The 71,233-nt window shown below is 42.4% G+C and overlaps 3 protein-coding genes across 10 annotated transcripts; all 3 read left to right on the top strand.

Moving 5' to 3' along the window:
- The first annotated feature begins 32 nt into the window (after positions 1–32).
- cxxc1b (CXXC finger protein 1b) lies at positions 33–10,549 on the top strand. Of its 2 annotated transcripts, none has more exons than XM_024381516.2 (14): positions 33–139; positions 5,856–5,968; positions 6,086–6,186; positions 6,279–6,421; positions 6,539–6,694; positions 6,814–6,960; positions 7,149–7,256; positions 7,467–7,645; positions 7,721–7,928; positions 8,097–8,207; positions 8,596–8,645; positions 8,754–8,850; positions 8,974–9,126; positions 9,439–10,549. In XM_024381516.2, the coding sequence occupies exons 1-14, from the start codon at positions 86–88 to the stop codon at positions 9,583–9,585; spliced, it is 1,767 nt and encodes a 588-aa protein (XP_024237284.1). In that variant the 5' UTR covers positions 33–85; the 3' UTR covers positions 9,586–10,549. The 2 variants fall into 2 exon arrangements, with proteins under 2 accessions (XP_024237284.1, XP_024237295.1); XM_024381527.2 differs by lacking the exon at positions 33–139 and adding an exon at positions 4,714–4,869.
- Positions 10,550–19,450: 8,901 nt separating this feature from the next.
- LOC112220003 lies at positions 19,451–35,375 on the top strand. Of its 5 annotated transcripts, none has more exons than XM_024381557.2 (18): positions 19,451–19,535; positions 20,638–21,333; positions 23,580–23,708; positions 24,001–24,136; positions 24,259–24,518; positions 26,400–26,482; positions 26,665–26,696; positions 26,882–27,022; positions 27,541–27,639; positions 30,064–30,117; positions 30,358–30,378; positions 30,519–30,617; positions 30,866–31,030; positions 31,219–31,425; positions 32,841–32,918; positions 33,047–33,133; positions 33,327–33,503; positions 33,745–35,375. In XM_024381557.2, the coding sequence occupies exons 2-18, from the start codon at positions 20,912–20,914 to the stop codon at positions 34,219–34,221; spliced, it is 2,667 nt and encodes an 888-aa protein (XP_024237325.1). In that variant the 5' UTR covers positions 19,451–19,535; positions 20,638–20,911; the 3' UTR covers positions 34,222–35,375. The 5 variants fall into 5 exon arrangements, with proteins under 5 accessions (XP_024237325.1, XP_024237333.1, XP_042150831.1 ...); XM_024381565.2 differs by having other exon boundaries at positions 23,565–23,708; positions 31,240–31,425; XM_042294897.1 differs by having other exon boundaries at positions 19,452–19,535; positions 23,565–23,708; positions 27,544–27,639.
- Positions 35,376–48,000: 12,625 nt separating this feature from the next.
- On the top strand, positions 48,001–71,027 carry LOC112220045 (coiled-coil domain-containing protein 120-like). Of its 3 annotated transcripts, none has more exons than XM_024381612.2 (11): positions 48,001–48,091; positions 52,352–52,516; positions 52,601–52,706; positions 53,738–53,856; positions 57,027–57,131; positions 57,227–57,347; positions 59,974–60,033; positions 61,696–61,846; positions 69,206–69,307; positions 69,691–70,707; positions 70,827–71,027. In XM_024381612.2, exons 3-11 carry the CDS (start codon positions 52,658–52,660, stop codon positions 70,921–70,923), a joined length of 1,821 nt encoding a protein of 606 aa, XP_024237380.1. In that variant the 5' UTR covers positions 48,001–48,091; positions 52,352–52,516; positions 52,601–52,657; the 3' UTR covers positions 70,924–71,027. The 3 variants fall into 3 exon arrangements, with proteins under 3 accessions (XP_024237380.1, XP_042150830.1, XP_024237397.1); XM_042294896.1 differs by lacking the exon at positions 48,001–48,091 and adding an exon at positions 48,172–48,863 and having other exon boundaries at positions 52,604–52,706; XM_024381629.2 differs by lacking the exon at positions 48,001–48,091 and adding an exon at positions 48,172–48,863.
- Positions 71,028–71,233: the final 206 nt, after the last annotated feature.

Here is a 71,233-nt window from a genome sequence, read left to right as displayed (position 1 = left end):
CTGTAATACACCAATAGGTGTAGTCTGCCATAAAACTTTAAAGAGGCAGGTGTGTTTTGCTGCCACTGCTCTTCCTCAACAAAAAATGTCCTCTGCGTCAACACAACTTTTGGAGATATTTCAACAAAACGATTTTATGGTAAGTTGATCTAAATTTTGACAAAGTTGTAGATATATTCCAATGAAGTTAACGTATATCTACAATTATTTTTTACATATACAGGAAGGAAAGCCTTAAGATAAATAATCCACTTGTTGTTCATTTGTTGTTAAAATGTTGATAATATTTTGTTAACGTTAATATGTTGGATGAGTGTGTTGGGGGCAACTCTTCCCTCCTTACTTGGGGGTAACTGGCCCCTGCGGGCTAGTTACCCCTTTATGATTATGGATGTGTTTCTACCTGTCATTTAGGCAATGACTAGCCCAGTTAGAGCTAGTTTATAATAACTTGCTAGCTTAGTAACCTCATTGGCAGTAAATGCTAGCCAGCTAGCTAGTTAGAATAAGCTGCTAGGAGTGCTAGCTAGCAACCTTATTACCAGATCGTCTTATTGTAAAATACATTAAAAAGAAAAACATAACTTAATTGGAGTTGTAAATGTTTCCACTAGTGACTGATAGATTGACAGATACAATTACTTTATAGCCTTTTAGCTATTTTACACAGCATTTTATGCCATATAGTTAGATAGCTAACTATGTTTTTAAGAGAGAGCTTGACAATTGGCATCTCTCCTCCCCCTGTTTTGTCACAGGATTAGGTGTGAGCGGTGCAGGAGGGTGGGCTCATGAGTTGTGCTACAATTTGACTGGGGATAGCTTTATTTGGGCGCAGTGGTCTAAGGCACTGCATCTCAGTGCTAGAGGCATCACAACAGACACTGGTTCGATACCGGGCTGTATCACAACCGGCCGTGATCAGGAGTCCCCATAGGGCGGAGCACAATCGGCCCAGCATTGTCCGGGTTAGGGGAGGGTTTGGCCCGGGGTAGGCCATCATTGTAAAATAATAATTTGTTATTAGCTAACTTGCTTAGTTAAATAAAGAAATATAAAAATATACAATTTGTGACCTACAGTGCATTTGGAAATTATTCAGACCCCTTATTCTTTGTTATGTTACAGCCTTATTCTAAAATTGATTAAATCAATTGTTTCCTCATCAATCTACACACAATACCCCATAATGACAAAACGCAAACAGGTTTTTATACGTTTTCTGGAAATCTATTCAAAATAAAAACAGAAATACCTTATTTACATAAGTATTTAGACTCTTTGTTATGAGCCTCAAAATTGAGCTCAGGTGCATCCTGTTTCCATTGATCATCCTTGAGATGTTTCTACAACTTGATTGGAGTTCACCTGTGGTACATTCAATTGATTGGACCTGATTTGGAAAGGCACACACCTGTCTATATAAGTTCCCACAGTTCACAGTGCATGTCAGAGCAAAAACCAAGTCATGAAGTCGAAGGAATTGTCGAGGCACACATCTGGGGAAGGGTACCAAACATTTGTACAGCATTGAAAGTCCCAAAGAACACAGTGGCCTCCGTCATTATTACATGGAAGAAGTTAGTAACTCTTTCTAGAGCTGGCCGCCCAGCTAAACTGAGTAATCGGGGGAGAAGGAACTTGGTCAGGGAGGTGACCAAGAACCCGATGGTCACTCTGACAGAGCTCTGGAGTTCCTCTGTGAAAATCTATGCACACACTGTACATATTTTTCTATTGTGTTATTGACTGTACGTTTGTTTGTGTAACTCTGTTGTTTTTGTCGCACTGCTTTGCTTTATCTTGGCCAGGTCGCAGTTGTAAATGAGAACTTGTTCTCAACTGGCCTACATGGCTAAATAAAAATTAAAAAGAAAAAGATGGTTGTCCTTTGAAAGGTTCTCCCATCTCTGCAGCACTCCACCAATCAGGCGTTTATGGTAGAGAGGCCAGATGTAAGCCACAGCTCGCTTGGAGATTGCCAAAAGGCACCTAAATAATCTCAGACCATGAGAAACCAGATTCTCTGGCCTGAAGAAACCAAGATTGAACTCTTTGGCCTGAATCCCAAGCGTCACGTCTGGAGAACCTGTCACGGTCCCTATGGTGAAGCATGGTGGTGGCATGTCAGGATCGAGGGAAAGATGAACGGAGCAAAGTACAGACAGATCCTCAAAGAAAACCTGCTCCAGAACGCTCAGGACCTCAGACTGACACGAAGGTTCACCTTCCAACAGGACAATGACCCTAAGCACACAGCCAAGATTATACAGGAGTGGCTTTGGGACAAGTCTCTGAATGTCCTTGAGTGGCCCAGCCAGAACCCGGACTTGAACCCGATCGAACATCTCTGGAGAGACCTGAGAAAAGCTGTGCAGCAAGGCTCCCCATCCAACCTGACAGAGCTTTAAAGGATCTGCAGAAAAGAATGTGAGAAACTTCCAAAATACAGGTGTGCCAAGCTTGTAGCATCATACCCAAGGAGACTCGAGGCTGTAATTGCTGCCAAAGGTACTTCAACAAAGTACTGAGTAATGTCTGAATAATTATGTAAATGTGATATTTAAGTTTATTTTATTTTATAGATTTGCTAAAATATCCAAAAAATGTTTTTTTGCTTCGTCATTATGGGGTATTGTGTGTAGATTGATGAGGAAAAAGTATATTTGATCCATTTTAGAATAAGGCTGTAACATAGCAAAATGTGGAAAATGTCAAGAGGTCTGAATACTTTCCCAATGCACTGTATGCACAAATTACAATAGTGCAATAGCAGAGCATAAGAGAGTTTCCACATCAATTTTACACTGTTATTGTTATGAAATGTTATATTACAATGTTATTTATTGTTATTAGTGATATTCAACTCAAATTGTATATTCCAATTAATCTTTTGTTTCTGAATTAAAAACAACTGTTGATAACCTTTTGCTCCTGAATGTCATTTTAAAGATTGCTTGGATTTAAAATCTTGCATTATTCACATAATTAGTGCAATTGTACATAATGGACTGTATGTAAAAGGAACAACAAAGAAAGAACAAAGAAAATTCATATTAAGTTAAAAAGAGTGACTTTACATCAACTCTCCTCTAGAATTAGCCAATAACAAAAAAAACTCTGTATTCTTACAACTCTATCATAGGTTTGTACAACTGTAACCCCTGGCCTTTATTTTATGTACTTTAACTTTTGAAAGTAAATTCTTAGGATTGTTTTTCTTTTTGTACTTTTAATGTTATTTTATGTTTATTTACGTGTAGTAATATCCTATGTTTTCACATGAGAAGTGATTGCTTTTGGTAAAAATGCATTATGGATTCCTGGGGCTGGTGCTAGAAAAATTCCGAAGTGTGCACGGCGGTTGGGAAAGGAGGTGACTGCTGGTGACTATTGGAGCTGAGGAGCCGGAAATGGCTGCAAGTAGTGCGGATGAAATGGTGGATATTGAGAAAAAGTTTGTGAAGCAACAGCTGTGCTGGACTGCAAACAATATGGGTGTCAATTCTGATTATATGGAGCGGGGAGATGATGGTCAAGGACTGGAATGTTAGGTAGTGGAAAGACATAGGAAGAAGAGAGATCATGATACAGAAAGCAATGGGACGTCTAGTAAAGAAATCTTAAAGAGGGCCATGGTAGAAAGCAATCGTAATGATGTGTTGGAGTGGAAAGTGGTGATAGTGTTTGATGAAACCACAGGGCTTACTTACACCCTATCTGAATAACTAATGCCCTAGAGAAAGAGGTAGGTGAAGTAAAAATTAGCTTGGTTCATTGGAAATGGTTAATTGTTAATATTTTGTGGTAGCCAGGCTCAGCAAGAGAATATTCTGAAAATGGAAAACGCTTAATGGGAAGAAGATTAAAAGCCATATCCCTGGTGCTTATGCTAGGTTGAGGGGAGTCATCACTGGGGTCCAAATATCTATGCCTATAGATGATATTAAAGAAAATGTGAAGGGAGGAAGAGTGATGGAGGCCAAAAGGTTGATCAGCAGGAAAGAAGGTCAAAGTTAAAGCCTCAATGCTGCTGAGGTTTGAGAAGGTTATGCCTGGGGAATTACAGATAGGAATCCTTAGTCTCAATGTTTGAGAATTTGTCCCATATGCACTGCAGTGTTTAAAATGCCCAAGAAAGGGACGTGTAGCTGTTCAATTTAAAGGAAGGAAAAGTCGTGCCAAGTGTGCAGGAGCACATGATTACTGTGAATGAGGGAGCAATGTGAAGTTTAAGTGTTGTAATTGTGGGAGGGAACATCCACCAAACTGCATTTTTTTGTGGATGCCAGGTGCAGAGAGAGGCAAGGGAGGCTCAGATATATAAAATTAGTCATGATGTATCGTATACAGAGGCTGTAAAACAGATTGGTGGAACTACAGTGTGGAATGATGGTGCTGCTATGGCTGCTCCAGTAGTAAGTGGACCTAATGTCGGGGCTGGTGTTTCTGCTGGCCCTGGCATGGTTTCGAGGCCTCTTCGGGAATATTGCGCTCGTGAATGTGCGGTGTCAAAGGACGCTTTGATAATTAATAAAGTTGACTTCATAGCTTTTATTGGTAAGGTTACCAATACGACTCGGGGGATTTATTTATTTTGTTATTTTCATGGTCGTACAGAATTGGGCAGATCATTAGTAATCGTACATTCCAGCACAGTAGGTGGCGGCATGCAATTAAACGATTGCTTGCGGATCGCCATGATAGCATAGAATAAAACTTTAAAGAAGAAGAATGTTTGGTCCAACATCCGAGTTCAGCCGATTATTTGATTTCCGGCGTCGTCAACCCAGATTGCGACCCTGAGCAGTTATTTAGCTAGGTACTATCGTTGAAGTTTGATCAAGGATTGCAAATACATCACAAATGGTACTGTTAGTTAGCTAAATTAATGCAAATACATGCGTTTTGGTTTATGTGAATTTCATGGTTAGTTGCCTAACATAGCAATTGTCTAGATTAGTGTCTTCGCCTTGCTAAACCGGCTAATGCTAACCAACACTTTTAGCAAGCTAACGGTAGCTAGCCAGTCGCAATGGAAATGCAACAGCTTGCCGACTCTTTTCAGACTTTTAGCTTGTTACCGTTTGTTAGTTAAGCATTTGCTATCTGTTTTATGTCTCAGGTTATAGCTAGCGAAGTTGCCATCTGGAATAGCGAGATATAGTTAGCGAAGTTGCCATCTGGAATGCGGAATCATTTTTTTAACCAACAATAGATTGTATCGTTTGGGCAGACTAGTATGTCCGACTCGACGTAGAATAGACAGTAGTGTAATAACTTTAGTTATTAATGTTTGCCATCCGATTAGTTGTTTTCGACATAATGATGATTAGCCGATCAGATCGAACCTCCAGCGGCATAACGTTACAAAAGTACTGTAACTAGCTTGTACTCTGGAGATCGAGCCGACAGTTCATTGAAGTCATGGTACATTTATTTTCAACCAACCTTTATTTGGCTAAAATTGCACTGGCGTGTCCAGTTCCATGGGTAACTCCAAAAGCTAGAGAATATTAAATCCACTATTTTGTATCGGGTTAGAAATGGCTTGTTGCATCTGTGTTTGGGTTGTATGCGAGATATCCGACAGCTAAAATGCTGAGGGAACTCCGTGCAAAAACTGGATTTAATATTTTAATGAATATTCTCTGGTTCTGAGTTCCATCTGCAAATGGAAACATATGTCTAAGACAGTGCCTAACAAATCGAGAATGAAAAAAGTATCGACAAGTAAAGGATGGTTGAAAATAAAACTGCCATGCTTTCAATGGATCCTCGGATCGACCTCCAATACAAGCAATATTCGTTATGGCGCTGGAGGTTGTCTGATTGGCTAGATGATTATCTTCCAGGACAGTGAAGTGTCAGACTTTGAGCCTGCACCAGGGCTTGAGAGCAGTATGGAGGGCGAGAATGCACCAGTGTACTGCATTTGTCGAAAACCTGACATCAATTGCTTCATGATGTGAGTTTAATCAGATGATCATAACAGCAACACCTTCAACACAAATAATCATAACATGACCTTGAAATGTTACATAACCTTAATTTCATGGGACTCATATCTGTGTTTTTCTTGTAGTGGTTGTGACAACTGTAATGAGTGGTTTCATGGTAATTGCATCAATCTCACAGAGAAGATGGCCAAAGCTATCAGGCAGTGGTACTGCCTGCGATGCCGAGGTGAGGTTTTTGTTTCCCATTCACTATCATCCACATGGGTATCAGTCACATGTGCTTACTAACCTTACATGATGTCTGTTGCTTTTGATTAGACAAAAACCCATCATTGGAGATAAAATACCGTCCAAAGAAGAGCCGTGAAAAGGAGGCAGAGGGCCAGAGAGAGCCAGAGAGAAAATTTGAAAGACAAAACAGCACTCCAGATTATAAATCTGAAAGGCGCCGTGGATCAAAGGTTCATTATTTTACATCTAAATGTTATGTCCCCATTTTCCTTCAATGTACATCTAAAATTGTGTGTCTTTGGAACTATTCTGTTGGCAAACATATCTTTGTCTCTTGTTTGTCTCAGGTTAAGCGCTCTGCTCGTATGTGTGGAGAGTGCGAGCCCTGCTTGAGGACTGAGGACTGCGCCACATGTGACTTCTGCAAGGACATGAAGAAATTTGGGGGTCCCAACAAAATAAGACAGAAGTGTCGATTTAGGCAGTGTGATGTCCGAGCCAGGGTGAGTTCCTAATGAGACTAAGCCATCACTTTTTTTTTGCTTACATCTTTTGAACTGGTGTAGTTAAAAAACGGGTGTAGTCTTGCAAACTGTGACACAATGCTGCTTATTCTCTGCAGAAAATGTTGCGTGTGAAGGATGAAGAGTTTAATTTGCGTGAAAGGCGGGATAATTCCTACCACCGGAGAAGACGATACTCAGACGACTACGATAGTGAGGCAGAACTCTATGAAAAGTACAAGGCAGCGGGATATGACGACAACATGGTATTGCAGTAGATGAGAAATATGGATGAAGATTCTATCAAGAACTATTTGAAACACATTCAAAATACAAAGATCCTTATTATTGTCCTACTGTTGATCTTACACTCCCATATCCACTTGTTCTTCAGCTTGAATAGCACTTTTTCAAGTATTTTGAATGTTTATCTTATTGTTTCTGTTCAACCCAGCCATGGCTCAGTGATGAGGATGACGGGCCTCCATTCAGCCCTGTCCTGCGAAAGAAAGCTGTGAAGGTCAAGCATGTGAAGAGACGGGAAAATAAATTTGACAAGAAAGTAAGCAAACTTTACTTTTACATCTTGCAGGCACACAATGATTACTGTTAATTTTTATCCATGCAGTTGCAGTCCACATCTACCAAATATTTGAAGCTTTTAACTTTTTTTTTATTGCATCATGGGAATATTACTGTTGTGACAAAATACATCAAAGAACAGTGATTTTACATGTGTGCATTGCGATTTGTCTTTGTTGACGCACATCAGAAAGAGTCACGGCGGCACAAACAGAAACAGAAGCACAAGGACAAAGTCAGGCACAGTGATAGGGGCGATGCCAGGGATGGAGGAGGGCAGCGACAGTGCCTCGGGCCCAGCTGTGTGGAAGCTGCACGAGCCAACTCAAAATACTGCTCAGAAGAATGTGGCATGAAGCTGGCTACCAAGTAAGCACACACACAAACACACACACATGCAACTGTAAGAAAATCAATCAAATGTCAAATAAATTCTGTCTCTAGCCGGCTCTATGAGATACTCCCTCAACGTATCCAGCAGTGGCAGCAGAGCCCCTGCATCGCTGAGGAGCAGGGCAAGAAGCAACTGGAGCGGATCCGAAGGGATCAGCAGAATGCACGCATGCGTCTCACTGACATGGAGAAACGCTTCCACGAGCTGGAGGGAATCATTGCTAAAGCCAAGCAGCAGGTAGTCCAGCAGGATGAGGAGGTGAGTCACTTCAGTATTTTTTTATTGGCCACTGCGGTATTTATCCAGTGGGGTCAGAGTTCCTCGGCTAGAGAAATGTTTTGCCTTTCAAGCCTGCGCTCAAATCTTTCAGCGGCCTCCTGGGTGAAACATTGCTTTGACGTGTCTTTCTTTTGGTTCTTGTTTCAGACGAATGAAGGGGACAATGAAGAAACAGACCTGATGATTTTCTGTGTGTCCTGCAGTCACCCTATCAACCCGAAGGTGGCACTGCGACATATGGAGAGATGCTATGCTAAGGTGAGCCTGTCAATGTTGAGCCAACATTCTTTTTATCCAGCCTATCAGTCAACCCCAAAAATGCTTTCGCGTATCTTTCAACACCTTCCCTCTAACTCAGTTAGCTTAGCGCCACAGGGTTTCAGACTGCAGCCATTTTCTTGCACGCTGTAAGCTGGAGATTTCCTATTTAGCTTCTCTGATCTTGGTTGTGAGTTTGTGGTATACATCCAGAGTGCAGTAGCTGATAAGTGTCTGCAACATCCTTTATGGGAGAGGATGAAATGTACAGAATTAAACTTAATATAGAGTACTAGCAATACGAATATAAGTTGCAGATATTTACTCCTTCCTAAAGGACACAGTATAAACTGATAATTCTTGTTTTCTCTCTCTTTTGCATTGACAGTATGAGAGCCAGACATCTTTTGGTTCAATGTACCCAACAAAGATCGAAGGGTAAGAGTCTAGCACTTTGAATGGGTTTGCTGGAAGTGATCAATTGTTGCTTGCTTCTCTGTTTCCATATTGTTTCACCACGGTAGTCTGTATACTTTTTGTTCTCAGAGCAACAAGACTCTTCTGCGATGTGTACAACCCCCAGAGCAAAACCTACTGCAAAAGGCTTCAGGTTTTGTGCCCAGAACATTCCAGGGACCCAAAGGTCAGTGATGATTGGCGAGTCAAATGCCCAAAACCTTTGCCATAAAGCACACTAATTGTCCTGCTGTTTGACTTATGATGTATAATCTTGGCTTCGCTTGCCCTTCTCTTGTGTTGTGGTTAGGTCCCAGGGGATGAGGTGTGCGGCTGTCCTCTGGTTCGTAATGTGTTTGAGGCAACAGGCGAATACTGCAGGGTTTCTAAACGCAAATGTAATAAGCACTACAACTGGGAGAAGCTCAGGAGAGCTGAGGTGGACCTGGAGCGTGTCAGAGTGGTTAGTAGTGGAATGCACCACATCCATCTATTATTTTGGGCCACTTCACCAGGGTTGAGGTGAACTCCATTGGCATTCCTGTAGATTCGAATCAGAAAGAAACCAGAATTCCAGTTCATCATGATTTTAGCTAACATGAAAATCAATTGACTAAGACCCTGGTTATAACAAACATTATTGACCTTCATAAATGGTAGTTCATATGATCTATGAAAGGGAATTTTAAAGGACCGAGTACACAGTTTATTTCAAAGACTTTTGCTATTTTAATCATTACTCCTTGCTTTTCTCCCAAAATGTCTTTGTAAACAGTGGTACAAGCTGGATGAGCTCTTTGAGCAGGAGCGCAACGTCAGGACTGCTATGACCAACAGGGCAGGTCTACTTGCTCTCATGCTGCACCAAACCATTCAGCACGACCCCCTGACAACGGATCTCCGTTGCAACAAGGACAGATAGCCGGCTGCATCTTCATGTTATTTCTGAGTGGCATTTTCGTACATCTTTGTTAGAGATTTATAGTATCTTTTTGTAGAGACTTTGGATTTTAAGACCTTTGCTGATGTTGAAAAACTGAATATTTGAATGGTAAATTAATATTTTCCTTGTGTCCAGCACTATTGAGGTCTTGTCACTTCTGGTATCTTGCTAATTATAGTCCAAAAATAAAGACTGTGATCAAGCTCTCCTGCAATCTGGAAAAACCTTGGTCAAGCCATCTGCGCTGTAGAATCTGCGTGTGTGCATGCACTCACATTATGGTATAGCTGACCCCATTTAGTTGACTGGTCAATTGTTTGTTTGGTAGATTGAATTAGTCGAGCAGTAGCAAAAAAAATATTTCAGACCGGTGTCTTGTACACGTCTGAGTGGACTGCTCCATTGTGGAGGGCACAGTCCATGAAATGTGCTGCTGAAATTCTATTCGGTTATATTACATAAGAACAATGGTGCAACGCTAATAGCAATTATAATATTAAACAAATGCGCTTTTTCTAGTGTTGGATAGTGGCGCTGTTCACGGTTCAGAAAAATGTCAGTGTGCTCTTGAATTGGCACCTTTTCCTAGACCATGTTGCTATGTGCATAATAGCAGAGTCAACCAGCATGGTGTTGAGAAAAATACAGTGGAGGGAGCAGCAGAATGACATGAGAACAGCCCTTGGCTTATTGTCTCAGAAAATTGAGGGGAACGGGAACCCCAACTTAATTAGGTCTGCTCAACAGTCTATCTGTTGAATATGCCTGGCTTCATATATCTACAAAAATAAAACAGATCCTGCTTCTGTTGCCTGTTTGAGTGTTTAATAGCCTACTGATTCAGTGAGCACCAAGCCTCACAATTACATGTCAAGTAAACAATTTTACAAATTCAGCTGTTTTTAATCTTTGCTTTGCTGTAATAAAGGCTTTACACTTTTCAGCCGCTGGTATTATTTGTGTTAACACTTCCAAATTGTCAAATAATATAACGCTGTTCTGTAAGGTGTGTTTTTTAAATCAAATTTTACTGCTTGCATGAGTTGCTTGATGTGGAATAGAGTTCCATGTAGTCAGGGGTCTATGCAGTACTTTAAGCCTCTCATAGTCTGTTCTGGACTTGGACTGTGAAGAGATCTCTGGTGGCATGTCTTGTGGGGTATGCATGGGTGTCTGAGCTGTGTGCCAGTAGTTCAAACAGACAGCACAGTGTATTTAACAAATACAAGTAGTGATTAAGTCAATCTCTCCTCCACTTTGAGCCAGCAGAGATTGACATGCATATTATTGTTAGCTCTCTGTGTACATCCAAAGGCCAGCCTTGCTGCCCTGTTCTGAGCCAATTGCAATTTTCCTAAGTCCCTCATTGTGGCACCTGACTACACGACTGAACAGTAGTCCAGGTGTGGCAAAACTAGGACCCATAAAACCTGCTTTGTTGATAGTGCTGTTTAGGCAGAGCATCGCTTTATTATGGACAGACCTCTCCCCACCTTAGCTACTGTTGTAACAATATGTTTTGACTATGACAGTTTACAATCTAGGGTTACTCCAAGCAGTTTAGTCACCTCAACTTGCTCAATTTCCACATTCATTTCAAGATTTAGTTGAGGTTTCAGGTTAACTGAATGATTTGTACCAAATACAATGATTTGAGTTTTTGAAATATTTAGGACTAACTAATTTCTTGCCACTCACTCTGAAACTAACTGCAGCTCTTTAAGAGTTGTAGTCATTTCAGTCGCTGTAGTAGCTGAGGTGTATAATGTTGAATCATCCACATACATTGATTGACACACTGGCTTTACTCAAACCCTCTTGTGTTCTGTTAGACAGGTAACTCTTTTTCCACAATAGCAGAGGGTAACACATACGTTTTTCCAGCAGCAGACTATGATCAATAATGTCAAAAGCTGCACTGAAGTCTAACAAAATCTATGATCATCTATGATCATAAGTAATGTCATCATTAGTAGGCTTAGTATAGCAGCATTATATAACTACCATTAAGCTGTAGGCCTAACATGTTGGCCACACCTCTTGTGTTGCAAAATAAATGTACACTCACATTATTTAATCATTGGACCCATACTGCTCGTGTGCGTCAACGAGCGTATGCATAGCCAGGTGTTAAAATATAACTTTGTTCGATTGGTGACACTTGACGCGGTGCATGTCCTGCCTCTCCCATCTATCTCCTCATTGGTTTTTAGGAGCATATACCCACATGGGTGATTGAAAGATGAACTGAGGTCCACACTCCAGTTCAGATGGTAGTGGTAATGCACCTTCAACTTGGTTGCCAACCGCCATATAAAGTCTGAAGAAGAGGAGGCCTTGAAGGAGGAGATATTACTAGAAATGAACTCGGTTTACCTTTTTAACTGTGGATTAATTGTTGGAGTGGAGGACCTTGTGCATTTCAGGTAAAATAACTCAATGTTTATATCCCAAGACAAATGATCTAGTAACAGCAAGCTAGCTAAGTTGCCATAAATGTTTGCTTTTCAACCTGTCCCCAAATTAATATAGTTGGTTCAGAGTTTGTTTTTATATTTCAACCTGCATGTCCTGACCCGTCTGGTGTGGGAGGACAAAATCAACATGCGTGCAATGGCACGTACACACGTGAGCGGTCTGGTTAGCATGTCGGAGTGCATCCTGCTTAATACCGTAAATTACTTAGGCCTATATTTCAATACTTATATGGGCTACTGTATCAATCATTCATTCTTTCATATCATCACACAGCATATGAGTCATTCATGATTTGAAATGCAAACAAGCATTTTAGTTTTAAAATAAAATAAAGCAAGTGTTGAATAATTATCTTAAACAATAAATAAACCATTCCATTTCGGATATTGCATTCACAGATGAATGCTACTATTTTTAGTCTTTGCTGTAATAAAGGCTTAACAAAAAACAACAACATTACAACAGACTCTCCTATACGCTTATTTATTGAGTGTTGTTTACATTGTTCCAAACAGTCAGAAAAAATATATTGTAATCTATACAGCACCTGTTTGGCACACATAATATGCACGCAGAGCTTGCTCCTTACCTTCTTGATCTCCAGTATTTTCCACTAGTCAAATGTATTCCTCCTGAGCAACCAGTAAACATTCCCTCATTTCGAGTTTATTTGTCATGTCCTCTACATCCATTTTTGCTGTCACGTGTTACGGTGTTCAGAGTTTGTTATAACCAATTTATTGAAGTGATTATAATATGTTAAAGGTCAGGCCCTATTGTGCACTATTTGGAAGGGATAAGTTTTACTGGGGGAGGTCGGGTAATGTAATTATATGCTGCAGCAGGGAAGAGAGAGCGAGAACAGGTGCTAGTCACATAGTCGTTGTCTTTTCTTTTTTTTTAACTAGTGCAGCAAGTTTGATCCCAGCACAATCAAATCAATTGAAAGTCGGACTCCATCTCGTCATTTGTGTGTCTTAATTATTTAATCAAACAGCGTGCTTAAAGCATCAGACAAGCTCAGTGAATATAGTTGAATTAAATAAACCACATAGTATGTGTCAATATATGGAAAAATACTGCGTATGTTTTAAAATTTCGACCAATCAATTGATCAAACAGATGACTCTTGGTCGACTAAGATTTTTTTAGTCGGGAACATCAGTACATTATGGTATCACGCAGAATATGCTTGACAGGGAGAGATGCTCCGATCTCTAAACCTCTTCTAAACAGATTGTCACCAGTGAATTGTGTGATATGTTAATACGCAGTAAATTCACTCAAAAAGTTAAGCAAATTGTATTGACTTTTTTTGTTTCGGTTTGGTAGCAACACGCATCATACACAGAAGCACATGTCTCCCATACAATAGTTAGGTTAGACCCTAATCAGTGATTGATATTCCACATAACTATGATTGCATTTGGATCTCATGAAAGGTCAGAAATAGTCTCGCAGCAAAGACACATCTAAGCACTTTATAAATGCACAGATCTGATTAAAATAAAGCCATGATTGGAGTTTTTAAAATTATCATAACCCATTATCAATTATGATAATTTAAAAGATTTGAATGGTCGTGATTTTAATTGAATAGCTACTTCAAATAGATTGCCAATACAAGTAATTACTGGGTTAGTTCCATTTCATATTTCTTGAGATATATACAGTGCCTTAGGAAAGTATTCAGACCCCTTGACTTTTTCCACCTTTTGTTAGGTTAAGGCCTTATTCTAAAATTGATTCAATTGTTTTTTTCCCTCATCAATCTACACACAATATTCCATAATGACAAAGGAAAAACATGATTTTAAAGACTGAAATATCACATTTACATAACTATTCAGACCCTTCACTCAGTAATTTGTTGAAGCAACTTTGGCAGCAATTACAACCTGAAGTCTTCTTGGGTATTTGGGGAGTTTCTACCACTCTTCTCTGCAGATCCTATCAAGCTCTGTCAGGTTAGATGGGGAGCTATTTTCAGATCTCCCCAGAGATGTTAAATCGGGTTCAAGTCCGAACTCTGGCTAGGCCACTCAAGGACATTCAGAGACATGTCCCGAAGCCACTCCTGCGTTGTCTTGGCTGTGTGCTTAGGGTCGTTGTCCTGTTGGAAGGTGAACCTTCGGCCCAGTCTGAGCTCCTGAACGCTCTGGAGTTTTCATGAAGGATCTGTCTGTACTTTGCTCCGTTCATCTCTGCCTCGATCCTGACTAGTCTCCCAGTCCCGGCCGCTGAAAAACATCCCCACAGCATGATGCTGCCCCCACCATGCTTCACCGTAGGGATGGTGCCAGGTTTCCTTCAGGCGTGACACTTGGTATTCAGGCCAAAGAGTTCAATCTTGGTTTCATCACACCAGAGAATCTTGTTTCTCATGGTCTGAGAGTCCCTTTAGGTGCCTTTTCAAAAACTCCAAGCAGGCTGTCATGTGCCTTTTACTGAGGAGTGGCTTCCGTCTGGCCACTCTACCATAAAGGCCTGATTGGTGGAGTGCTGTAGAGATAGTTGTCCTTCTAGAGCTCTATTAGAGTGACCATCAAGTTCTTGGTCACCTCCCTGACCAAGGCCCTTCTCTCCCGATTGTTCAGTTTAGCCGGGTGGCAAAGTCTAGTAATAGTCTTGGTGGTTCCAAAACTTTTTCCATTTAAGAATGATGGAGACCACTGTGTTCATAGGGACCTTCAATGCTGCAAAACTGTTTTGGTACCCTTCCCCAGATATGTGCCTCGAAACAATCCTGTCTCGGAGCTCTATGGACAATTCCTTCGACCTCATGGCTTGGTTTTTGCTCTGACATACACAGTGAACTGTGGGACCTTATATAGACAGGTGTGTGCCTTTCCAAATCATGTACAAACAATTGGATTTACCACAGGTGGGCTCCAATCAAGTTGTAGAAACATCTCAAGGATGACCAATGGAAACAGGATGCACCTGAGCTCAATTTCAAGTCTCATAGCAAAGGTCTGAATGCTTATATAAATAAGGTATCTGCTTTTATTTTTAATACACTTGTAAAAACTGTTTAAAAACTGTTTTGGTTTTGAATTCAAATCAAATCGAATCAAATCAAATTTTATTTGTCACATACACATGGTTAGCAGATGTTAATGCGAGTGTAGCGAAATGCTTGTGCTTCTAGTTCCGACAATGCAGTAATAACCAACAAGTAATCTAACTAACAATTCCAAAACTACTGTCTTATACACAGTGTAAGGGGATAAAGAATATGTACATAAGGATATATGAATGAGTGATGGTACAGAGCAGCATAGGCAAGATACAGTAGATGATCTAACTAACAGTTTCCAGTTTCAACTGTTCTGCCTTATTATTATTCGACCATGCTGGTCATTTATGAACATTTGAACATCTTGGCCATGTTCTGTTATAATCTCCACCCGGCACAGCCAGAAGAGGACTGGCCACCCCACATAGCCTGGTTCCTCTCTAGGTTTCTTCCTAGGTTTTGGCCTTTCTAGGGAGTTTTTCCTAGCCACCGTGCTTCTACACCTGCATTGCTTGCTGTTTGGGGTTTTAGGCTGGGTTTCTGTACAGCACTTTGAGATATCAGCTGATGTACGAAGGGCTATATAAATAAATTTGATTTGATTTGATGATATCGAGTACAGTATATACATATGAGATGAGTATGTAAACAAAGTGGCATAGTTAAAGTGGCTAGTGATACATGTATTACATAAGGATGCAGTCGATGATATAGAGTACAGTGTATACGTATGCATATGAGATGAATAATGTAGGGTAAGTAACATTATATAAGGTAGCATTGTTTAAAGTGGCTAGTGATATATTTACATCATTTCCCATCAATTCCCATTATTAAAGTGGCTGGAGTTGAGTCAGTGTCATTGTCAGTGTGTTGGCAGCAGCCACTCAATGTTAGTGGTGGCTGTTTAACAGTCTGATGGCCTTGAGATAGAAGCTGTTTTTCAGTCTCTCGGTCCCAGCTTTGATGCACCTGTACTGACCTCGCCTTCTGGATGATAGCGGGGTGAACAGGCAGTGGCTCGGGTGGTTGATGTCCTTGATGATCTTTATGGCCTTCCTGTAACATCGGGTGGTGTAGGTGTCCTGGAGGGCAGGTAGTTTGCCCCCGGTGATGCGTTGTGTAGACATCACTACCCTCTGGAGAGCCTTACGGTTGAGGGCGGAGCAGTTGCCGTACCAGGCGGTGATACAGCCCGCCAGGATGCTCTCGATTGTGCATCTGTAGAAGTTTGTGAGTGCTTTTGGTGACAAGCCGAATTTCTTCAGCCTCCTGAGGTTGAAGAGGCGCTGCTGCGCCTTCTTCACGATGCTGTCTGTGTGAGTGGACCAATTCAGTTTGTCTGTGATGTGTATGCCGAGGAACTTAAAACTTGCTACCCTCTCCACTACTGTTCCATCGATGTGGATAGGGGGGTGTTCCCTCTGCTGTTTCCTGAAGTCCACAATCATCTCCTTAGTTTTGTTGACGTTGAGTGTGAGGTTATTTTCCTGACACCACACTCCGAGGGCCCTCACCTCCTCCCTGTAGGCCGTCTCGTCGTTGTTGGTAATCAAGCCTACCACTGTTGTGTCGTCTGCAAACTTGATGATTGAGTTGGAGGCGTGCGTGGCCACGCAGTCGTGGGTGAACAGGGAGTACAGGAGAGGGCTCAGAACGCACCCTTGTGGGGCCCCAGTGTTGAGGATCAGCGGGGAGGAGATGTTGTTGCCTACCCTCACCACCTGGGGGCGGCCCGTCAGGAAGTCCAGTACCCAGTTGCACAGGGTGTATTGTGTGTAGATTGTTGAATAATTCTTTTTTATTTAATCCACTTTAGAATAAGGCTGTAACGTAAGAAAATGTGGAAAAAGTCAAGGGGGTCTGAATACTTTCCGAAGCCACTTTATCACATATGGGACACTATGAAAATGAAACATACTGTTTCAAATATGTAACATTTTGAAAATACACATATATCACATACGTAGTAAATAAGAAATAAGGCCTGAGGGGGTGTGGTATATGGCCAATATACCATGGCTCAGGACTGTTCTTAGGCATGACGTGAAGTGAAGTGCCTGGATACAGCCCTTAGCCGTGCTATTGGCCAAATACAACAAACCCCCAAGGTGCTTTATTGCTATTATAAACTGGTTACCAACATAAATAGAAGAGTAAACAAGTATTTTTGCATCCTTATTATCTGATATACCACAGCTTTCAGCCAATCAGCATCCAGGTTCCAAACTGCCTAGTGTATAATGGCATTCATCCAATGTTGGAGACTCAATTAAAGAATAATTTCAAATATGTAGTCAGCAAACTCAATGGATTAATAGAGAACAACTACTCATCTATCTATGTTATGGACTGGAAGCATGTTGAGACCAAATCTGAGAATAAATCCATGCTAAAATAGTGTGCAAAACTCTCATCAAGGCAAAGGGTGGCTACTTTGAAGAATCTCAAATAAAAAATACATGTTGATTTGTTTAACACTTTTTTTGGTTACTACATGACTCCATATGTGTTATTTCATAGTTTTGACTTCTTCACTATAATTCTACAATGAGAAAATAGTAAAAATAAAGAAAAACCCTGGAATGAGTAGGTGTGTACAAACTGTTGACTGATACTGTAGGTGGAGTTTGAGATGTATGTGTTCTAGTGAAAGGAGAGGAAGGTCATGTTTTTCAGGATGTTCTTCCTCAGAGGGTGCAGCATCAGAATCAGTAGGCTAAATCCCTCACACACTAACCCCTTCAGAGAGGACAGAAGGTACGGCAGTCTGCCTGCCCCCACCCACCCCACACCTCCTTACCTCACACATACACATGCACACACACAAATCTCATAAGATTCTCAGTGCAGACTAAGCCTTTCTATGTGGAAATTATGACAATGTGTGTCCATGTGTGCTCATCGAAACCTGTGTGTGTGTGTTACCTGTTGGGAGTGGTCTAGCTGCTGCAGCTGCTCCATGTCTAGGGATTTCCTTCTCTAATGAACATGTGTAGGATGTGGGGGATTGTAAGGGACTGTAATTCTGCATCCAGCGTCTATGGAGAATGATGAATCTACACACAGACTCAAATACAAGTACATTTTGATTATCGCAAATTACACACGCCCCTGTCCCTCTCTAGAACAACAAAGGTGAAATATGTCATTATACTCTAATACAGGGGTACTCAAATCTTACCCTATGAGGTCTGGAGCCTGCTGGTTCTGTTCTACCTCATAATTAATTGCACTGGTGTCCCAGGTCTAAAATCAGCCCCTGATTAGAGGGGATCAATGGAAAAAGGCAGTGGAATTGGCTTGGAGGTCCAGAGTGTAGTTTGAAGGCTCTAATATATACAGAGCCATACCATGCTAGGCAGGGAATGGCAGAAGTGTTGTGCCTGCCTGCCTATATGTGTAGTGTCACTGTCAACACTGTCAGCTTCAATATCACTCAGTTGTGCAGGTGTAGTGGTGGCCATTAGCAGGCATGCTTAGCATGCCCACCTATTTCTCTAGAGATATACTCACTAATTACCATTGAGAATAATTGTATGACTGAACAAATGAACGATCAATCTTAATTCCTTTCATCTCTGGCTTTATTGGGTGGAGGGAATGACCACCTATAGCCAGCTACCTACACCATATAGACAAAAAAATACACCATATAGACAATGGTTGATCATTAATTTATACTCACCTGATGGCAGAGAGTGGTTGATGGTCAAAACTTGGCATGTCAAGCCGTTTTCCTTGTACAGTATAACTTGGACAGACACACACATACACACCTGTTTGGTATGATAGCTAACGTTACTACAGTAGGTAGCGTTAGCATTTAACGTTAGCTCGATGCTTGGTGGCTTTTAATATCAGCTCCCGATCTTGTCTGTCACTATCAGTAAAGCCACCAAGTATTGAAGGCAGCTAGCTAGTTAGCTAACTAACTACCCTTACTTGTTGGTGGTCCTATTTAGAACTAACCTGGAGAAAGCTAGCTAGCTGAAGCGATGATCAGATAACGTCAGATAGTCACACGTATTTTACATAGAAAACAGCTAGCACTGCTAGTAACATAATTGTTCTATTTATGGTATCATGTTGTAGCCCCTCGTCTCTACGACCACATTATATGTTCATTAATTAAATATTGTGGACAGGACAACATTATTTAAAAAATGAACGTTATGTAGCAAGTCTGGAATTTCAGTTCAGGCTTGGCAATGCCAGACCAATTCAGTGGTAGTTACGACAAGTTAGTTTCGTAGCTAGCTAACGACTGAAAGCAGCCAACCCTTGGGACGTATCCCCAATTCTGACGTCCATCCTAACCATTTTAAACGTCAACTACGTCCCAAGGATACCGAATAACACAGACCGTCATGCGTGCATAATGTGTTTCCGGGTATGTTGCAGGTGATTACCGGGTTTTAAACAGTCGAGAGTAAGTTTTCGATATTTTATACTGTTTTGAACATATTTTCTGCCGTTTTGTTTTGGAACTGCGTCATTTCATCACAATGATGTCTTTCATACCAAGCGGTGCAAATGGTGGGAGGATGTTAGTTCTGTTCACTGTAGTCTCGTAACCAACGTCACCATAACCAAATAGCTAGCTAACGTGACAACTGCTAATGGCTATCTGTTCTTCCGCTAGCATTGATTCTAATAGCTAACTAACCCAAATAGCTATTTTTGCTCTATTTGTCTGCGGTATCTTGGTAGTTGTTTAGGATTTGATATGTGACCTGTATTTGCATTCGTTTTGTCTTCTCTGGCTTTGCATAACGTTATGGTGGTCGTGAAGGGTTGTTAGCTTGTTTGCTAACTAACGTACGTTACGTTAGTAACTGCGAAGCAACCAAGACTTTTGACACTTCATTGTGCAGCTCAATGTCAAAGCTCTCTTGGTTGCATCGAATATAGCTAACTAGATACTATGTTAGCAACCTAGCTAGCTAGCAACCAAATTTAGTGAAGTAATTTAAAAAATGTTTAACCTTTATTTAACTACGGTAGCATAACTAACTAGGATGTATAATAATGCTACTATCACTTATTATATCGTTCCCTACCAAATAATATCTGAACGCCGTCACTTAAAATAATCCCAACAGACAGAGAGGAGCATTAACGTTACCTAACTACTATAGAAGTTAATTGATTGACGTTGGCTGATTGTAGCTAACGTTAGCTAGTAAGTTACCAAATGTGAATTACCATATTATAGCCAGCCAGCTGACTGTCAAGCCAGCTAGCTACCTAGATGATTTAACTTGACAAAATATAACGTTAGCTATAATATGATTAACTCACTGTCTCTGACAATTAGCAGACTGCCAGTCAAGCATCGTCATCGTTCATGTCAGTGGCTCGATTCGGTTGAAACGTCTTGTCCAGCCCAGCATGGTGTATTGGTGATGGCATTACTATCTGGGTGCATTGATTCAGGATATACCCACGTGAAACACTGTTAAAAGTCTGTGTAAAGCTAATGATGATGATTGATGATGATGTAATCTATTTCAATTTAATCTCATTACCAGGTCCTATACATCAATTGGAAGACATAACGGTTTTGGAAAGCCCTGCTGAAGTTAAGTTTTTGCTTGAATTACTCTCGAACCCCACTGGATGTGAGCACTCATCTGTATTGTTATGCAAAGTATTGGAAGTGTGAACCTAAGAGTGTACTTTAGAAGTAATTGTTCAAGAAAACATTTTGGAGAACCTTAAGTCCCTATGGCTTCATGAGCCCCAGAAATTAGTTAAGTACTGCTGAATAACCGAATTTCAGGGAGTGGGCCAGGGACTCTAGACATGGAGGTCGACGGAGAGGTACTCAAACCTACAAATGATGCACTTCTAGAAAGGGAGGAGAGGATTGAGGTCGGGGACAATGGGATGGAGAGGACCTCTGAGGTCCTATCACCACTGGAGGCCCTGGCTCCCTCAGACAGTCTTGACATTCAGGATCATGCCACCTCAGGTCCTGTGATGACAGACCATGGCCATACAGAGAAGATCCCAGGGGGAGTTGCTTTAGAGCCCCCTATAGACTGGTTTGAACCCCTGGAGGATGACAATTATGAAGATGACACACAGGGCTTGGACATGGGCCTTGCTATGGGGGAGCGACACATGAATAGCAGAGGGGATGCTGAAGAGGAGAGTGTTGCAGGGAGCGAAAGGAGCGGAAGCGTGGCAGGCAGTGAGAGGAACATCAAGAACAACAACAACCTGTATGTTGAGTGATATGTGACGCTTGATTTGACTAGCATTGACTGCTGTTCTAGTAATGTTATTATAGGGTAATAGTGACACACTCAGAACATTTTACAAAACACATTTACTTGAAGAACAGTGCAGATGCCAAGTTTGGTAACAGACAGCACAAACCGTCATTCTGTTACCAAACTTAATCTGTACTGTTCTTCAAGTAAATGTGACTTTAAAATGTTCAGTGGAAATTGTTAAAAGTAGTCCTTGTGCATGTGTAGTTGTAGGGTTTGTTTAGCTTTGCAATCATTTGGGTTTTTGTTTCACATACTACCGTTCAAAAGTTTGGTCACTTAGAAATGTCCTTGTTTTTGAAAGAAAAGTAAAAATGTTGTCCCTTTAGAATAACATCAAATTGATCAGAAATACAGTGTAGACATTGTTAATGTTGTAAATGACTTGTAGCTGGAAACGGCAGATTTAAAAAAAAATAATAATAATAATAATAATAATAAAAAAAATGGAATATCTACATAGGCGTACAGAGACCCATTATCAGCAACTTTCACTCCTGTGTTCCAATGACACGTTGTGTTAGCTAATCTATGTTTATAATTTTAAAAGGCTAATTGATCATTAGAAAACCCATTTGCAATTATGTTAGCACAGCTAAAAACTGTTCTGCTAATTTTAAAGAAGCAATAAAACTGGCCTTCTTTAGACTAGTTGAGTATCTAGAGGATCAGCACTTGTGGGTTCGATTACAGGCTCAAAATGTCCGGAAACAAAGAACCTTCTTCTGAAACTCGTCAGTCTATTCTTGTTCTGAGAAATTAAGGCTATTCCATGTGAGAAATTGCCAAGAAACTGAAGATCTCGTACAATGCTGTGTACTACTCCCTTCACAGAACAGCGCAAACGGGTCCTAACCAGAATTGAAAGAGGAGTGGGAGCCCCCGGTGCACAACTGAGCAAGAGAACAAGTACATTAGATTGTCTAGTTTGAGAAACAGACGCCTCACAAGTCCTCAACTGGCAGCTTCATTAAACAGTACCCGCAAACATCAGTCTCAACAGTGAAGAGGCAATTCTGCGATGCTGGCCTTTTTAATTTATTTTTATTTTACCTTTATTTAACTAGGCAAGTCAGTTAAGAACAAATTCTTATTTTCAATGACTGCCTAGGAACAGTGGGTTAACTGCCTTGTTCAGGGGTAGAACGACAGATGTGTACCTTGTCAGCTCAGGGATTTGATCTTGCAACCTTTCGGATACTGGCCCGATGATCTAACCACTAGGCTACGTTGCACAGAGTTCCTCTGTACAGTGTCTGTGTTCTTTTGCCCATCTTAATCTTTTCTTTTCTTTGGCCAGTCTGAGATATGCATTCTTCTTTGCAACTCTGTGAAAGGAGTAGTACACAATGTTGTACATGATCTTCAGTTTCTTGGCAATGTCTCGCATGGAATAGCCTTCATTTCTCAGAACAAGAATAGGCTGACGGGTTTCAGAAGAAAGTTCTTTGTTTCTGGCCATTTTGAGCCTGTAATCGAACCCACAAATGCTGATGCTCCAGATTCTCAACTAGTCTAAAGATGGCCAGTTTTATTGCTGCTTTAATCAGAACAGCAGTTTTCAGCTGTGCTAACATTATTGCAAAATGGTTTTCTTTTGATCAATTAGCCTTTTAAAATGATCAACTTGGATTAGCAAACACATCATGCCATTGGAACACAGGAGTGATGGTTGCAGATAATGGGCCTCTGTACACCTATGTAGATATTCTATTAAAAAAATCAACCGTTTCCAGCTACAATAGTCATTTACAACATTAACAATGTCTACACTGTATTTCTGATCAATTTGATGTTATTTTAAAGTAACAAAAAATGTGCTTTTAATTTCAAAAACAAGGATATTTCGAAATGACCCCAAACTTTTGAACAGTGGTGTACATTTTAAAGTGAAAAATCAGAATCTGTCACTCTGTTACCGTTGCCCTATAACATGTCAGGATTTCACAGGCCCAGACTAAATCAATACAGAAGTTGGATAATTTACTCTCCAACATAGAAGTAGCCTAAATTTTAAAGGATTTTTCTGTGTGTGTGAAATAGGCCCCAAATGTTATTACTTGTAGCAAATATGTAGCCAGTCAAACTATACAAAAAGTAGCCAGTTGATGTGCTTTCCAGTTATATTTTATTCTCCTATGATGACAATACTATGACATTTAGTTTTTATTTTATACCAGGTTTTCTGTTTATAGGCGGAAGAAAAGAGTGAAAACTGAAGAGGGCTGGGAGGACTGGCCGGCACTTGGAGAGGGGTGGAAGCGCAAGGCGGTTGTTCGTCGCTCGGGTTCTAGTGTTGGCCAGAGTGACGTTTATTACATGAGGTAAAAACATTCTGGCAAAACGCTATACATTTTTAGACCAATGACCAGTTTATATTTTAACCACTGATATTGTCTTATGACTTAAGGTTCATTGATATTTACTAAGGCTCACTTACTGTACCTATTGTGTGAATATACCACACAAAAATGTGGTAGAAACAATTAACCTAATAATACAGGCTCACTGCACATGCATTTTGTTATGTCAGTATTATATGCTTTTAGGTGACTTTAAACTATTGATGCCACTAATGGGTCACACTATCTTTCTTCCCTTCTCTGGTCCCTGAAGCCCGAGTAATGAGCGTGTGAGAAGTAGGGTTGAGCTTTCCAAAGTCCTGGCAGATACTCTGGACATGACAATGTTTGATTACAAAGCAGGGGTGTTCAGGGGTGCTGGACAACCCAAGACACTGCGCCTGAGAAAGGTTATAAAAGAAAAAGGCTCCCAGCATTTACACTTGAAATGATAACTTATCTTTACCTTCACTAATTTGAATTTATTTTCTAACAACTTCCATCTCGTCTCTTCCAACCCATGGTCTGTTAGAACATACAGAAGGATCATTCTACCTCAGTGGACTGTGGCTTTTCCTCAGAGTCCAGCTCCATGGGCACGCCAAGCAGAGACACCCACCTCCAACATATCACTCCCCCAAGACCAAACACCTCTCTCACACAGATAAGTTCAGCCTCTGTTGCTCATGATGTGGAAGGTATGAAGCACAGTGCAACTAAACTGCCCTGGAGCCCTGTGTCAGCGCTTTCAGTCTCCATCAATGGGAAGGCTGGTTCAGAGCCCTCCTTTTGGTGAGTCAAATGCTCCTATATTATCTCCTAATTTTATCGCTGAGAATTGAACATTTTCAATCTATCTACATGTGATCTAAAATGTAATGTACGTAATCCCTGAAAGTAATTATTTATCATGAGAGGACAATAAACAGTAACTAGTTATGCTGCATACTCACCTTTCTGGTAATTAAAAAATAAAAAATTGCTGAGGTAATCACTTTTGAAGGTTGAAGTACAAATAAGATTAAAATATGAAATATTTTATGACTTATTTCCTATTCAACAAAACTATGATTAAGGCTTGAAATGATTTTTATGCTTTCTAAATATGGTATAATCAAATTATAAAACCACTAACTATAATATTTCACCTTAACTGTAAATACATATTTGTATGTTTAGTGTTAGAGAAATTGTCCATATTTTCTGAAGGGCTCTCTTGATCAAAACTTCAGCCCCCACCGCTGTGAATGTCACAAAGAGCTCTAGCTTGGCTTCCCGAACTCGTTAGGAGCTCACCTTTCACCTCATACCTCATAATGTTCATCTATGACAGTGGTCACAAACCTATCCTTAGTCAAGATCACTTTCGCATTCGAAAAGCGAGCTGAGATCTACCACTCAGATCATTTAAGTCATGTTTAAAAAAAAAATATATATATATATATATATATCCTAATAAAAACAGTTGTGTAGGGATGAGGTTTGTGCAATAAACCTAATCCATTATCACAGCATACCAGGCCTGTTATATTCCTCAATATTTAAATAGACACAATGATATTAATAATTAAAACGCAGGGCTATCGATACACTTGACTACTTATACATTGCATTGCGAGTGGAAGTAGGGAGATGCACGTTTTGTAATAGACTTTTATAACTGACATTGCGGAATAAAAACTTAAACATGAACTCACTCTGGGCTGTATTCTTTGACAGTCTCTCAGTGGTCATGGTTTTAAAAGTTATTAAATCTTACGTAGGCTAGTATCAAACTTGGTGCCAGGGTTGTGGAAGCTCTGTAGGCATGGTGATTTGAGCTATCCAATTGGCCAGTGCAGTAGGCACACTCAATTTAGCCAGAGATCTCCCGGTCCACTGATTAGGCAGAGTTTGTCTTTTCAGACATTTTAATGGTTCAAAATAGGAACACTTTGCTTACCTGGTGCGCAGGGCTTCTGAATCAAGTGCACCTTCTGCCAACAGCGCAACACAATAAAGAAATAAGTGTGCAAGCTTTTATCGTTGACTTTTCTGCAGAAATGTTTGGTGATCAACTAGGAATGCCTTGAAGATCAACCAGTGACAAAGTTTTCTGTTTAAAATCGATGAATCATTTTAGATTAATGGCTATAAATCGATCTATGAATGTTCTATATCGATGAACCACTCTCCTGCTGCGTTATGATGTAACGATTGCAGGCATGTGCCTTGTCAGTGGCTGTGATGTAGGGTTCAGCCCGGAGCTGATAGACAGTCGGCAGAGCGAATTAAATGGTAGGAGGGACATCCCAGCTGCAAGTTGTTTCAGATTTTACATCCTACTTCACACAGGCTAAAATCATATACAATTGTTTCTGTGGGAACCAGGGCTATCGCTCAATGCAAGCCATTTCGATCTACGCGGGCCACATCATTATAAAAAATGTATGTCTGTTGGAACCAGTACCAGAACCAAGCAGGTCCCTTATACAGGGGACTTTACATCTAAGAGGTTTTTTAAAAAGTTTAACACGTTCCTAATACGTAATCATGGTTTAAGCTATATGTCAGCTTGAAAAAAAAATATATATAGAGCTTTTGTACGTAAAATAAGCAAAGAATACATGGGAGTGATTGTGATATTACGCCCTTTGAACCTTAGGTAACTTGCTTCAATACTCTTTATTTCAGCGTCTGTACCATTTGTGATAATTCATACACAGGCTTTGAGTATGAAAGACAGATGAAGAATCCCTGTTGCCCCAAATGCAGGGGTATGTCATCTTATTTAATGTCAATCTAATGAAAGGAAAGCCATTACACAAAATCCTTTTTAAGAGGAACAGATTTGACATATTTTAAGACATTGTAAATGTGCCTTTTTTTAAACATTTTTTTTTACTGTTTATGAAGGTTCCATTTGAGATTGTGTTAACAGTATCTCTCATTTCTTTAGGCAAGAATCCAGTTTATCAAAGATTCAGGAAGGTAAACAAGTGTTCCTCAACTAATTACTCCCTTAAGTTCTCTGTTTTTAACACACTTCATGCTCCTTATAGTTTGTGTTTTGTACTTTTTCCCTTTACTTAATTCATTTTTACATAGTTAAACGATGATTAATCAACATGGGTCTGAATGGAGGGGAATACTCTACATTTTCTTATCTTTTATAGTGGATTCCTTGTGGTAACTGTAAGGCATGCCTTACCACAGAGGATTGTGGGAGCTGTGCTAACTGCAAAAAAGCGCTGAACCCTGACTCCAGAAAACCTGTCAGCTGTCGGAAACGCAAATGTTTATGTCCGATCCGCAAGGTACAGACTCAGATCACATTTGTATTTTATTTGTCACATGTGCCGAAAACAACCGGTGTAGACTTTACCCTGAAATGCTTGCTTACGAGTCTTTCCCAACGAAGCAGAGTTTTTAAAAAATAAGAAAAATAGTAACACGTGGAGTAAAATGCACAAGAACTAAGCCATTATACAGGGAGTATCAGTACAAGATCAATGTGTGGAGATATTGTAGGTAGCTATGTGTACGGAACAAAAATAATATAAATTCAACATATAACAATTACAAAGATTTTACTGATTAACAGTTCATATAAGGAAATCAGTCAATTGAAATAAAGTAATTAGGCCCTAGTCTATGGATTTCACATGACTGGAAATACAGATACCTTTTTTAAAAATGGTAGGCGCGTGGATCAGAAATCCAGTCAGTATCTGGTGTAACTTCCATTTGCCTCATGCCACGTGATACCACCTTTGCATAGAGTTGATCAGGCTGTTCATTGTGGCCTGTGGAATGTTGTCCCACTCCTCTTCAGAAGCTGTGCGAAGTTGCTGGACAAGAGCGGGAACTGGAACACGCTGTCGTACACGTCGATCCAGAGTATCCCAAATATGCCCAAAGAGTGACATGTCTGGTGAGTATGCAGGCCATGGAAGAACTGGGACATTTTCAGCATCCAGGAATTGTGTACATATCCTTGCGACAAGGGGCCATGCATAATCATGCTGAAACATGAGGGTATAGCGGCAGATGAATGACACAACTATGGGCCTCAGGATCTCGTCACAATATTTCTGTACATTCAAATTGCCATCGATAAAATGAAATTGTGTTCGTTGTCCGTAGCTTATGCCTGCCCATGCCATAACCCCACTGCCACCATGGGACACTCTGTTCACAACGTTGACATCCGCAAACCGCTCATCCACATGACGCCATACATGTGGTCTGCGGTTGTGAGGCCGTTTAGACGTACTGCCAAATTCTCTAAAATGTTGGCGGCGGCTTATGGTAGAGAAATTAACATTCAATTCTCTGGCAACAGCTCTGGTGGACATTCCTGCAATCTGCATGCAAATTGCACGCTCCTTCAACTCCAGACATCTGTGACATTGTGCTGTGACAAAACTGCACATTTCAGTGGCCTTTTAGTGTCCCCAGCACAGGTTGCACTTGTGTAATAGTATGCTGTTTAATCAGCTTCTTGAAATGCCACACCTGTCAGGTAGATGGATTATCTTGGCGAAGGAGAAATGCTCATTAACAGGGATGTAACCACATTTGTTCACTGAATTTAAGAGAAGCTTTTTGTGCGTGTGGAACATTTCTGGGACCCACGTTTTAATTGTTGGACATCAAAGACTATAAAAATACCAGTAAATCAGCACTAAGTGATTTTAATTTTGGAAATCTGTTCCAAAGTATTCCCACCATAATAGAGATACACAATACCAGTCAAAAGTTTGAACACACCTACTCATTCAAGGGTTTTTCTTTATTTTTACTATGTTATACATTTTCAAATTATAGTGAAGACATCAAAATGATGAAATAACGCATATGGAATCATAGTAACCAAAATAGTGTTAAACAAATCTTAATATATTTTAGATTATTCAAAGAAGCCACCCTTTGCCTTGATGAAAGCTTTGCACACTCTTGGCATTCCCTCAACCAGCTTCACCTGGAATGTTTTTTCAACAGTCTTGAAGGAGTTCGCACATATGCTGAGCACTTGTTGGCTGCTTTTCCTTCACTTTGTGGTCCAACTCATCCCAAACCATCTCAATTGGGTTTTGGTCAGGTGATTGTGGAGGCCGGCTCATCTGATGCAGCACACCATTACTGTCCTTGGTCAAATAGCCCTTATATAACCTGGAGGTGTGTTTTGGGTATTTTCCTGTTGAAAAACAAATGATAGTCCCACCAAGGAGAGTTGGAGTGCTGTATCAGATGACCTGGCCTACAGAGTACCAGTTATATAAAAATCCTGTGATTGTGCATCGTCAGTGCAAGATTGTATCAATGCAGATAGTCCAGGTATCCATTTTTAATGAGCTATTTAGTGGTCTTATTGCTAGTGGTAGAATCTGTCTCGGAGTTTGTTGGTCCGAGCGACGACTCTCCGGTACCGTTTGCTGGACGGTAGCAGAGTCAACAGTCTATGGCTTGGGTGGCTGGAGTCTTTGGCAATTTTTCGTTCCTTCTTCTGACACCGCCTGATATAGAGGTCCTCGGTGCCAGGGAACTCGGCCCCTGTGATGTGCAGAGGGTGGGCCGGACATCCCAGTTGTTCTTCTCAGGGGTGCAGTTGTAAGTTTTTGAGGATCCAAGGGCTAGTGCCAAATCTTTTCAGCCTCCTGAGTGGGAAGAGGTGCTGTCGTGACCTATACATGACCGTGTGTGGATGGGGGGGTGATCTCCCCTCTTTCTCCTGTAGTCCATGATCAGCTCTTTGGTCTTACTGATGTTGAGATGCTTGTTGTCCTGCCACCACAGGAGTCTTTGACCTCCTACCTGTAGGCTGACTCATTGCTGTCTGTGATCAGGTCTAGCACTCTCGTGTCGTCAGCAAACTTGATGGTGTTGGAGTCGTGTGTGGCCACACAGTTGTGGATTAAAAGGGAGTACAGGAGGGGACTAAGCACACACCTCTGAGATGCCCCCTTGTCTAAGGTCAGTGTGGTGGAGTTTTAGTTGCCTACCCTCACCACCTGGGTACGGCCCGTCAGGAAGTCCAGGATCCAGATGCATCTCTCTGATAGGAGACTCTCTCGAACAAACCTCCTCCATCTTATTCTCGAGTGACTGGACATTTCACAATAGAATGGAGGGGAGTGCCGGTCGATTTTTCTCTTCGTCTCAGTATCGCCAAGATACCGGCCTGTCTGTCATGTCTACGCCTGCTGTGTTTTAGTAGCCCATTTAAACAAAGGAATAGTGTCCTGTATGAACAAGGGAACAGCTGAGTTTAAGTTAAAGACATAAGAAAAGACAGACAATGAATGAAGAAATAAGTGATCCTATTTTGATTGTTTTTATTTGTTTTGTATTTCAGCACAAACCCGAAGGTCCCCAAAAGTTGGATCCCCATCCCATGACGAATTTCAAGGTAATTGACTAGAATCCTATTACCAAGTGTATTCTACTGTGTCTTTCAAAGTAAATAACAAATCTGAATGCATGTAAATTAAAAATGATGAAGGCTATTGAGTATCTATTCCGCTTACTCAATTTAAGGGCAGCATTTCTCACATGTCCACATGTGAACATTGGCAGTTTATTTGTAATGTTCTCTTCACATCTCCATGAAAAGCACCCATAACTGAATATAAATATATTTTTTCGGCAGATTGACAGCGGAGAATTGCAGGTAACAATACCCAGCCATCTCTAATAATACTCCTCCAACCCTGACCTCATTGTTAATTGAATATGCAATGGAAACAATGAATGTAATTGAATAAAGACCCAAGGAGACAGCAGAACAGAGCTTACTCATTATTCCCACAGAACTCCACTCCTCAGTACAGTGACCCCGAAGATTTCTCTGTGAATGTCGATATAGATGATGACGATGAAGAGTTTGATGGTGATGATGCTGACTATGAGGTAAGCTCTGCTTCAAGAAATAAGTCCTACCCCACTTCTATCTAGGAGTTCCCTCTGCTGGCCAATTACCCCCCTCCCCCAAATATAAAAACCATGCTGTCCCTAGGGAGGTCTCCATCTGAAGTTGGTCACAGTTTGGGCTAACAAGCTCCTTTATCTGTCCACTGAATATCTAGACAGTGATGTGTATTAGTTCAAATATATATATTTTTTCTTTATCAGGATTTTTTTCTCATTCTGTCTTTCAGGCTTGGATAAGGAAACGTAAGCGACGCTCCTGTGGGAAGTGTGAAGCTTGTAATAGTAGGATGGACTGTGGGACTTGTGATTTCTGCATAGACAAACCCAAGTTTGGAGGCAGCAATAAGAAGAGACAGAAGTGCCGTCTGCGGCAGTGCCAGAAACAGGCCATGGTAAGGGTTGATTACTCACATATGATGACTTGTCAATCATATCAGCATTTGAGGGTGACACAATTTTTGGCAAACCCTTTTGAATTAGTCCTTGTAATTAAGCAATGGCCATACTCATTGTTATGCCATGAATGGACTCCTAACAATGTTTTCAATGGTGCTCTTATGTGTATGTATGTGTTTGACAGAGACACTTGTTGCCCTTTCAGTTGGGTCAGACTGATTTTGGGTCCGAAGAGGGTTGGGTGCAGCTTGGCAGGCCTAGACCTCACTTTACATACAGTCGCAAGACCACCCCAAAGAAAAGTAAAACACCGCAGCGGGAAGTGGACCTGGATTTCACTGATGATATAGACGAGCCTCTGCAGGAAGATGATGATCACTCCATGGAAACGGTGAGTTCTGCTATGTGGAGATAGCCTTTCCCTATTTTTTTCATAAAAAATGTTTTATCGTTGTCCCATGTCATCATCACATTATTGTAATTGTCTTGAGTACAGGATTCCATGCAAATACTGATATACACTACATGACCAAAAGTATGTGGACACCTGCTCGTCGAACATTTCATTCCAAAATCATGGGCATTAATATGGAGTTGGTCCCCTCCCTTTGCTGCTCTTCTGGGAAGACTTTCCACGAGAACATGTTGGAACATTGCTGCAGGGACTTAATTCCATTCAGCCACAAACGCATTAGTGAGGACGGGCACTGATGTTGGGCGATTAGGTCTGGCTCGCAATCGGCATTCCAATTCATCCTGAAGGTGTTCGATGGAGTTGAGGTCAGGGCCCTGTGCGGGCCAGTCAAGTTCTTCCACACCGATCTCGACAGTCCATTTCTGTATGGACCTCACTTTGTGCACAGGGGCATTGTCATGCTGAAACAGGAAAGGGCCTTCCCCAAACTCTTGCCACAAAGTTGAAAGCACAGAATTGTCTAAAATGTCATTGTATGCTGTGGGGTTAAGATTTCCCTTCATTGGAACTAAGGAGCCTTATTCCCCAGACCATTATTCCTCCTCCACCAAACTTTACAGTTGGCACTATGCATTGGGGCAGGTAGCATTCTCCTGGCATCCGCCAAACTCAGATTCGTCTGTCGGGCTGCCAGATAGTGAAGCGTGATTCATCACTCCAGAAAACGTGTTTCCACTGCTCCAGAGTCCAATGGCGGTGAGCTTGGCATTGTGCATGGTGATCTTAGGCTTGTGTGCGTGTGGCTGTGTGTGGCTGCTCGGCCATGGAAACCCATTTCGTTAAGCTCCCGATTTTAACAGTTCTTGTGCTGACGTTGCTTCCAGATGGAGCTTGGAACTCTGTAGAGTGTTGCAGCCGAGGACAGACTATTTTTATGCCATACGTGCTTCACGGTCCCATTCTGTGAGATTGTGTGGCCTACCACTTTGCGGATGAGCCGTTGTTGCTCCTAGACGTTTCCACTTCACAATAACAGCACTTACAGTTGACTGGAGCAGCTCTAGCAGGGCAGAAATTTTACGAACTGACTTGTTGGAAAGGTGGCATCCTATAACGGTGCCACTTTGACTGTCACTAAGCTCTTCAGTAAGCCATTCTACTGACAATGTTTGTCTATGGAGATTGCATGGCTGTGTGGTCAATTTTTTAAATTATTTTTTTTACGCCTGTCAGCAACAGGTGTGGATAAATTAGCTGAATCCACTCATTTGGAAGTGTGTCCACATACGTTTGTGTATATTTATATAGTGTACATTAAACTGAATTATACCAAAGTTTTTAAAATCATGTGCTCCCACTTTCTTCTCACTGTCTATGTCTTATTGTCGTAGGCACATTGGCGCCCTATGCTACCCAGCAGTAGCATACCCCAGGATGAGAACTTCAGAAACCAGCTACCGACAGTCCAGGTTAGTATCAAATTGGAGTTAAGCTTTTGTTTAGGTTTACTTTTGTGGCATTCACCTTTTGGTGATTTTTTTTTTTTTTTACTTCGTATTCCAATACACAATTTCAACAGATTTCTCATATTTTACAGGTGCATAAAGAGACTATGGAAATTGTCAAAAAGAATGCGCTTATGGAGCGTGTCCCACATATCCTCAACCATTTAAGTTCTCCAGCAGTGAGTCACCCTTCTCTTTACCTTATTGAAATTCTCTTAAGCATGCAATGTTTTACACTGCAGTATAATAAAATCACAATCCAGGAGAGGTAAGCTCTAGTAATTGTTTGACCTATGGCTAGTGTGCTCTTCAGTGTTTAACTTTTAACATTTTATACTGGAGTATGGTGTATTTCTCTTTCTTATTGCCCAGTATTGCACACTGTTCAAACCGGCGGATCCCCCAGTGCAATATGGTGAAACCCCAGGTGAGAATACGTCCTTGGCAACCCCGGATGGACAGAGTGGAATGAATGGAGGAAGGCTAAGTGTGGAGAAGCATGTAGAAACGCCATCTGGAGAGCCTGAAGTAGAGGAGGTCACACCTATGGTAAGTGACCACTTCCTGCTTTGGTGCATAGGTACACTTTACAGCATTGTAACCAATATTTAAGGCTAATAATTACCTTTTCGTTTGACTACAGGAAGTTCTGTGTTAGTTATTATGCTTGGATTTAAAATGTTAAGCTATTCTATTAGAAATACATGTGCAAGTAAATCTCCAACTGGACTAAGAGTGGAGTGGAATTGATTCCAACTGCATTCTGTTACTCCTATTATGTTTTCTGTAGATCACTCAGATCTTCAGTTTGGCTGACAGTGCAGGAACAAGTGGGATCGACCAGGACCATGAGCTGCTAAAGCTACTGGAGTCCCTGCGCAGCTCTGCACTCCCCACACTCTGGTTTGCCATAATGGTGGAGGGCCCGATTCTACAGCTACTGCAGTGCTCCAAGCTCTCCCACATGGTGGACACAACTGTCCAGATTGACCTAGGCTTCTGCTATCAGATCTGTGTACAGGGCCAACAGCTGCTCCTCACCCACCCTCTTTATGAAGCTCACCCATCTGGCCTGACCTCTGTGCCCCAGGTAGTGAACCTGCTGCTAGATCTGGAGAAGTACAACGTGTGCCAGGGGGTCCCGACCAAGGAGCAGCCATTCAGCCAGGCTCCAATCATCATTGAGCGGGCATCGACCTGTGACTTTCTGGTACTTAAAGAAACAGAGCACTGTCCGAAGTGTAAGGCCTTATCGTGTAGCTATTAAGAACATTTGATGCCGCAGGGTCACTTAGCAGGAGAAAACAAATGGCCACTACACACAGCATCACACCTCTGCCCTCACAAAACATCTCAAGTCTTTGCTGGGGATGGACAACCAGGACTGGTTTACACACTTACCACTGGACTTTGCAATTAAATGTAAGAACATTTGAAACGGGATGTTTTATTGCCCTTTTCGTAAGTATATCTTACAAATAAATGTACAAATCATTATGGTTTTAAAGCTTGCTTTTTTGCAATAGCTTTTCAGGTTGATTGAGGCACTACTAGTATAGAATACAGATATTATAGCTTTCAGCCGCTCTGACACCCAATGTGAGCCGTGTGTCCCGTTTTATTTTTCTCTTGTTTAGTTCTCAATGTGGAAGGTCACAGTGCATCCACATTTCCTCATGTAGATAGATATTAAGTGGTTTATCTTGGTAACGTAAGCAACCTTCAGACAAGTTATTGATCATAAGCACATGAACATTGTTTGATTAGATCATTGATTTATAAATGAATCAATATGTGAAACCAATGTCCCACATGAAGACCTAAATGGATGGGATTATTACATTCTGTCAACCGTTGGCTGATCCAATGTTGTTGTTTTGAGAGCAGGGGTTCCAGAACCTCTTCTAGAGGGTGAGACAGTGATAATCCTTATAAGCGTCAACTTCCCATTGCCACTGTTAATCATCATCTGAAGAGAACCACAGCCAAACGGCTTGCTTGATTTGAATTACACCCTCAGTAGCATGTTAGATCTTTCACTGCTCATGGAGATTCTGTTAAGTATCTACAGTGATGTTGCTCTATTCAGACACATCTGAAAAATGCAGATGTGCTCAACTTGAAGCATTAGTACTTAGTTCTCTGCAAAACTGTTTTCTAAAACATTTATTTTACATTAAATGTATCTGCATTTGTAAAAAGTGAACACTGAAATTATTCTGTCATGACCTGTGAATTCTATTCCTATGGCTCTGGTCCTTTCTTTTTACAGTCTATGCTCTGGTCAGTGTGTTGTTCTTTCTACTTTAGACCGTTATTCCATATAGTTTCTTTATAAGGTTTGGTATCATGGAGAAATATGCGTTTGTAAAATGAGCAAATTCTGCTGATTTTTAATAAAGCCTATTTTTCCAAATGTAAGTGGTGGTTTACGATGTAAGTATGGGAAGTATTTTAGCCAAACAAATGGCTCAGATTCATTAAAATAATTTATATTGTATAAAAGGCAAGCACATTTTTTTCAACAACCAAAAAATATTCAGGATAGGAATCATTTTTTTAAAATGAGGGTACAACAGGAGGCAGTGAATGACCATACTGAAAGAACCTACCTCGGTCTTCTAGCTATTTGGTTATTTTATAAGGCTGAAGCGCGTTACTAATTTACATATTAGGTGTGACCATGGCAAACAGTAATGCAGGACGACACGAGCGCCTTGGACATGTATTCTTGCAAAACGAAGGTATTTATTTAGTTCTAAAACATGAGTTAAATTATAATAATGTGTGACTTGAAGCATGCTATTAAAAATATTCTATATCTTATCCAAGTAGGGACAACCTTTCCGGTGAAGACAGTTTCACGTTTGTTTGAGATGCGCAGCGCAAGGCATCGACGCAAGGGAGGATGGGGGTTGTATACGCGCGAGAAAAGGGCAGTTGATGAATTTCAATTGGTATATGGAGCCACATTGGATACGCAGAAGAACAATATCTGGAAATTATAGCGAATGGGCCATTGCTAGGCTACATTGTAACATTTTAGTCAAAGAACATAATCGCGAGGCTTTGATCGGGCTGTCTCCCGTGGCTTTACAACATTGAACAGCACCATGGAGACCTCCGCACACAGTCATATTCTCAGGGATGGGATTCTATAGGCTCTATGAACTCTTCGTTATAACATTATAGGGACGTGTACATCACGGAAACTATATTGTAGCCACAATCCATGAGTATATGGCACGTCTTCGTTAATTTGCGATTTCAAATCTTCATCAATGGTTCCATTTTCAGGCAAGTAACCTTCTGCAATATAATTTTGTGGAATTACTTTACAGCCAAAAGGTGCATTCAAAGTCTGTCCTGGCGCAATTAAGAAACAGCGTAGGCTATTGCTGTTTTAGCCTATTTAACCGGGTTTAATTGAATGGTGGTGATGGCCATGTCTCTCGCTGTTAGAATTACAATTTTTAATCAGTAATATATATTTTTTTATAATGATACTATTTGACAACCTCACTACTGACAGGGTAATGTATTTGTTGCCTTCCCACTGCGTTCTAATCCTGTCTCACATGAAAAACCAAAACATCTGCCTATTTGGGGTTGTGCTTACTACTGGTTGTAGCATACCATACATTTTGACATTTCATCATGACACATTGATGAATTCCCATATCGTGTTGGACACTAAATTGCCAGGAGATTTCAAGATTTTATTCTGAATACTGCAAAATTGTATGTTTGTAGGATTTTCTGACATATTTGTATAATCTCCTCAAGCTGTTGCTGCATACATGCATAGGAGGATAATATGGAACATATACATACAGTATGTATGTTCCATACAGTATGTATACATACAGTACACAGGGCCCATCAATAGGTAGAATTTTTACTGCTTGTTTTCCAAAGCAATTATTTTGTAATCTGTCCCTTTTAGTGTCTAAGACTGTCCTACAGATTTAACTTTTAAGATGGTTACTTTGTTTATCATTTCAGCTTTAACAGTGGAGTTATTAGAGATGAGCTCTGTAAGGTGTGCATGTTCCCACACACATTTAACCAGTGCTGGTATTAACACTATTATGAACACATTCTTGAACAAGGATATCTAGAGCTGCCAGGATCTGAGGGACTTGTTCAAATCTGTCCTGGACAGTGCCTCAGGGTAATTCACTGCTGTTGCTTTGGTCTGTTTGAGAAACACTGCTGTTCTCAGAAAGGGATATTCTACGTTGTTGCCAATGCAGTGTTACATTTTTGGTACTGATCACTTTAGAAGTGATCTTTTTTGCGTGGTCTTTGAGTTCATTATGCATGACAATTAGAGGATGTTACAGAACGTAAAGTAAACCATTGTCAGGAAATCAGTGGATGGCAGACAGTAAACCTTTTGAGTGCTTGTCTATAGGGGTATGGTTTGTGCACACTATTTTCTTGAAGCCCAATTTAACTAGAGCCAGTCATTAATTTGATCAACTAGCTTGATGTTCCATGAAAGTACTTATAAGCTGCCGGGCATAAGGATCTACTCAAGGATCTCCTTGGGTCACAGCCAAACTGACCCAGTCTCAGTTGGATAGGTGAAAGTGCAAAGTGGTATACCTTGTATCATACACATTGTGATGTGTCTATTTTTTTTGAACCAATATCAAGCGCTAGCGATTACGAGGACATTTTTCACTTCAAGGACCTCTTTGTATTATTATTTTTTAACTGTGCGTTGTTGAAGGGCTCGTAAGCAAGCATTTCACGGTAAATTCTATACCCGATGTATTTGGTGCATGTGACATAACATTTGATTTGGAATACATAGAGATCCCTTCATGTATTATGGATCATGGGACAACAGTATATTAATTATCTCCCTGGACATGGGAACATGTTCCATACTCTTCTACTTTGAACCTACCAGCTATCTAGTAGGGGGAGGAATTACTGGATTGCTTTCTCCTATACAGTTGTTTCAGATCGAGATAGGGGAGCGAGCCATCAAGGGCAGAGGGAAGGGTTTCAAAATGGGAACACTGGGCTTGACATAGGATTAGCCCCCATGTGCTGAACTGTCCTGGGCTGTGCTGATAAGCATGTTATGAACAGTAGTTCAGGGAGGTACAAAGAGTGAGAAGAGATCATATTGGAATGTCACCTGACCCTACAACCCTCCATAAACCCTCCACAGGGTCCAGTTGGTGGCTGGCTGGCTGTTCAGGTTTAGCTTGTTGAATGAGGCAGACAGACCGTAATACATCCTGAGGACTGTATTTCCTAACAAAATGGCTTCCCTCCTTCTGCTGACTAAAAACACAACTTTTAGTGCACCAATTAGCTCTTTTTGACTTAATGTCTTTTATGATCTTTATTCTTTAGATTAGGAAATAATTATATTGTAGTGATACAGGGAGAACAGCTAGAGTCAGAACAAGCACATGCCTACTTTCTCTTGGAGCCCCTTGACTCACCTATCTCGGGCAAAACCAACATTGGACATTTTGAGGGGTAAGCAAATGAAAATTGCTATAGAATTAACTAAATGGAAAACTTATTTTTGGCCAAAATGCATATGCTAAGATATGTATTTAAAACTCATTTTCAATTGAAGTTCCTTCCCAGTTGTGGACATTTCCTCAGTTGTCTTGTTAACTTTCTATCCCCCACCCCTTATGTTATTGTCCCTAACTGTCCTCCAGGAATAGTGCATACATTACTACACTATTATTATCAGAATTTAGTCAGGTGAAGAAAGTAACATGAATAAACACAGAGAAAATGTGGCACAGCTACAGAAGAGAACCGGTATTTGAAAGACATCTGTGTGATACAGCAATGCTTACTTATGAGAGAGATCTCTTCTTAAAAAAAAAGATGCTGGTCAAAGAATGTTACTTTTAAAAAATGGTTACTTATTATTAGTGTATATGTAGCATATCTGTTGAAGTGAGTTTGTGTCATTTGACAGTTAATGACAGAAGCAGCCAGCAGCTGTGTAAATAATGGTTGTAGCCACTACCAGGAGTGAGTGTGTCACTGGATCCTACCCTGTCTGTCTGCACTGGAGCTGAGGTCACATTTCAGCTGCTGTGGGTGTCTGCTTCTAGCATTAACATCATAATAGTATCAAGGCATCGGGTTGCTATGAATAACAAAGGATTTCCCTTTGGCAATGACATACAGAAGTAGCCTATATCACATTATTTAAAGTAGTATGCACTAAAATATATAAATGAATAGGTATTTGGACAGACAATTTGTTAACTGAGCTGTGAATGGGTTTTTGCCTGACCTGCAGTGGTGGGGCTATACAGTGTCGTGTTTTTGGCTCTGCCGGATTAAGTGATATGACATGCTATTCTATAAAATCCTTTCTCCGTAATTAATATTACCTGATTGAGCTAATCATGTAAATGTAATTAACTAGAGAGTCGGGGCACCACAAAATAATATTTATAGAGCTGTTATCTTCCGCATAAACTTTTAAAGACCGAGTAATATTTTACATCAATAGCAGTCAATATTAATCGTCACCTTAATTCAGTCTCATCTGAAAGTTGTAAATTCTTAATTATCTTCACGAACCCTGGCTAACAAGTTGAATCAGCAATAAAAAAATTGGGTTTAATTATTTATTTACTAAATACCTAACTAATCACACAGAATTACATCATAGAGGAAAACGTCCCTAGCGGGCGGAACAGATATGACAGCTGGTTACACAAAAGAAAAGGGCTGGGTTTGAGTGAAAGAGCGGAAAGACTGAGGCCCAAAGGAAGAAGCTGTGCTATCGTAAATACAGTATTTTATGCAATCTAAATTACCGCCCGTTTGGAAAAGGAAAATGCAATAAATATTTACTCTGAGCTGCGCTTCGGTAGGTTGGTGGTAGATCGAAGGCCGTGTTGCCAAACCGAGTCCTTTGTCCTTTGAAGAAAGAATGTCAATTGGATACGTTGTAGTAACATCGTTGTGTAGTAGACGGGATACTCTGTCTGTTCCTTCCTAACCTGCGTTTGCAGCTGCTGTTGCTAACTCAACGGCTAGGAGGTATCACTTCTGTCATGAATAAGATTTCAAAGTTCATACCATTCGCAACCAAAGCTCACGCTGATGTTGGCTTCGTTCTGTAGTTATTATCTGAACAATTCTGACATCGGACCGTCGTCTTCACATCCTCGGAACAGGAGGTTACATTTTCGTCAAGGGCTTATATAGTGGAGGGATAAAAGGGGTGTGTTCATAGTTTACAACCTATGTCTCTTCACGTGGGCGGGCCACTGAGTCAGGCCTAATTCACTCATGAAAACCCAATTCTCACATTTTAGAAGCTAAAATCACATTTCATCCCATCATGAATAATTTCATATTCAAACATTTAAATTGAACAACAATTCCATGTGAATCCGATAACTCTGATGTGTAGACTTTACACTGTAGTGTTTATGTCATCTTATCATTGATGAGAATGTCTCAGATGACAACCGAACTGACATCATATTCATTAAGTACCACCGCATATGTTCAATTGGTCGGATTACCAGAATATAGTTCATTTCCCCCCACCTTCTGATGTTCCCAGAATCTCTATGTTAACCAAGGGGTTTTCAAATGTAACATCAGTAGGGTAGAGAGAGGATAAAGGGGGGAGAGGTATTTTTGACTGTCATAAACCTACCCCCAGGCCAACGTCATGACAACAGCTTGTGAATATTATCATATAATAAGATACGTTTGTAAGGATACGTGGTGTTGTGAGAGTGAACATGGTAGAGAGAGAGAGGCCTGCCCTACCCTGCAGCCTTGATCTTGTGTCCATCCCCCTGGAATGAAATATTAAACTCCTGGCTGGTTTACATGCTGCACAGGGGCTGCCTGCCTGTGCTCACAGTACAGTTCATGTTTTAATCTGCATGTTTCCCTCCACAGCTCATCTTTATCACCATAACCATTTTCTAACTCCTAGCATGTGCTATCGGGGTCTTCCTTTGTTTTGTCCTATATTTTGCTAGTTTCCTGTAGCCTATAGCCAGGGTTTTCCCTACATTTACTCCCAAGTGGGCCAGCAATTTGAGGTTCTTTATTTCACAGAACTTTTTTTTTTACCTCCCCAATTTCGTGGTATCCAATTGGTAGGTATAGTTTTGTCTCATTGCTGCAACTCCCGTACGGACTCAGGAGAGGCGAAGGTTGAGAGCCGCGCGTCCTCCAAAACACAACCCAACCAAGCCGCACTGCTTCTTGGTACAATGCCCATTTAACCCGGAAGTCAGCCACACCAATGTGTCGGAGGAAATACTGTATACCTGGCGAACATGTCAGCGTGCACTGTGCCCGGTCCGCCACAGGAGTCGCTAGTGCGCGATGGGACAACAACATCCCTGCCAGCCAAAACCTCCCCAAACCCGGATGACGCTGGGCCAATTGTGCGCCGCCCCATGGGTGTCCCAGTCCCGGCAGCCGGACTCGAACCCAGATTCTTTAGTGGCACAGCTAGCACTGCGATGCAGTGCCTTAGACCACTGCGGCACTCGGGAGGCCGTGCAATTTGAGTTTCAACCAATGAGCTTCAGCCCATCGCCATTTGAGTGACAGCTAGTAAGATGCACACACAGGAGAGCACGAGAGAGCGCAACAACTTGTTACACGTCTCTGCACATTTGTGATGTGGTAAACAATTTTCGGGGACCACTTTTGGCTCGTGGATGCTACTTTCAGAACTACTGTCTAAAAAGTATACAAAAGTACCAGAGAGTACCATGTCATTGTTACGGTTTTCTAGGTGTGAAGGAGAGTCGGACCAAAATGCAGCGTGTAGATTGCGATCCATAATTTAATAAACAAACGTAAACTCGAATCTAAATACAAACACTACAAAAACAATAAATGTAACGAAAACCGAAACAGCCTATACTTGTGTAACCTAACACATAGACAGAAACAAGGACACTAAGGACAATCACCCATGACAAACTCAAAGAATATGGCTGCCTAAATATGGTTCCCAATCAGAGACAACGATAAACACCTGCCTCTGATTGAGAACCACTCCAGACAGCCATAGACTTTGCTAGATAACCCCACTAGCTACAATCCCAATACATACACACCAAAACCCCAAGACAAAACACACCACAATGCAAAAACCCCATGCCACACCCTGGCCTGACCCAATACATGAAGAAAACACAAAATACTTAGACCAGGGCGTGACAGTCATTGAGAAAACAGAATGGTGTCATTGTATTTTTTCGCAAACATCCTTTCTGAATTTAAAAGTATTTGTATTATTATGACTAGTCAAACTAGTCATCCATCTAGTTTTTCAAAATCTGTATCTGTAATCTGATTACAATATTTTAGTTTGTAACATCAAATCAAATTGTATTTGTCACATGCACCGAATACAACCTTACAGTGAAATGCTTACTTACAAGCCCTTAACCAACAATGCAGTTTTAAGAAAATACCTAAAAAACAGAACAAAAAAACAAGTAAAAGAGAAGAATAACAAATTATTAAAGAGCAGCAGTAAATAACAATAGCGGGGCTATATACAGGGGGTACCGGGACAGAGTCAATGTCAATGTGCGGGGGCACCGGTGTCGAGGTAATATGTACTTGTAGGTAGAGTTATTAAAGTGACTATGCATAGATAATAACAGAGAGTAGCAGCAGCGTGGGGGGGGGGCTGTCGTCATCAACCTGGCCAAGGCTTTAGACTCTGTCAATCACCGTATTCTTATCGGAAGACTCAACAGCCTTTGTTTCTCAAATGACTGCCTCGCTTGGTTCACCAACTACTTCTCAGATAGAGTTCAGTTATGTCAAATCGGAGGGCCTGTTTTCCGGACCTCTGGCAGTCTCTATGGGGGTACCACAGCTTCAATTCTTGGGCCAACTATTTTCTCTGTATATATCAACAATGTCGCTCTTTCTGTGATTCCCTGATCCACCTCTACGCAGACGACACCATTCTGTATACTTCTGGCCCTTCTTTGGACACTGTGTTAACAAATCTCCAAACAAGCTTCAATGCCATATCACACTCCTTCCGTGGCCTCCAAATGCTCTTAAATGCTAGTAAAACTAAATGCATGCTTTTCAACCGATCTGCATGCTTTTCAACTCTGGACGGTTCTGACTTAGAATATGTGGACAACTACAAATACCTAGGTGTCTGACTAGACTGTAAACTCTCCTTCCAGATTCACATTAAACATCTCCAATCCAAAATTAAATCTTCAATCGGCTTCCTATTTCACAACAAAGCCTCCTTCACTCATGCTGGCAAACATACCCTCGTAAAACTGACTATCCACTGATCCTCGACATCGGCGATGTCATTTACAAAATAGCCTCCAACACTACTCAGCAAATTGGATGCAGTCTATCACAGTGCCATCCGTTTTGTCAGCAAAGCCCCATATACAGTGGGGCAAAAAAGTATTTAGTCAGCCACCAATTGTGCAAGTTCTCCCACTTAAAAAGATGAGAGAGGCCTGTAATTTTCATCATAGGTACACTTCAACTATGACAGACAAAATGAGGAAAAAAATCCAGAAAATCACATTGTAGGATTTGTAATGAATTTATTTGCAAATTATGGTGGAAAATAAGTATTTGGTCACCTACAAACAAGCAAGATTTCTGGCTCTCACAGACCTGTAACTTCTTCTTTAAGAGGCTCCTCTGTCCTCCACTCGTTACCTGTATTAATGGCACCTGTTTGAACTTGTTATCAGTATTAAAGACACCTATCCACAACCTCAAACAGTCACACTCCAAACTCCACTATGGCCAAGACCAAAGAGCTGTCAAAGGACACCAGAAGCAAAATTGTAGACCTGCACCAGGCTGGGAAGACTGAATCTGCAATAGGTAAGCAGCTTGGTTTGAAGAAATCAACTGTGGGAGCAATTATTAGGAAATGGAAGACATACAAGACCACTGATAATCTCCCTCTATCTGGGGCTCCACGCAAGATCTCACCCCGTGGGGTCAAAATGATCACAAGAACGGTGAGCAAAAATCCCAGAACCACACGGGGGGACCTAGTGAATGACCTGCAGAGAGCTGGGACCAAAGTAACAAAGCCTACCATCAGTAACACACTACGCCGCCAGGGACTCAAATCCTGCAGTGCCAGACGTGTCCCCCTGCTTAAGCCAGTACATGTCCAGGCCCGTCTGAAATTTGCTAGAGAGCATTTGGATGATCCCGAAGAAGATTGGGAGAATGTCATACGGTCAGATGAAACCAAAATATAACTTTTTGGTAAAAACTCAACTCGTCGTGTTAGTAGGACAAAGTATGCTGAGTTGCATCCAAAGAACACCATACCTACTGTGAAGCATGGGGGTGGAAACATCATGCTTTGGGGCTGTTTTTCTGCAAAGTGACAAGGACGATTGATCCGTGTAAAGGAAAGAATGAATGGGGCCATGTATCGTGAGATTTTGAGTGAAAACCTCCATCCATCAGTAAGGGCATTGAAGATGAAACATGGATGTGTCTTTCAGCATGACAATGATCCCAAACACACCGCCCGGGCAATGAAGGAGTGGCTTCGTAAGAAGCATTTCAAGGTCCTGGAGTGGCCTAGCCAGTCTCCAGATCTCAACCCCATAGAACATCTTTGGAGGGAGTTGAAAGTCCGTGTTGCCCAGCAACAGCCCCAAAACATCACTGCTCTAGAGGAGATCTGCATGGAGGAATGGGCCAAAATACCAGCAACAGTGTGTGAAAACCTTGTGAAGACTTGTTTGACCTCTGTCATTGCCAACAAAGGGTATATAACAAAGTATTGAGATAAACTTTTGTTATTGACCAAATACTTATTTTCCACCATAATTTGCAAATAAATTCATTAAAAATCCTACCATGTGATTTTCTGGATGTTTCTTTCTCATTTTGTCTGTCATGATGAAAATTACAGGACTCTCTCATCTTTTTAAGTGGGAGAACTTGCACAACTGGTGGCTAACTAAATACTTTTTTGCCCCACTGTACCACGCACCACTGCGACCTGTATGCTCTCGTCGGCTGGCCCTCGCTTCATATTCGTTGCCAAACCCACTGGCTCCAGGTCATCTATAAGTCTTTGCTAGGTAAGCTCCGCCTTATCTCAACTCACTGGTCACCATTACAACACCCACCCATAGCACGCGCTCCAGCAGGTATATCTCACTGGTCATCCCCAAAGCCAACACCTACTTTGGCCGTTTTTCCTTCCAGTTCTCTGCTGCCAATGACTAGAACGAAATGCAAAAATTGCTGAAGTTGGAGACTTATATCTCCCTCACTAACTTTAAACATCAGCTATCTGAGCAGCTTACCGATCACTGCAGCTGTACACAGCCCATCTGTAAATAGCCTATCCAATCTACCTACCTCATCCCCATATTCTTTTTTTTTTATTTTGGTCTTTTGCACACCAGTATTTCTACTTGCACATCATCATCTGCACATCTATCACTCCAGTGTTAATTTGCTAAATTGTAATTACTTCGCTACTATGGCCTTTGTTGCCTTACCACCTCACACCATTTGCAAACACTGTATATATATTTTTTCTATTGTGTTATTGACTGTACATTTGTTTCTTCCATGTCTAACTCTGTGTTGTTGTTTTTGTTGCACTACTTTGCTTTATCTTGGCCAGGTCGCAGTTGTAAATGAGAACTTGTTCTCAACTGGCCTAGCTGGTTAAATAAAGGTGAAATAAAACAAATAAAAAAAGCTGAGTATTTTCTCCTGAGGGCGAATAGGTTTTGTCGTGCCCTCTTCACGGCTGTCTTGGTGTGCTTGGACCATGTTAGTTTGTTGGGATATGAATGCCAAGGAACTTGGCGTCCACATCAACCTGCTCCACTACAGCCCTGTCGATGCAAATGGGGGCGTGCTCGGTCCTCCTTTTCCTGTAGTCCACAATAATTTCCTTTGTCTTGATCACGTTGAGGGAGAGGTTGTTGTCCTTGCACCACACGGTCAGGTCTCTGACCTCCTCCCTATAGGCTGTCTCATCATTGTCGGTGATCAGTCCTACCACTTTTGTGTCATCAGCAAATTGAATGATAGTGTTGGAGTCGTGCTTGGCTGTGCAGTCATGAGTGAACAGGGAGTACAGGAGGGGGCTGAGCACGCACCCCTGAGGGGCCCCCTTTTTGAGGATCAGCGTGGCTGATGTGTTGTTACCTACCCTTACCACCTGGGGTGGCCTGTCAGGAAGTCCAGGATCCAGTCCAGGGAGGTGTTTAGTCCCAGGGTCCTTAGCTTAGTGATGATCTTTGAGGGCACTATGGTGTTGAACGCTGAACTGCAGTCAACGAATAGCATTCACACATAGATGTTCCTTTTGTCCAGGTGTGAATGGGCAGTGTGGAGTGCAATAGAGAGTGAATCATCTGTGGATCTGTTGGTGCCATATGCAAATTAGAATCGGTCTAGGGTTTCTGGGATAATGGTGTTAATGTGAGCAATGACCAGCCTTTCAAAGCATTTCATGGCTACAGACGTGAGTGCTATGGGTTGGTACTCATTTAGGCAGGTTACCTTAGTCGCTGTGCCCAAGAACACTATGGTGGTCTGCTTGAAACATGTTGGTATTACAGACTCAGACAGGGAGAGGTTGAAAAAAATCAGTGAAGTCACTTGCAAGTTGGTCAGCGCATGTTCGGAGTACACGTCCTGGTAATTCGTCTAGCCCTGCAGCTTTGTGAATGTTGACCTGTTTGAAGGTCTTACTCACATTGGCTGCGGAGAGCCTGCGGAACAGCTGATACTCTCATGCATGTTTCAGTGTTACTTGCCTCGAAGTGAGCATATAAGTTATTTAGCTCATCTGGTAGGCTCGTGTCACTGGGCAGTTCTCGGCTTTGCTTCCCTTTGTTGTCTGTAATAGTTTGGAAGCCCTTCCACATTCGATGAGGGTTGGAGCCGGTGTAGTACGATTTGATCTTAGTCCTGTATTGACGCATTGCCTGTTTGATGGTTTGTCGGAGGGCATAGCGGGATTTCTTATAAGCTTCCGGGTTAGAGTCCCGCTCCTTGAAAGCGGCAGCTCTACCCTTTAGCTCAGTGTGAATGTTGCCTGTAATCCATGGCTTCTGGTTGGGGTATGTACGTACAGTCATTGTTCGGACAATGTCCTCGATGCACTTATTGATAAAGCCAATGACTGATATGGTGTACTCCTCAATGCCATTGGAAGAATCCCGGAACATATTCCAGTCTGTGCTAGAAAAGCAGTCCTGTAGTTTAGCATCTGCTTCATCTTATCACTTTTTTTTATAGACCAAGTCACTGGTTCGTCCTGCTTTAATTTTTGCTTGTAAGCAGGAATCAGGAGGATATAATTATGGTCAGATTTGCCAAATGGAGGGCGAGGGAGAGCTTTGTACGTGTCTCTGTGTGTGGAGTAAAGGTTGTCTAGAATTTATTTTCCTGTGGTTGCATATTTAACATGCTGATAGACATGAGGTAAAACTGATTTAAGTTTCCCTGCATTAAAGTCCCCGGCCACTAGGAGCGGTGCCTCTGGATGAAAGTTTTCTTGTTTGCTTATGGCGGTATACAGCTCATTGAGCACGGTTTTAGTGCCAGCATCTGTCTGTGGTAGACAGCTGCGAAAAATACAGATGAAAACTCTCTAGGTAGATGGTGTGGTCTACAGCTTATCATGAGAAACTCTACCTCTGGTGAGCAAAACCTAGAGTCTTCCTTAGATATCGTGCACCAGCTGTTGTTCACATATATGCATAGGCCCCCGCCCCGTGTCTTACAAGAGGCTGCTGTTCTGTCCTGCCGATGGAATGTATAACCCACCAGCTGTATGTTCTTAATGTCGTCGTTCAGTCACGACTTGGTGAAACATCATATATTACAGTTTTTAATGTCCATCAGGCACTGTATGTGCTTTCAGCTCGTCCCATTTATTTTCCAGCGATTGAACATAGCAGGACGGAAGGCAAGGGCAGATTAGCCACTCGTCACCTGATCCTTGCAAGGCACCCTGATCTTTTCCCATGAAATCTCTGTTTCCTTCTCCAGCGAATCACGGGGATCTGGGCCTGGTCGGGTGTCTGTAGTAGTTTATCCCTCCCGTCCGACTCATTGAAGAACTCTTCGTCCAGCTTGAGGTGAGCAATTGCAGTTCTGATGTCCAGAAACTCTTTTCGGTCATAAGAGACAGTAGCAGCAACATTATGTACAAAACAAGTTACGAACGAGTTACGAAAAATAGCATGGTTGGTTGGAGCCGATAAGACAGCAGCCCTCCCCTCCGGCGCCATCGTTGTATCAATCATGACTGAATACATTTTGTTTTTTGGTAATCAGATTACATGTAATCAGTTACTCCCCAACCCTTCCTATAGCCTTATCATATTGTTAAAACTCCCAGGTGTCCATTTCATCTAGTTAATCCCTGTTGTGTCTATGATCTGTCTCTCATCAAATTTGGTCTTACTGAGTGTGGATTTTCCTCTAAAACTCCTTTCTTTCCCGTAGGATTCACTCAGGAATGCGATTTTAGTGCTGAGTTACTGTACCTGTGAACAAATGTGTGTTCTCAGAACACATCTGCCATCCTGATGTGTCAGTAGTTACCTCTGACTCACACCATAGGAGTTGTGTTTTACCAGACACCCCCGGTCCTCACCCCTCTCATGCCATGTTTCCCTTGATTACTTATGAATTTATCTTGATTATTTATAAACATTCTAAACTGATTGTGGAATGTTGAGATCTAGCTACTCACACTGCTTGCTGTGCTTGGTGTATTGATTGGTTTGTGTTAAGGAAAACAATCCTAGATGCCGTGCCTACCTTATGGCTCCAGGCATCAACTCGCCACTTCCCTCCAAGAGGACACCCAGCTGTCCCTGTTGGTAAACCCAGCTGTTCCTGCTGGTAAACCCAACTGTTCCTGTCTGTCTCTCCATTTTTCCTCTCAATCTCTGTCTTGCTCCTTATCCCCATGTTTTTTTAGACTGTTGAATGGCACATTGTTAAGAATTTAGGTCAAATTTTGGTAAACCACCTCCCTTTGGTCAATAACAATGTCCTCTTCAGTGCAGATTAAGTTAAATGAATAAGAATGGAGTGGATTCATGTGATGGGCTGGGTCAGACTGTCAGTGTCAATACACAGTGAATCTTTACTGTGACAGTTGTTTGTTTAAGAGGCGCCTCTGTGTCTCTCAATAGGAGGTCACACAGGGGGAACTTCACACTAGTATGAGCAAACAGGACCGCCTCAGTTCCATGACTGGAACCTATGTGAAATGTGTGAACTATATATACAAAAGTGTGTGGACACCTCTTCAAATAGTGGATTAAGCAATTTAAACCACACCCATTGCTGACAGGTGTATACTATTGAGCACACAGCCATGTAGTCTCCATAGACAAACATTGGCAGAATAATGGCCTTACTGAAGAGCTCAGTAACTTTCAACTTAGCACTGTCATAGGACGCCACCTTTCCAACAAGTCAGTTAGTCAAATGTCTGCCCTGCTAGAGCTGCCCCGGTCAACTGTAAGCGCTATTATTGTGAAGTACAAACGTTTAGGAGCAACAACGGCTGAGCTGCAAGGTGGTAGGCTGACTGCTGAAGCGCGTAGTGCGTAAAAATCGTTTGTCCTCGGATACAACACTCACTACCAAGTTCCAAACTGCATCTGGAAGCAACGTCTGCACAATAACTGTTTGTTGGGAGCTTCATGAAATGGGTTTCAATGGCCCAGAAACTGCACACAAGCCTAAGATCACCATGCGCAATGCCAAGCATTGACTGGAGTGGTGTAAAGCTTGCCGCCATTGGACTCTGGAGCAGTGGAAACACGTTCTCTGGAGTGACTCCATGTGAATGCCCATGATTTTGCAATGAGATGTAGATGAGATTGACGAGAACACTTTTGATCATGTAGTGTATCTCTGTTAACCCCCCTACAACATCTTTTCCAAAATGATTAATCAGGACCAATTTGTGAGCCATGTTCCTGGGTTTCTGACAAAAAAAATATTGTTTTTGTTTATTTGGTGAGTTACAAGAAAATCCCAAAGGCTCGCCTCACAACACAAACAAGTTTTGGAGCCACTGTGTGGAGAATGCTGTCATAATATAAAATGTTGGGTCCCTGCTGTCTTCAGTGAATGTGTACAACTGTGTATAAACACAGTATGATTTATCTTACTTTCAGGGCAAGGTCATTGCTGTTACTTTTGGTTCATTCTTTTTTTTTGTATTACAATTGAGACATTAAACACACACGTGGTTTAGGTTTCTCTCCATCTTTTCTTCTCCATACATTATTTATGCTGTTTCGCTCTCAAAATATGAACGCAACATGTAAAATGTTGGTCCCATGTTTCACAAGCTGAAATAAAAGATTGCAGAAAATGTCCATATGCACAAAAAACTTATTTCTCCCAAATGTTGTGCACAAATTAGTTCACATCCCTGTTAGTGAGCATTTCTCCTTTGCCAAGATAATCCATCCATCTGACAGGTGTGGTATATCAAGAATCTGATTAGACAGCATGATCTTTACACAGGTGCACCTTGTGCTGTGGACAATAAAAGGCCCCTCTAAAATGTGCAGTTTTGTCACACAACACAATGCCACAGAAGTCTCCAAGTTTTGAGGGAGCGTGCAATTGGCATGCTGACTGCAGGAATGTCAACCAGAGCTGTTGCCAGATAATTTAATGCTATTTTCTCTACCTTAAGCTGCCTCCCACGTCGTCTTAGAGAATTTGGCAGTACGTCCAACCGGCCTCACAACCGCAGACCACCACGCCAGCCCAGGACCTCCACATCTGGTTTCTTCACCTGCTGGATCGTCTGAGAACAGCCACCCGGACAGATGCTGAAAGTGTGGGCTTGCAAACGGTCAGAAACCGTCTCAGGGAAGCTCATCTTTGTGCTCTTTGCCCCCCAGTATCCAGCAACTTTGTAAAGCCTTTGAAGAGGAGTGGAACAACATTCCACAGGCAACAATCATCAGTGATCAACTCTATGCGAAGGAGATGTGTCGCACTGCATGAGGCAAATGGTGGTCACAACAGATACTGACTGGTTTTCTGATGGTATCTGTGAGGTATCTGACCAACAGATGCATATCTGTATTCCCAATCATAATGTCGTGTCTTTGGCTATGCCGGATTAAGTGATATGACATGCTATTCTATAAAATAATTTCTCCGTATCTGCACGAACCCTGGCTAACAAGTTTAATCAGCAATAAAAAAATTGGGTTTAATTATTTATTTACGAAATACCTAACTAATCACACAGAATTACACATACACATAATTAAATCATAACTTGATTACAAATTATGTCATAAAGGAAAACATCCCTAGCGGGCGGAACAGATATGACAGCTTGTTACACAAAAGAAAAGGGGCTGGGTTTGAGTGAAAGAGCGGGAAGACTGAGGAACAAAGGGTGAAGTTGTGCTGTCGTAAATACAGTATGTTATGCATATCAAATTACCGCCCATTTGGATTATCTGAACCATTCTGACATCGGACCGTCGTCCTCGGAACAGGAGGTTACATTGTCTTCAAGGCTTTATATAGGAAGGGAGGAGGGCGTGTTTGAAAAGTTTAATAGCCCATGTCCTTTCACAGGAACGGGCCACTGATTGAGCAGAGCCCTACGTTATGAAACCCAATTCTCACATTTTAGAAGCTAAAATCACATTTTATCCCATCACAAATAATTTCATATTCAAACATTTAAATTGAACAACAATTCCATGCGAATCCGATAACTCTGATGTGTAGACTTTACACTGTAGTGTTTATGTCATCTTATCATTGATGAGAATGTCTCAGATGACAACCGAACTGACATCATATTCATTAAGTACCACTGCATATGTTCAATTGGTCGGATTACCAGAATGTAGTTCATTTCCCCCCACATTCTGATGTTCCCAGATTCTCTATGTTAATCAAGGGTTTTGCAAATGTAACATCAGTAGGGTAGAGAGAGGAAAAAGGGGGGAAGAGGTATTCATAAACCTACCCCCAGGCCAACGTCATGATAATGTGAAATCCATAGATTAAGGCCTAATGAATTTATTTTGAGTAAAATCTTTTGATGAGTGTTAAATTTATATTTTTGTTTAGTATAGTCAGTCAGACAGGCAGATCGGCTCCTCCTCGTCCCTACGACAGCAGCACAGCCGTGCTTAAGAAAACCTTTGAAAGAACCTGTTAACGTGAAGCCATACAAATTCCAAAAAGCATACTTTTTCAATAATGCACATACAATGGACATAGACAGGCTAGGTCTGATAGTCTGTCACGTTCTGTGTTAACTGTAGGCCTATTTGTGTTTAGTCACATTACTGAAAATGTAAATGCTCTGTCTCTTTCTGTTACAGGATTTAACATTAGACACTTGAAGAGAGGCATAGTGGCTCCCCCCACTGTTGGTGGCTGGGATCACTTTACTTTTGGGGACCAGTGGAAGACGTACATTTCTTAATGGCTGAACAAAAATAGATGGCTAACCAGACACCTGGAGAACATATGCTTGAAGTTGCAAGGTATTTAAATATTTAAGCCAACCTGTTCTCTATGCAAAATTATTTGTCCCATTTCTATTAGGTAACCACAGCGCACTCTCTCAGTAGGTGAGGTTTTGATTGGCTGAGGTTTGAGAAGCAAGGCCTCACGAATCAGACCACATGGAGGTTAAAGGGCGTCTCATCACATCCATGGGTGTGCGGTCTCCAGGTGAGTTTTACACCTTCACAAAGAGATGTTGGGGTATTTAGTAATCTCGCGTGGACAGACGCATGTAAGATAGTCTGATGACAGACACCACGATACCATCCTGGGATGTGACGACTAACAAGGAACTTTGTTCCTTTGCACAGATTTCTTTGTCACTGATAATTTGGACAATTCCCGATTTTGCAGGTATTTGCATTTTTCGAATTTCAGAAGGGCATGGGACATTTGGCCCATAGACTTGCCCAAAACCTTCAGAGAATGTGGGGTGGAGCAACCGCCTTGCTTCCTCTCTTTGTTGTAGTATGTTTTCTAACTATCAGACATGCTTTTGAGTTATGTACCCAGTAGGTCCCTCAGGTCCTCTGGCAATGGCCTTTTAACTATCCCAAAGCCTAGGACCAAGAGGCATGGAGAGGCAGCCTTTTAACTATCCCAAAGCCTAGGACCAAGAGGCATGGAGATGCAGTCTTTAGTAACTATGCCACCAGCCTCTGGAAAAGCCTGCCAAAGAACCTGAGGGGGGCCGAAACTGTGGACATATTTAAAAGGGATATTAAAACACTCTTTTCTAGCTTTGCTTATCCTTAGGGTGTTTTTTTAGTATTTCAGGTTTTGTAATTGTTTTTTTTTCTATCCTCTAAACATAATTATGTTTTTATTTTCATTGTTTTGTTTCTGGGGGCTAGTTATTTAAAATAAAATGTTTTACCTTTATTTAACTAGGCAAGTCAGTTAAGAACAAATTCTTATTTTATATGATGGCCTGGGAACAGTGGGTTAACTGCCCACTGGGGGGGGGGGTGGGTGTGTTAAGTGCATTGTGTTACATTTATGTCTGAAATCAGCTATATAAATGAAGCTTGATTGTCAACACATCTGCCCCCAGAACTTAATTGAGCATATGGCACAAGTATGCAATATTTTAGTTCTGGGTTTCTGATATTAGGTACTTAGTAACACCATTGCTGTTACATAGTAATTGTATAATTGTTGTCTTAACTGAACATGTTGACATGTTTGTTGGTGTGTAGATCAGGACAGCAAGCTGCAAGCTGAGCGCATCTCCGCACTACAGGAGAGAAAGCAAATCCTGGAGGACATCCTCAGCAGCCGAATGGGAGAGCTGAGACAAGTGTGTCTGCTGGAGGCGGTCAGTTCCTCTCTCCTACCTTTTAACTATTGTAGGTCTCAGGTCAGTTCCTCTCCCCTACCTTTTTAAAATATTTTTTATTTTTATTTTGTAATTTTACCCTTTTTTCTCCCCAATATCGTGGTATCCAATTGTTTAGTAGCTACTATCTTGTCTCATCGCTACAACTTCCGTACGGGCTCAGGAGAGGCGAAGGTTGAAAGTCATGCGTCCTCCGATACCCAACCAAGCCACACTGCTTCTTAACACAGACCGCATCCAACTCGGAAACCAGCTGCACCAATGTGTTGGAGGAAACACCGTGTACCTGGTTACCTTGGTTAGAGCGCACTGTGCCCGGCCCGCCACAGGAGTCGCTGGTGCGCGATGAGACAAGGATTTCCCTACCGGCCAAACCCGGACGACGCTAGGCCAATTGTGCCTCGCCCCACGGACCTCCCGGTCGTGGCCAGTTACGACAGAGCCTGGGCGCGAACCCAGAGTCTCTGGTGGCACAGCTGGCGCTGCAGTACAGCGCCCTTAACCACTGCTCCACCCGGGAGGCCCTCTCCCCTACCTTTTAACCATTCGCGGGCTCAGGTCAGTTCCTCTCTCCTACCTTTTAACCATTCGCGGGCTCAGGTCAGTTCCTCTCCCCTACCTTTTAACCATTTTCGGGCTCAGGTCAGTTCCTCTCCCCTACCTTTTAACCATTTTCAGGCTCAGGTCAGTTCCTCTCCCCTACCTTTTAACCATTTTCAGGCTCAGGTCAGTTCCTCTCCCCTACCTTTTAACCATTTTCGGGCTCAGGTCAGTTCCTCTCCCCTACCTTTTAACCATTCGGGCTCAGGTCAGTTCCTCTCCCTACCTTTTAACCATTCGTGGGCTCAGGTCAGTTCCTCTCTCCTACCTTTTAACCATTCAGGCTCAGGTCAGTTCCTCTCCCCTACCTTTTAACCATTTTCGGGCTCAGGTCAGTTCCTCTCCCCTACCTTTTAACCATTCGCGGGCTCAGGTCAGTTCCTCTCCCCTACCTTTTAACCATTCGCGGGCTCAGGTCAGTTCCTCTCCCCTACCTTTTAACCATTCGCGGGCTCAGGTCAGTTCCTCTCCCCTACCTTTTAACCATTCGCGGGCTCAGGTCAGTTCCTCTCCCCTACCTTTTGACCATTCGCAGGCTCAGGTCAGTTCCTCTCCCCTACCTTTTAACCATTCGCAGGCTCAGGTCAGTTCCTCTCCCCTGCCTTTTAACCATTTTCGGGCTCAGGTCAGTTCCTCTCCCCTACCTTTTAACCATTTTCGGGCTCAGGTCAGTTCCTCTCCCCTACCTTTTAACCATTTTCGGGCTCAGGTCAGTTCCTCTCCCCTACCTTTTAACCATTTTCAGGCTCAGGTCAGTCCCTCTCCCCTACCTTTTAACCATTCGCGGGCTCAGGTCAGTTCCTCTCTCCTACCTTTCAACCATTCGCGGGCTCAGGTCAGTTCCTCTCTCCTACCTTTTAACTATTGTAGGGCTCAAAACACGTTAGAGGGAATGGCTCCATACACCCAAGCCATGCTATAGAGACGTGTGCTTTATCAGATTAATGGAAAGCAAGAACCAACGTTAGGTTTGTTTTCTGTTTCTGACTCAATACAGATAAGCTCTCAACCCCTGTAAAGCTCAACCACCTGAAATAATAAATCAGGCTCAATGAGTTTGGCTGCAAATTGTTGTTACAAAGCAAAGTTTAAAGAGCAACTGCCCTTAAAAAGCAACTTCTTGTTTAGAAAACAGCCTAAGTGGCATTGAAGTGAGTCAGAAACATTTATTCTACTGTCAAAATTGACAAAGTGTAAATAGGATAATTTTGGTCAGTCATTCTCGTCAAAAACAGAGTTTTGTGAGACTTGTGGTCGTAATTGCATCAATGTCCACATGCCCACAGCTGGCAGCACACAAGTAATCAGTGTTTCGGAGTGCAGCTGTTCGTGACCCAATTGTAATGCTGTGGTAAATTTGGATTGACTTTGACTTATCCCTATAGGACTAGTTAGGGACCATCTGCAAATTACACAATGTACATGGAACAATATGTTAAAATTCCAATGGTTCCAAATTTCAATTACTTAAAAATCTCAAACCAATGATAAATTGTAGAAATGGATACAAATATTGAAAGCATTTAATGAGAACTAAAAGGTGAGCAACAAAATAATTGTCTCATTTACAATGTGTAATTTATTGACAGCTCCTAACTAGCCCCGGAGGCTATCCAAAGGTAAACCAACTTTGCCACAGTTGTACACCAGCCGGCTAAGGCTAATTGCCAAAATAAATTGGCTAACTCTTCCCACCTGCGAACACACGACACACCCACATCAAAACACACACCTAGGCTCCCGAGTGGCGCAGCAGTCTAAGGCACTGCATCTCAGTGCAAGAGGTGTCACTGCAGTCCCTGGTTCGAATTCAGGCTGCATCACATCCCGCCATGATTGGGAGTCCTATATGGTGGCACACAATTGGACCAGGTTTGGCCGGGGTAGGCCCTCATTGTAAATAAGAATTTGTTCTTAGCAGACTTGCCTAGTTTAAATAAATGTTCAATAAAAAAACTAAACCAACTCACGTTCTATTTCAGTCATGGCCGCGAGCCTTTCTTAATAAACCAAATCTAAAACGAGGTAAAATCAGGAAGTGCAGTCACCCTTTAAAAAGTTTCCCCCTTGCAGAGCAGTGTCAGTCACGAATATGAAGCGAAAGCATATGAATGTTAGCCTGATTTCTCCAGAGACAGAGACCAAAATACTTTACCAGGCACCAAATCCAGCTTTTCACTCACAGCTGTTTCACACATTTCCCCTGATTTTTGGTTTAGAATTCAACACAGATGTGTCTCAGCTTCTCTCCAGACTAAGATTATTCATGCATGGAAATGCTCTCTATACTGTTTAGTGCATTGGATGTGGTGGTTTGATGCACCACCATTCAAATGATACTATTCTTGACCAATGTTCATATGATCACAGTTGCATTGGTTCTAGCTAATTTTAATATACACTGTTAGTCTCCAGCCTGTGTATGATACAAATGTTTATTACGTTTGTTCCTATTGCTGTTTGATATATTTAATAACAGACAGTATGAAATTTGACTTGGCATTGGCCGTATGAAAATAGTGGTAAAAAAAGTCTGAAAATATCTGCAGGAGCTGACCGGGATGGTCCCACATGCTTTTCCCCTGGAGACAGGAGAGAGATCTCCTGTTGTACAGCGCAGGGCTGGACTGGCACATTACAACACCAAGGGAGAGGTCAGAGAACATTCAGAGACTATGACACTGGTCACAGAGGACCTATATGTCTGATTAAAAAAACACATCACTGACTAAGTTATTGCTTTGCGCAGGATGAGTCAGGTCAGCGAAGGCAGATGAAAACACTCTTCAGTGGGGCTCTGTACAGACACTCAGAGTCAGACAGGAATGTCCCCAACAGCAGGAGGACCGTCCACCGGGGATGTCACACAGGTAAGATAGTGCTGCATACAGCAAGAGTTCCAAGATGTATTAACAGCTACACAAAGATATTGCACAATGTTACAGTACCATGATATCCACAGAGAAAAGTCTGAACAACCTCTCACCACACATAGGATAGAACTTTTATATGAGGCAGTTTCCTCTCCTTTCCGATGCTGTGATGGCGTGTGTATTTGGTCTCAAATCAAATCAAAGTTTATTTGTCACGTGCGCCGAATACAACAGGTACCTTACAGTGAAATGCTTACTTACAGGCTCTAACCTATGGTGCTGGGGAAAAGAGGTGTGTGTGTAGGTAAAGAAATAAAACAGTAAAAAGACATTTGACAAAAGAGTAGCAAGCTATATACAGACACCTGTTAGTCAGGCTTATTGGGGTAGTATGTACATGTAGGTATCGTTAAAGTGACTATGCATATATGATGAACAAAGAGTAGCAGGAGCATAAAAAGAGGGGTTGGCAGGTGGTGGGACACAATGCAGATAGCCCGGTTAGCCAAAGTGCGGGAGCACTGGTTGGTCGGCCCATTTAGGTAGTATGTACCTGAATGTAAAGTTAAAGTGACTATGCATAAGATAAACAAAGAGTAGCAGCAGCGTAAAAGAGGGGTTAGAAGGGGGGTGGCACAGAATGCAAATAGTCCAGGTAACCATTTGGTTAGCTGTTCAGGAGTCTTATGGCTTGGGGGAAAAAACTGTTGAGAAGCCTTTTTGTCCTAGACTTGGCACTCCGGTACCGCTCGCCATGCGGTAGTAGAGAGAACAGTCTATGACTGGGGTGGCTGGGGTCTTTGACAATTTTTAGGGCCTTCCTCTGACACAGCCTAGTGTAGAGGTCCTGGATGGCAGGCAGCTTTGCCCCACTGATGTACTGGGCCATACGCACTACCCTCTGAAGTGCCTTGCGGTCGGAGGCCGAGCAATTGCCGTACCAGGCAGTGATGCAACCGGTCAGGATGCTTTCGATGTTGCAGCTGTAGAAACTTTTGAGGATCTCAGGACCTATGCCAAATCTTTTTAGTTTCCTGAGGGGGAATAGGCTTTGTCGTGCCCTCTTCACGACTGTCTTGGTGTGTTTGGACCAATCTAGTTTGTTGTTGATGTGGACACCAAGGAATTTGAAGCTCTCAACCTGCTCCACTACAGCCCCGTCGATGAGAATGGGGGCGTGCTCGGTGCTCCTTTTCCTGTAGTCCACAATCATCTCCTTAGTCTTGGTTACGTTGAGGGATAGGTTGTTATTCTGGCACCACCTGGTCAGGTCTCTGAGCTCCTCCCTATAGGCCTGATCACCGACAACGACGAGACAGCCTACCACTGTTGTGTCGTCAGCAAACTTAATGATGGTGTTGGAGTTGTGCCTGGCCATGCAGTCGTGGGTGAACAGGGAGTACAGGAGAGGACTGAGCACGCCCCCCTGGGGAGCTCCAGTGTTGAGGATCAGCGTGGCAGATGTGTTGCTACCTACCCTCACCACCTGGGGGCGGCCTGTCAGGAAGTCCAGGATCCAGTTGCAGAGGGAGGTGTTTAGTCCTAGGATCCTTAGCTTGGTGATGAGCTTTGAGGGTACTATGGTGTTGAACGCTGAGCTGTAGTCAATGAACAGCATTCTCACATAGGTCTTCCTTTTGTCCAGGTGGGAAAGGGCAGTGTGGAGTGCAATAGAGATTGCATCTGTGGATCTGTTTGGGCGGTTTGCAAATTTGTTTCTGGGATAATGGTGTTGATGCGAGCCATTACCAGACTTTCAAAGCCCTTCATGGCTACGGATGTGAGTGCTATGGGTCTGTAGTCATTTAGGCAGGTTGCCTTAGTGTTCTTGGGCACAGGGACTATGGTGGTCTGCTTGAAGCATGTTGGTATTACAGACTCAATCAGGGACATGCTGAAAATGTTAGTGAAGACACCTGCCAGTTGGTCAGCACATGCCCGGAGCACACGTCCTGGTAATCTGTCTGGCCCCACAGCCTTGTGTATGTTGACCTGTTTAAAGGTCTTACTCACGTCGGCTACAGAGAGCGTGATCACACAGTCGTCCGGAACAGCTGATGCTCGCATGCATGCCTCAGTGTTGCTTGCCTCGAAGCGAGCATAGAAATGATTTAGCTCGTCTGATAGGCTCGCATCACTGGGAAGCTCGTGGCTGTGCTTCCCTTTGTAGTCTAATAGTTTGCAAGCCCTGCCACGTTCGACGAGCGTCAGAGCCGGTGTAGTATGATTCAATCTTAGCCCTGTATTGACGCTTTGCCTGTTTGATGGTTCGTCGCAAGGCATAGCGGGATTTCTTGTAAGCTTCCGGGTTAGAGTCCCGCACCTTGAAAGCGGCAGCTCTACCATTTAGCTCAGTGTGAATGTTGCCTGTAATCCATGGCTTCTGGTTGGGGCATGTACTTACGGTCACTGTGGGGACGACATCCTCAATGCACTTATTGATAAAGCCAGTGACTGATGTGGTGTATTCCTCAATGTCTCCACTTCCTGCCTGTGTTGTACTGTGTAAAACACATTTCACTGTACCTATCCAGTATGTGTGACAATAAAACATCTTTATTTATTATGTATTACTGAGGTTGTTGTTGCCTGTGATGACAGGTTGTGTTTGTTTATCTTCCAGAGGACACAGTGATGTCGGAGAGTACTAGCTCCATGTCAGATTCAACGTGCCATGACAATGGTGAGTCAGCCAGAGCTGCAAATGCAATAATAACAACTGAATCTGTTAAAGCTGGTCTGTAAAATCATTGAACAGTTATCTTTGTTTGTTCCACAAATACAGTTGAAGTCGGAGGTTTACATAGATTTAATTACTCTAAACTCGATTTTCAACCACTCCACAAATGTCTTGTTTTATAACTATAGTTTTGGCAAGTCGGTTAGGACATCTACTTTGGACATTTATTTCCAAACGCCTGAAGGTACCGCGTTTATCTGTACAAACAATAGTACGCAAGTATAAACACCATGTAGACCACGCAGCCGTCATACCACTCAGGAAGGAGATGCGTTCTGTCTCCTAGAGATGAACATACTTTGGTGCGAAATGTGCAAATCAATCCCAGACAGAACAACAGCCAAGGACCTTGTGAAGATGCTGGAGGAAACAGGTACAAAAGTATCTATTTCCACAGTAAAACAAGTCCTATATCGACATAACCTGAAAGGCCGCTTAGCAAGGAAGAAGCCACTGCTCCATCACTGCCATAAAAAATCCAGACTATGGTTTGCAGCTGCACATGGAGAAATGTCCTCTGGTCTGATGAAACAAAAATATAACTGTTTGGCCATAATGACCATTGTTATGTTTGGAGAGAAAAAGGGGGAGGCTTGCAAGTCAAAGAACACCATCCCAACCGTGAAGCACGGGGGTGGCAGCCTCATGTTGTGGGGGTGCTTTACTGCAGGAGGGACTGGTGCACTTCAAAATAGATGGCATCACGAGGGAGGAAAATTATGTGGATATATTGAAGTATCTCAAGACATCAGTCAGGAAGTTAACGCTTGGTCGCAAATGGGTCTTCCAAATGGACAATGACCCCAAGAATACTTCCAAATTTGTGGCAAAAGGGCTTAAGGACAACAAAGTCAAGATATTGGAGTGGCCATCACAAGCCCTGACCTCAGTCCCATGGAAAATATGTGGGCAGAACTGAAAAGCATGTGCGAGCAAGGAGACCTACAAACCTGACTCGGTTACACCAGCTCTGTAAGAAGGAATGGGCCAAAATTCACCCAACTTATTGTGCGAAGCTTGTGGAAGGCTACCAGAAAAAGTTTGACCAAAGTCAAACAATTTAAAGGCAATGCTACCAAATACTAATTGAGTGTATGTAAACTTGACCCACTGGGAATGTGAAGAAATAAATAAGTTACTCTACTATTATTCTGACATTTCACATTCTTAAAATAAAGTGGTGATCCTAACTGACCTAAAACAGGGAATTTTTACTCTGATTAAATGTCAGGAATTGTGAAAAACTGAGTTTAAATGTATTTGGCTGTGGTTTATGTAAACTTCCGACTTCAACTGTATATCAGTTGTGCAAAATATTCTCAAAATGTCTAGGCGGAGTTAGTATCATTACATTATTCTGTGATGCCACAGAAAAAGAGATTGTATTATTTGGTGCTCTTCACATTCAGTTTATAAATCAGTTACTGGATGACAGATTGTGAAAATGAGAGGGGCGAAGAATCACATTTCTCATCGTCAAATTCGGAGTTACACGGCTGCTGCCTGATTATGTTCATGAAAGAGAATGACCTGTTTACTGTAATTGCGTGTCAATTGTGAGTTAGTGACTAGTTAAGACCAAACCCCATATTCTCCCTCCCTCAGAGGAGTCCTCTCCCAGTGTGGCAGAAGACCACCGCTCCATGTCCCAGCCCCGTCTGGGCAGCCCAGACCACCAGGTCTGTAGGAAACTGTCCCCAGTGGAGATATACTATGAAATGAGAACACGCCGTAACTCTGTGACCAGCTCTATCAGGTAATGTCACTGTGTGTGTGTGTGTGTGTGTGTCGTGGCCAAATGTTTTGAGAATGACACATATTAATTTTCACAAAGTCTGCTGCCTCAGTTTGTATGATGGCAATTTGCATATACTCCAGAATGTTATGAAGAGTGATCAGATAACTTGCAAAGTCCCTCTTTGCCATGCAAATGAACTGAATCCCCCAAAAACATTCCCACTGCATTTCAGCCCTGCCACAAAAGGACCAGCTGACATCATGTCAGTGATTCTCTCGTTAACACAGGTGTGAGTGTTGACGAGGACAAGGCTGGAGATCACTCTGTCATGCTGATTGGGTTTGAATAACAGACTGGAAGCTTCAAAAGGAGAGTGGTGCTTGGAATCATTGTTCTTCCTCTGTCAAAAATGGTTACCTGCAAGGAAACACGTGCCGTCATCATTGCTTTGCACAAAAAGGGCTTCACAGGCAAGGATATTGCTGCCAGTAAGATTGCACCTAAATCAACCATTTATGTGAAGGCTTCAGGGCACCCAAGAAAGTCCAGCAAGCACCAGGACCGTCTCCTAAAGTTGATTCAGCTGCGGGATCGGGGCACCACCAGTACAGAGCTTGTTCAGGAATGGCAGCAGGCAGCTGTGAGTGCATCTGCATGCACAGTGAGGCGAAGACTTTTGGAGGATGGCCTGGTGTCAAGAAGGGCAGCAAATAAGCCACTTCTCTCCAGGAAAAACATCAGGGACAGACTGATATTCTGCAAAAGGTACAGGGATTAGACTGCTGAGAACTGGGGTAAAGTCATTTTCTCTGATTAATACCCTGATTGTTTGGGGTATCCGGAAAAAGCTTGACCGGAGAAGACAAGGTGAGCGCTACCATCAGTCCTGTGTCATGCCAACAGTAAAGCATCCTGAGACCATTCATGTGGGGGATTGCTTCTCAGCCAAGGGAGTGGGCTCACCCACAATTTTGTCTAAGAACACAGCCATGAATCAAGACTGGTACCAACACATCCTCCGAGAGCAACTTCTCCCAACCATCCAGGAACAGTTGTGACAAACAATGCCTTTTCCAGCATGATGGAGGACCTTGCCATAAGGCAAAAGTGATAACTAAGTGGCTCGGGGAACAAAACATTGATATTTTGGGTCCATGGCTAAGAAACTCCCCAGACCTTAATCCCATTGAAAACTTGGTCAATCCTCAAGAGGCGGGTGGACAAACAAAAACCTACTAATTCTGACAAACTCCAAGCATTGATTATGCAAGAATGGGCTGCCATCAGTCAGGATGTGGCCCAGAAGTTAATTGACAGCATGCCAGGGTGGTTTGCAGAGGTCTTGAAAAAGAAGGGTCAACACTACAAATATTCACTATTTGCATCAACTTCATGTAATTGTCAATAAAAGCCTTTGACACTTATGAAATTGTCAATCATTAAGGAGTGGACCAAGATGCAGCGTGGTATGTTTCCATCCTTTTATTTGGAAGAGAACTTAAACCACAAAACAATAAAGCGAATAAACGAAACGTGACGCTACATACAGTGCAGAAAGCAACTACACACAAACATAGTCAAGATCCCACAAATCACAATGGGGAAAATGGCTACCTAAATATGATATCCAATCAGAGACAACGATAAACAGCTGCCTCTGATTGGGAACCATAATCAGGCCAACATAGGTATACAATTCTCCTAGATAACCCACCCTTAATCACACCCCGACCTAACCAACATAGAGAATAAACAGCTCTCTATGGTCAGGGCGTGACAGAAATGCTTGTAATTATACTTCAGTATTCCATAGTAACATCTTACAAAAAATATCTAAAGACACTGAGGCAGCAGACTTTGTGAAAAATTAATATTTGTCTCATTCTCAAAACTTTTGGCCAAGACTTGTCACAGGCCGGCTCATATCCTGTGGCAAAAATGAGGGGACGCAAACAGGTATAGGCCAATTAAATTTTTTATTGTAAACAAAACTATTAACTTTAAACTAAGAAAAATGGATGAGGTGGGAAGTATCATAATGTAAGGTGTATGTAGAGTGCATGGATGCGTGAATCTGTGTGTGTGAATGACTGAGTGAAAACTATGCAAAACTACAAAAGAACAAAAACAGGTTCATACCTGGAGGAGTGGAGAGAGAGTAGTGATTAGTGACAGTTTAAATACTTAGAGCCCAGGTGACTCCAATCACTAACGACCCTCTGCCTGCAGGAGAAACCGCCCCTGCACTGCAGAGGAGGAGGAGCCGTGACACCCCCCTCCTTAAAATGAGGGTCCCACCCTCAACCCAACTTCCTCCAACATATTCAAAACAATTCAAATTCCCCCCGGCTCCTAGTAGTAGCCCCGTGTCCCCCAACTGACTGTCCGCCCCTCAAACTCGGCAGCCCTTGTACCTGGGGAGCAATTTAAGAGGAAAGAGGAGCAGACAGCCCGTAGGGGTCAGCAGAGAAAAGATACAAACTAGGTTAAAGGAGCACGGGACAGAGCAGAAAAACAAGTGAGTTGTTAAAGGGGTCAAACCAGAACCAACATAGACCTTGAAGTGCTGTAAAGCCCAAATGAGACCTAAAGCCTCCTTTTCAATCACAGAATAGTTTCTGATACTTAGTTTCTTCTCCCGGAAATGTAATGACTGGACACTCAACATTGTTATCATTCTCTGGAAAAGCACAGCCCCAGCGCCGATTTGACTGGCGTCTACCTGCAATTTGAAAGGTTTCCCAAAATTTGGTGCTGCCAACACGGGTGCCAAACACAAGAGCCTTAACTGCATCAAATGCCTCTTGACACTGGGTGGACCAGATAAATTCAGTCTTGGCCTTCAGATTGGTCAGGGGGGACACTACTACTGAAAAGTTTACAGAAAGCACCCAGCCATTCCCAGGAAGTGCATCAGTTCTTTCTTTGTGGACGGCTGTGGGAACTGCTTCACAGCCTGGACCTTGGCTTCCACGGGACAGACAAAACCCTGACCCACAACCCTGCCTAGGTATGTGACTGTAGTTTTGGCAAACTCACATTTTGCCAAATAAATAGTCAACCTGGCCCACACCAGTCTTTCGAACAGGGCTTGCACTCTCCAAACATGCTCCTCCCAGGAGTCTGAGTAGACAACGATACCATTGTCCAACATATACTGCACCTCTGTTTCCAATTGCAGTCTCTTCTCCTCAGATACACAATAAAATCTCTGTTTGATAGGCTTAGCATCTCCGATGTCTATATCATGCTCAATTAAGTGGGTTTGCGATGGAGTGTCAGAAAACAAAAACAGGGCAGTTTCTAATAAGAGCTACCAATTCATCACGTTTCTCAGAGTCTAAATGATCTACCAAAACCAAGGTTTTGTAAAGTCTGGGAGTTTTTCAACCGACCTTGTAAGACCTCATCGGAAACCCTAACGTCCTCTTCTCCCCCAAATTAAAGCCACAAGATACAGTGACTGGAGCAGCAGTCAACGCTGACCTCACCGCTGGAGTGCCTTCAACTTTGCTTAGATCATGGGAGTGATAACATTTTAACAAGTTCACATGGCATAATTTAGAGGACTTCCTATGACTACGGGTTTCAATAAGATAGGTTTGAACTAACACTTTACGCAACAGATTGAAAGGACCACAATATTTTGCCTGAAAAGGTGAACTTACAAGAGGCAGAAGAGAAAGTACACGATCACCGGGACTAAACTAAACACACGCAGCTCAGCCTGTCCGTCATATTTCGTTGATAAGATTTTAGTTTCTTTCACCAGTTCACCAGCCCTATGCAACTTCAAGCTAAAACCATTTACATAGTGAATAAGGTCCCGAGGTGGTTTCTCAGGCAAACAACCATCCTGCAACACTGCTAAAGGCCCACGCACCTTATGACCAAACACTAAGTCATTTGGGCTAAACTGTGCTTTCATGCACTACTTCACAAGCAGCTAGTAACAGCCAAGGTAACCCCTCTCAATCTGCAGACAGTTCTGTACAGTATGCACAAAGCAAGGATTTTAAAGTTTGATGAAAATGTTCCAAAGCTCCCTGGCTCTGGGCATGGAACGCAGTAGACTTGTTGTGTTTAACTTTAAGCTATTTGAGAACCTAAGCAAATAAATGGGAGGTAAAGTTAGACCCCAGATCTGAATGGATGATATTAGGAATCCCAAATGTAGAAATAAATTGAGTTAACGCTTTAACTACTGATTTTGAAGTTATGGTACGCAAGGAAAAAGCTGCCGGATATCTGGTTGCTTGACACATAAGTTAATAAGTAGCTATGACCTGACTTGGACCTTGGTAAAGGCCCAACACAATCAATAATAAGATGCTCAAAAGGTTGCCCTATGGCTGGTATTGGATACAAAGGTGCTGGCTTTACAACCTGGTTTGGCTTGCTTGTGCGCTGACACGTATCACAAGTTTTAATAAACTGAGATACATCCCGCTTTAAACGTGGCCAGAAAAAAATAACGAAGTAAGCGATCATAAGTTTTACGAACACTCATATGACCTGCCACATCACCATGTGAAGTTTGCAACACTTTATTTCGCAAAGTAGTAGGTACAACTATTTGAAAGACTGGTTCTCCTAGACCCTGATCATAGTGTGGAACCCATTTGCTGACCAACAGCCCATCAAGAAGAAAATAACACTGAGCACTATTCCTCACCACTTAATCAGGAAGAACTTTATCAAACAGATCAGCCAAGTTAGTATTGGCCTTTTGCTCAGCTATCAATGAATCTCTAGAACTAGTCAACTGTTCTGTCTGGAGTTTGACTGGCAACTCAAGACTTTCTGGCTTACTCTCAATCTCCTTACGAGAGGCAGCGCGGGTAACTGCACAAATTGGAAATACCTCAGGAGACACAGTTTTGATCCGGCGATTCCCTTGCAGGTGACACTGAAGGTTGCTTCTTACAGATGTTTAGTTTGCCATCTGCCCACACCTTACTACCTGCCAAGTCATTCCCAAAAATCATGTGGAATCCCTCTACTGGCAACTGGGGTCTAACCCAAACATCTACATCACCCTCTACCAGACCACATTTTAGGGTAACTTCATGTAAAGGACAAGAGAATGGAACTAAACCCATACCACATACAATTACACAACTGCCAGTATCAGACTCTTTAGAGAACGGCAAAACAGATTCCAGAATAAAATAATCTAAAGCTCCAGTGTCTCTTAAGATCTTGATTGAAACATGTTGGTTGCCATCTACCAGGGACACTACACCATCTGAAATAAAGGCTGAAAAATCAGTGGGGAGACTGAGAATCAAACTCAACGAGTGGCTGAAAAAGCTCACCCTGGTGGTCAGAGGCTGCAACAGGACTTGCTATCACAGCAGGTTTAACTTGACCTGACTTTTTTGATTTAAGCAGAGGACAATCTTTCTTCCAATGTCCTTCAACTAAACAGTAGCGACAGGTATTAGCATTAACCGGTGCTTTAAGTCCTCCAGACCCAAACTTCTGCTGAGGTCTTTGGAAAGAAGGAGTAAAGTTTTTTTTTCTGGTACATGTCACGGTTTGACTCAAAATGGCTTTTATGTGTTAGCATGTACTCATCTGCAAGGATTGCTGCATCACTTAGAGACTTAATTTTACGTTCATTCATGTGTGTAGCAACCTGGTCAGACAGAATTTTTGAACAGTTCTAACACAATCAAATTAGACAGACCCTCAAAAGTACTAACTTCAGAAGCTGTACACCAATGATTAAATGCAGAAGTCAAATCACAAACAAACTCAGAATAGGTTTGTGAATCTAACTTTTTCCTGTAACGAAAACGTTGACGATATGCCTCTGGCACAAGCTCGTAGACCTTCAGAACTGCTGATTTAACTTTAGCAAAAACTTTACTGTCAGCTACACTCAGTGCTGTAAAAACCTCACGTGCTTTACCTGTATGCATTGCAACAACATAGTCATGTCTAAATCTGACCAAGCTCTAGCTTCCGCAATACTCTCAAATAAAGCAAAGTATAGTATGTGTCTGGATCTGACTCATCAAATTTATGCAACAAACAAAGATTCTGTGTAACATCAAACTGTGGTAGTCCTTCTGGTCTATTAGCATTTCTCAATTGCTCTCTCTAACTGCATTTGCAACAGCTCCTTTTGCTGCTCAAAAATTAATGAAGGGCCAGACTGAAAACCTGCACCCTCACTACTAGCAGACTGACCCCAAAAAACACCAATTTCTCTAAGACCCTGCATTAATCTAGTTTTAACAGTCTTTCATTTTTTTAATCAACAATGTTCAGCAATTTCAATTAACTGCTCCTTAGTACACAACTCTAAGGCTACCTCTGAAGGAGCTTGAACAAAACTACTCAAAATGAAAGACATTTTCCTCAACCAATACAACTATTACAAATGCTAAAAAAAAAAAACTCACCTGCTGTCAGTCTGGATTCAAGGACAGGAGCCACACCCCACTATCCTTCAAAAACAACTAACTGGCCCTGGTCTTCGTGCAGTCACATGTGGTGGGGTTTTATGCACACAAAACCAGTGGAGTGGAAAAGACAACCAGAAACTGGCGGCTCCCCCCATAACCACAAAGGGATGCTCTACCCACGTTCACTGCCCCCCCCTCCCATAACCACAGAGGTGCTCCCGAGCCGATGTAAGGGAAAAGGATGCTCTACCCACGTTCACTGCCACCTAAAACAAAAACACCACGAGCCTCCTATTGACACTCGCTGATAAGCCTGAACAAGAGAGTACTCCCACCTGAACAAAACCCAGAAAAACCCAGAGTGAATTGCTAACCAAATTTAGCTACCAAGCTAACTGAACCAAAAGAACACATGGCTCTCAATGCTCTCTCCAATATTGGCCCAACCAAAACATCCCCTCCAACAAAAAAATGTGGCAATCTGAACTAAACTAACCCAAGTTAATGAGGGGGATGAGCCCCTTCTTGTCACAGGCCGGCTCATAGCCTGTGGCAAAAATGAGGGGATGCGAACAGGTATAGGCCAATTAAAAAAATGTTCTTTATTGTAAACAAAACTATTAACTTTAAACTAAGAAAAATGAATGAGGTGTGGAAGTATTATAATGTAAGGTGTATGTAAAGTGCATGGATGCGTGAATCTGTGTGTGTGAATGACTGAGTGAAAACTATGCAAAAGAACAAACAAAACAGGTTCATACCTGGAGGAGCGTAGAGAGAGAGAAGTGATTAGTGACAGTTTAAATACTTAGAGCCCAGGTGACTCCAATCACTAACGACCCTCCTCTGCCTGCAGGAGAAACCACCCCTGCACTGCAGAGGAGGAGCTGTGACACTGTATATATGTGTAAAGCACCCCTTCTTTTTGTGTCTAATGCTATGTTCTGATGTTTTTCCCTAGCCCTAGTCATTCTCTACCAAGGAGTGCATCTAATGTTGAAGGCAGAAGTGTTCCTGCTACCCCCCTCCTCGCCCGAACCGCCCCAATCAGTGTTCATGTCAGGTAATATTCCTCCTCTGGTCCAGTGCTTCTGCTTAATGCAGCACATCCACTGCTACTCACCCACTATGATGACAGAGAGGCTGACCGAATGACCAATGAGTGCAGCAGGTAATTCGGCTACAGAACATGCCAGTGATGGCTCTCAAGATGCCAGTCAAGGCTCCCAAGATGATTTTATTTTGCGAGAAGTCAGGTGCTTAGTGTCATATTGACTTATTTCATGCTCTTTTTTTAAACTTATTTTTGTATTCATAGCTTTGATATGACAAATTCAATCATTTTAAAATCTAAAGAGGGTCGTTAAAGATAGGTTATTGTCATAATGTAAACACACTATCACAATAAGCCCATCAAATGCTCATTGCTCTCTATCGCTCTTTCAGATCAGATGACTCTGGTGGGATTTCACTAAAGCAGTGGTCTGGCAGCCTGGATGTACCACATATGGAGCCCCTGGCCCAGGAAGGCTCCTCCTCAGAGCGTAGAGGCTGCCCTTACAGCTCCTGTGCCCGGCGGAGCAACAGTTCTGAGGCCCTGCTTGACCGCTCCAGTCTCCCCGAGGACCCAGCCCCCAGGAATGGGATGCCCCCCAGAGGAGGGCCTTACAAAAGTTCTGAGGCACTCACTGACGGCAAGCTGAGGCACATCCACCTGGGCAGTCCTGAGAGACAGGAGCAGGCCAACCTGCGGCTGTCCATGGGTGGGAGAATAGAAACAGCAGAAGAAGGGGGTTACAACGAGCTCCTAATGGATTACATCTGGGGAAAGCAACAGAGGATGCAAGTGCAACACCAGCTGTACCAATCAACAGGTAGAATCTGGCATGACATTTCCTCTCCTCGATCGTCCACTGCTGCAGTGCCTCCTCCCGCCAATGGCTTCTCCCACTCCCAGGTGCATCTTCCCAGCGCTACTCCTTCCTACAGTCCCAGAGTGATCCATAGCTCCCAGGCAGAGCCTCGCAGAGTCAAAGTCACCCGGACCAAGTCCTGCGGACCCTTCATCCCCCTGCAGCAGGACGCCATCCTGCTCTCTGCCTATGAGTCTCCCCACCCTGCCCCAAGCTCCACTACCTCCTCCATTCCCAACCTGCACCCCTTCCAGACTGAGCTGTCCGGCCCATCATTCAATCGCAGGCCTCCCCAGTTCTCTCTCCCCACGCCTGAGGACTCGACGAGGAGTCTGCATAAAGCCTTGGCGCTGGAGGGTCTCAGAGACTGGTATCTGAGGAACGCCCTTGGCTACCCTACCACTACATCGAAGGGGCATGATGCAGGGGTCTCCCGTCTCTCATACCCCCACCCTTTGGTGCACCAGGCTCAGTCTATACAAGGTGATCCACTCCATAGGTCCCAGATGTCTCAGTCAGCCAGCTTCCATGGCCACCCACTGCATGGAAGGTGAGTATTTCTCTACTTAGGAATGATTGTTGGTAACATTCACACAGGTGCGCATTAGAGTACTTTTGATCATGTTTGTTTGCTGAGTACTGTAATGATTTGTGCCCTCCCTATGGCAGGTCAATGGAGTTCTCACTCTATCAAGAGCCCATTCATCCTCAGATGCAAGACATGACAACAAAGGAGCCCAGTGCTGACCCTGGCACTTTGGTCTGATGTAGCTGAATATATATTCAAACACACATGTGCACAGACAGACAGACAGACAGACAGACAGACAGACAGACAGACAGACAGACAGACAGACAGACAGACAGACAGACAGACAGACAGACAGGCAGACAGGCAGACAGGCAGACAGGCAGGCAGGCAGACAGGCAGGCAGAAAAGGAGCTGATATACAGACAGTGACAGACAGACAGACAGACAGACAGACAAGACAGAAGGCAGGCAGGCAGGCAGGCAGGCAGGCAGGCAGGCAGGCAGGCAGCTAAGGCAGGCGGGCGGGCGGGCGGGCGGGCGGGCG

The sequence above is a fragment of the Oncorhynchus tshawytscha genome, linkage group LG02, assembly GCF_018296145.1.
Source record: "Oncorhynchus tshawytscha isolate Ot180627B linkage group LG02, Otsh_v2.0, whole genome shotgun sequence".
NCBI lineage: Eukaryota > Metazoa > Chordata > Actinopteri > Salmoniformes > Salmonidae > Oncorhynchus > Oncorhynchus tshawytscha.
The sequence above is the reverse complement of the archived record's forward strand: the minus strand, read 5'-3'. Positions and strand labels throughout refer to the sequence as shown.

What these genes read in the sequence shown, in the direction of transcription:
- LOC112220045 (XM_024381612.2), top strand. Translation starts at nt 52,658, where the DNA reads ATGGAGGTTAAAGGGCGTCTCATCACATCCATGGGTGTGCGGTCTCCA. An exon ending in AAGTGTGTCTGCTGGAGGCG is followed by an intron (nt 53,857 to 57,026) that starts GTCAGTTCCTCT and finishes AAATATCTGCAG; the next exon opens with GAGCTGACCGGGATGGTCCC. An exon ending in CCAATCAGTGTTCATGTCAG is followed by an intron (nt 69,308 to 69,690) that starts GTAATATTCCTC and finishes TCGCTCTTTCAG; the next exon opens with ATCAGATGACTCTGGTGGGA.
- cxxc1b (XM_024381516.2), top strand. Translation starts at nt 86, where the DNA reads ATGTCCTCTGCGTCAACACAACTTTTGGAGATATTTCAACAAAACGAT. An exon ending in TAGTCCAGCAGGATGAGGAG is followed by an intron (nt 7,929 to 8,096) that starts GTGAGTCACTTC and finishes TTCTTGTTTCAG; the next exon opens with ACGAATGAAGGGGACAATGA. An exon ending in AACATTCCAGGGACCCAAAG is followed by an intron (nt 8,851 to 8,973) that starts GTCAGTGATGAT and finishes TGTTGTGGTTAG; the next exon opens with GTCCCAGGGGATGAGGTGTG.
- LOC112220003 (XM_024381540.2), top strand. Translation starts at nt 20,912, where the DNA reads ATGGAGGTCGACGGAGAGGTACTCAAACCTACAAATGATGCACTTCTA. An exon ending in AGTGACGTTTATTACATGAG is followed by an intron (nt 23,709 to 24,000) that starts GTAAAAACATTC and finishes TGGTCCCTGAAG; the next exon opens with CCCGAGTAATGAGCGTGTGA. An exon ending in ATCCCATGACGAATTTCAAG is followed by an intron (nt 30,118 to 30,357) that starts GTAATTGACTAG and finishes TTTTTTCGGCAG; the next exon opens with ATTGACAGCGGAGAATTGCA.